The 72,089-nt window shown below is 27.4% G+C and overlaps 4 protein-coding genes across 6 annotated transcripts; 3 read left to right on the top strand and 1 right to left on the bottom strand.

The window, feature by feature from the left end:
* Positions 1-5,602: 5,602 nt before the first annotated feature.
* Positions 5,603-22,632, top strand: Bm6738 (the record flags this gene model as incomplete). 2 transcript variants are annotated; one of them, XM_043080009.1, is made up of 11 exons in its annotated part: positions 5,603-5,821; positions 6,993-7,102; positions 17,434-17,601; positions 19,915-20,108; positions 20,410-20,549; positions 20,802-20,895; positions 21,031-21,110; positions 21,355-21,544; positions 21,780-21,931; positions 22,285-22,395; positions 22,543-22,632. In XM_043080009.1, the coding sequence occupies 11 exons, from the start codon at positions 5,603-5,605 to the stop codon at positions 22,630-22,632; spliced, it is 1,548 nt and encodes a 515-aa protein (XP_042935943.1). The 2 variants fall into 2 exon arrangements, with proteins under 2 accessions (XP_042935943.1, XP_001896591.2); XM_001896556.2 differs by lacking the exons at positions 5,603-5,821; positions 6,993-7,102 and having other exon boundaries at positions 17,450-17,601.
* Positions 22,633-24,086: 1,454 nt separating this feature from the next.
* Positions 24,087-30,492, top strand: Bma-dao-5 (SRP40, C-terminal domain containing protein; the record flags this gene model as incomplete). 2 transcript variants are annotated; one of them, XM_001896555.2, is made up of 9 exons in its annotated part: positions 24,087-24,209; positions 24,380-24,565; positions 24,850-24,927; positions 25,431-29,149; positions 29,330-29,390; positions 29,530-29,624; positions 29,773-29,821; positions 29,937-30,014; positions 30,325-30,492. In XM_001896555.2, the coding sequence occupies 9 exons, from the start codon at positions 24,087-24,089 to the stop codon at positions 30,490-30,492; spliced, it is 4,557 nt and encodes a 1,518-aa protein (XP_001896590.2). The 2 variants fall into 2 exon arrangements, with proteins under 2 accessions (XP_001896590.2, XP_042935942.1); XM_043080008.1 differs by having other exon boundaries at positions 29,928-30,014.
* An 874-nt stretch (positions 30,493-31,366) lies between these two features.
* Bm14022 (Ribosomal protein L7Ae containing protein) lies at positions 31,367-32,936 on the top strand (the record flags this gene model as incomplete). The annotated part of the gene is made up of 5 exons (XM_001896554.2): positions 31,367-31,495; positions 31,807-31,902; positions 32,026-32,116; positions 32,411-32,518; positions 32,830-32,936. The coding sequence occupies 5 exons, from the start codon at positions 31,367-31,369 to the stop codon at positions 32,934-32,936; spliced, it is 531 nt and encodes a 176-aa protein (XP_001896589.1).
* Positions 32,937-34,982: 2,046 nt separating this feature from the next.
* On the bottom strand, positions 34,983-45,842 carry Bm9044 (Uncharacterized protein; the record flags this gene model as incomplete). Its single annotated transcript, XM_043080007.1, has 6 exons — positions 34,983-35,074; positions 35,868-36,017; positions 36,235-36,397; positions 36,565-44,597; positions 44,999-45,187; positions 45,803-45,842. The coding sequence occupies 6 exons, from the start codon at positions 45,840-45,842 to the stop codon at positions 34,983-34,985; spliced, it is 8,667 nt and encodes a 2,888-aa protein (XP_042935941.1).
* Positions 45,843-72,089: the final 26,247 nt, after the last annotated feature.

Raw genomic sequence — 72,089 nt, 5'->3', positions numbered from 1 at the left:
AGCAGTTCCATTTTATATTTTAGAAAAAAAATTATGCTTTTTTTAAACAATTCACAAAAAAATTTTTCCTCTCTAATCTTCTCGCATCATCTTTGCATGAATTTTTTCTTATGCATAATAATTATACCGAAATTTCAATGCTAAAAAAATTTTAGTTTGAAGAAATTTTTAAGAACTTAAAAATTCATTGGTTTTAAAAATTTCCAGCGAAGTATTTTTTTCTAATTTTTCATCAGTTTTTTTTTTTTTTTTTTTTTTTTCAAAACAAATTTGCCATATCAAGAAAAAAAAGTTAAAAATTAAACTTTGTAAAATATAACATTGCAAAATAAATAAAAATAATATGAATGTGTATGTATACCCTACATTTTATTATTTACAAAATATTTCCGAATTTCCGTATTTAAGTTGATAGGAAAAAAAAATAACAGGAATAAGTATAATTTTGTTGATGTGACAGAAAAGTATAATAGAAAATTTTTCAATGATAAAAATTTATATTTTGGATTTAAAGTATTAATCGTTATCGAATTTGTTACTTTGTTATTATTTAGCAATTAAAATGTTATTAATAATTCTATTTAAAAAAGTAATTATTAAAATGACTTATAACTAAATATGTTACAATACATCATAGTTTCTGGTAAAAAGAAATTTCATTGCGCAAATAAATAAGAATAATTTTACGTACGTCAACCAGAATTTAAAATAGAGTATTTCTAAAAATAAGGTTATGTGTTACTGTATTTTGTAAGTCACTAAAATTTTCTACAAAAAAAGTTATTAGTCTACATAAAAGTTATTAGTGTGTTTTAAATGAACTTAAAATTAATAACATATTTTGAAATTAAAAACGTATTTTAATTTATCATTGATAATTTCGTACATTTTTAAATATTTAAGGATGCTTTTTTGCTTGCTTAGTATGAAAAAGAAATGAGAAATTTTTCAAATATACAATATATTCAAATATGAATGCTTTTAAACATATCTTTTGCATATTTTAATTTTATATTTTCAAATTTTTTTTCAAATACAATTTTCAAATACATTTTTTTAAACATGCTACTTCTTTCAAATATGTTTCAAACATAAGCTGCATATGTAGAAATGTACGTAATTTAAAAAACAAAAGTAGAATAAAAATTGCGGAAAGAAGAAACAAATAAAAATAAATAAATAACTGAGAAAGAAAAACAAAATTAAAAAAGAAAAAAGCTATTATTAAAATAATATTTGAAGAGAGAATATTGATGTGAAAATTTATAAATGTTTTCTTCAAATAGAAGCTAGCTAAAACACAAAAGAGATTAGAATTAAATTGAAAAATATCCCGCAGGTTAATGCTTAATTTCATTTTTTGTTTTTCCTACCCAAAGGCTATTATTATTTTTGTTTTTATCGACTTTTTCTTATCATTTTTTCTCTTTTTCTTTTTTAGAAATATTTGATATATTGCATTTTTAAAGTGTAATTTTGTTATGAACTATTACTTATTTTGTATATATTAAAAGATTGTTTGTTTTTTATTTCTTTTTTTACCTAATGATTTTATTTTTAAACTGAGACTGGAAACTTATGATTGATTAAAATAGCTAGTGATAGTGATAAGCTTTTAGATTAATTCTTATCTTAATTGCAGTATGTTTTATTTCTTTTTCACTTTTTTCCTTTTATGAAAGAAACTTAAAAAGTCTATTATTTTTGCTATTACTTCTGATATAATATAAATGTGCCCATTCATCTTTAAGATGTTTAAAGCTTTTATCTATCAAAGTGTGACAGCAAAATGACAAAAGCTTCTCAAACACATTTCAATTTCTTCCATCCATACATTCATTTCATTTTTCATTCTATTCCATCTCATTTTACCTTCACATTCTTCATTTTTAATCTAATACTTGAAATTTGGCACCAATTATTAGCTTTTTCATAATTGTATGCTTCAAAAAAAGAGAGAAAAAAAAAGAATGGAAATTATCCAAGTTTTAAGTCCAATATTTATTTCATTGCTATACAAAATTTTTTCATAAATTTAATTGGAACTTTGAATTTCGTTTTTGAATAAAATTTTGGAACAAATAATCAAAAATAAATACATATATATTCAAAAATTTGAAAAAAAAAAAACATGCATATGAATCCAATTATTTATTATTCAAAAATTTTGGAATAAAATTTAATGTCAGCGATATTTTCGTCCTTTTTACGACTTATTTAAAATAAAAAATTAAACTTTTTTTTGTTTTTTTTTTAAATAATTAAACTTTATATCAGTAAAAGTATTAAAAAAGTGATAACAAATAAAAAATATAATGTTAACCACTTTTTAAAATTATATTTTTTTTTCCAAACATTTTTCCAAAAGTTTTTTAAGAGTTCAAATTGGTTTTATTTTGTTTTTTGTGCTAAGTATTACAAGAAAAATAAGCAAGCATCTTGAAAATGCTTAAAAGGGTATGGGATTATCAATGATAATTGAAATAATTTAAATGTTCGCAAAATTTTAGATTAGTAATTTGCAATGGTAAATCATTAGCGATATTTTTCCTTCGTAAATTTTACGCTTTAATCATCATTTACATTTTACAAATTATACTTCTAACCTGCTTTTCAACATTTTTTTTTCATTTAATTTTCCTTCAATTCACATTTCATTTCAAATTTCAATTAAGTATTAACCCAATATGATGTTTAAATGATTAGTTGAATGATATATAAATTTTTGAAATATTTGAATATGTTTTCTTGAAGTGTTATATGAATTAAGGAAATGTTATTGTGCATTAGCTAGTAAAATGTATCATTTCAAATTAAATGTAAATTTTGTTTGCTTATTTAATTGATTATAAGAATTGACTGAAAGAAAAAATTTCATATAAAATAATTCAAAGAGACATTTATGGTTCAGCAAAATTTGTAACATAAAATCATAATAATTTATCTGAAGTTTAATAATTTTTTTGTCATAATTCTTCTTATCATTGCTTATCTTAATCTTTTCCCCTTTTTATTTACCTGGCAATTCCTAATTGTTACTTGTTACAATAAAAATCTACTATTTTTTGTCATTTTTTCTTTTGGTGTTTAATTAGCTTAATTAATGGTGTGATATGATACTAACTAATTATATGTATTTTGTCTCTAATCACTATCACTAATATTAATTTTCGTAATTAATTATACTGCAAAATAGATATTCTTTCATTTTTTCAGTCATTTAACTCTTAATAAAATTTAAAAATTAATTAAAAATAAAACTTACGAGAAAATTTTTAAAGGAAAAAAGTGAAATTTATTATTAATGAAATGATACAAGAAAATGAAAGCATAAAAATTTTAATGAAAATTAATTTTTCTCACTTGTAATTCTATTTGTGTAATATAATTTACTGTTTAATAAATTCTTTTCATTTACATTCGTAAAATTTTATTTATGAAAATTTTAATTTTCATAAATGTCACTAAAGAATGCCATTTGAAACAGAATGTAAAAATGATGAATTTAAAGCATTTGATGAATGATTGAATTTTTTCAACTAAATAAAAAAAATTTGGCTTTTCCGTAATTTTCATAATTTCTTCCGACAATCTTCTCATAATCGAATCATAAATTTTCTTCCCACATTTTAAGGAATTTACCTTCCTTAAAGTTTCTTTTTTTTGGCTACACTTGGAAAACTTTAATTATTTAAAATTTTGAAAATCATATTTAATGAACATATTTCATAGACGATTGCAAAATAAAAAAAAGGTCAGTTAATTTTATTTACTTATTCATTTATTTAATTAATATATCTTTTTTAATTCCTTTTTATTAACTTATTAAATTTGAAAAATGGTCCCAAACTTTTTTACTACTAAATATGGAAAAGAATAAATAAATATTTTTGTCTATGGAAAATATGGAAAAGAAAATAAATATATTGTTCGAAATAATAGTTATTGTGAAAACAATTGAACTAATAATAGATTTGCCATTGGATAAATAGAAAAAGAAAAGAAATTAGTCAGAGAAGTTTCAGCGTCAAATAATTTTTCAGTTTAATATCATTAAGTGAAATAAATCTTAGGCGCTTTTGATTTATTCTTTTTTTATGCTAAAATTTTTGTGTTTGTTGGATGAGAAATAAATTGTTTCAATTAAAATGATTTTAAAAAAAAAAAATTAAATTTTAAGACACTCATCAAAAAATACAGCAATTGTTGTTATTATTGCAGCTATCATTCAAGTTTACATTTCATTTTCTCAATTTTTCTTAGCCTACCGGAATTGTTCGTTTATCCGTTTTGAATTGCAATTTTATTTTTTCAAAATTTCAACAGTTATTTTCTGCGGTATTAGCATTGCGATGGATAATGCTTTGGAAAAAAAATCTATCTTGTTATGTTGTTATATTCTATTTAGACGTACATAAAAATTTTTTTAATCAAAAATTTTTTTCCTTTTTAATTTTATAATTTTTAAGTTATTATTATTACTGCCATTCCTCTGTCGCATTTATAAAACATTTTTTCAAGCATAAATTAAAGATTTTCTTAAATATATATAAAACTATAATTTTTGATCGTTTAAAAAAATCCAAAATAATTGCAATTTGAGCTAATGTTTGTAGGAAAAAACAGCAGAAGTATCATCTATCAAGGTTACAATTTTCAATTACAAATACGATTTCGAATATTTTTAGTAACATATTTTGCTTATTTTATCAGTGGTTTCATATTTCATAAATGTCTGTGTGTGTATGTGTATGTGGAATGTTATAAGGAAATGAAACTTTATATCATTAAAATTAAAATATTCTAAAGTACTATTAAAGTAAACAAATGTATCTTATTTACGTTCAGAGAATTTATTTTCTCAAATTTAAGTATTTTAATATATTAGTAAATAGCAGAGATATGCATGCTTCATTTAATTTTCAAAAGTTTTTTTTTTTTTTTATCATTAACATATCAGTAGTACAACAAAATATATCTTATTTATATCCAGTACATTTATTTTTTCAATACTTTAAAAAAAAAGAAAAGAAAAAGATTATTGTAATAAAATTTAGCACAATTTTTGATTTAGTTATTCATTGGTGTAAATACCTTTCCCACAAAATCCTAATTTTTAAAGTATTTTTTTTACATATCTTTAATATAAAATTTTTACTTGAAACTTTGATGAGACAAATGAAAATTTCCTTTACATAAAATACTTTCTTAATTTAAGAGTGATATTTTGAAAAAGCTAAAAAAGCTAAAAATTTTAATTCAATGTTTACATATCACATTTTATTTATAAAAATTTTTAAAAACAATACTTAATTACTAATTTTTTTATGAATGATTTTTACAATTAATCAATAATTTTTTACAATCTTTTAGAAATTGATGCTTAGTTTATTCATTTTTCAATTTATTAATTTTTCTCTTCCATATTTCTTTTTCTAAATTAATAAATTTTTTGTAAAAATTATTCAAATTAACTTGTATAAAATTTCAAATAAATATTATTTAATAATGAGTTGTGTAGTATATATGTATACAGTTATATCGCTGATGATAATATTAATTAGTAATTACAATGAATTAATTAATAAAAATTGTTTAGGTAATGAAAAAATCGAATCAGTTTCAATCGTATGAACATACTTATGGAAAACCAGTTATGCATACCGGACGTCGTTTACCTCCTACACCAATTTCATCTAATCACATATTATCCTTATCACAAACTGCTCCAGCAACAGCAAATTCATCACCAAAAATAATACTGACGAATAATAATTCGGTAAATTCCGGATGTCTATTCGCTTTTCAAAATATTGAATTGGTAATGTTTTTTAAAATATGTCAACGACTTGTCACATTTATTTTACAATTTAAAATTTTATGTGTTGCATTCCATTGTTATTATTAGTGTTACATTCTTTTTCTTTAAACAAATAATAAATGAATTTGTTGGAAGTCGGAAATTCTTGAATTTTACTAATTACACAATTAATTATAATACATTCGTTAAGTTTCGCATTAAAAATTCAAATTTTTATCCAATCTAATGGGAAAAAAAAGTAAAATAAATGTTTCGGAGTTTATAAATCTTATCATTTTAATAGGAATTTTATGTAATTTATGCTTGAATAGTTTCCATTGCATAAAATTTTTTTACAAAAAAAAAGAAAAATCAATGAACCCTATTTCATGTCATTTTTTCTTCTTTTTTCTTTTTTTTTTTTTTAAAAAAAAGAATTGTTAAGCAAATGAACTTTCATTGTGACAAACGGAAAAGTCGTTTTGAGAACTTTTCAAAAGTTCCTCATTTCCTTTAGAAATATTAAAATTCAACTTACATTTAGAATGATTGATATGCTTCCTTCAAAATGCGCATTCAGTTAAAAATAATAGCAAAAAAAAAAGAAAAAACGAAAAGAAGAGAGAACAAAAAAACATAAAATATAATTCAAAATATGTAAATTATTTGAATGATTGATTATGAAGTTGAATGAGACGAAAAAAAGACTTTAAAATTGTTAGTAGCTGAAAAATTTTTGTGTTTTTCTTTTTTTTTTTCATGAAATACATAATAAACATTGATAAGTAAATAAAAAAACTTATCACAGCAAAAAAAAAAATATCATTACATTTTTTAATTGATAAAGTACTTACCCAAAAAAATTAATTATTTGAAAAAAATGAAAGAAAAAAATTACATTTCTATTTTTTTTAATCACTTGAACTTTTTCGTCTTTTTTTTTTTTTATAATTAGCATATAGTTTTTAATTTATATAAAAATTTTTTATTTTATGTAAAAATCATTTGAACTTTTTCGTTTTTTTTTTTTTTTTTTTTTTTTTTTTTTATAATTGGCATATAGTCTTTGATTTATATAAAAATTTTTTAAGCCTAATTTTTTAGTCATTAAATTCAAAGACTAAAAATTAAAGACTAATTTTTATTTTAAAAATTAAAATTAATGAAGGGATCAATTTTTGAAATAATTTAGAATCGAGGAACGCAATCATACGATGACAATTTGCCAATGATACATTCAAGCAATCGTAAATTACCGTTGAATCAAGGACGAAGCCACAACTCTACGCCACATATTGCTATGTAAGTATTTTTTTAATCATTGAATACTAAAGACTAGTAATTTGCTAAGTTATATTAAAAATTGTATTAATTAAAGACTATATGCTAATTAAAGACCAAAAAAAAAAAAATTGGATTAACTTTTTGTCGCAGTTACTTTTTAAAATTACTTACTGCAAAATAGATAAATGATAATAAAATAATGTTAGCATAAGAATCTTTTTTATAAATATTTTTTTAGTTCAATTCTTGCATATTAGAAAATTTTTTCCAATTAGCACCAAAAATTATAAAATTTGTCACAAAACAGCTAATCAAATTCAGAAAACTTCAAAAAACTATTTAGGAAATGAACTGAAAAAATTGTTCAAAGTTTATCGTTTTTTTTCATTTTTTTTTTTTTTTTTTTGAATAATTAAAATAATTTATTTTCTTTGAAGATTGGTCTCCTTCAAAAACCAGTTAAATTAGTTAACAAAATTTTTAACCTTTAACCGTATAATTGAGCTTAAAATAGTTTTAGATATTTAACAAGTTTTAAAGATTTTTTGATAAAAGATTAGTCAATTAAACAACCGTCCAAAGCTGATTTTCTTCTCTTTCGTTTTTCTTTAAACAAAATTGTCAAATTTTTAGTAGTAAAAATATAAAAATTACTGATTTTTTGCTGTTCTTTCAGAAATTTTGATACCATTCATGAAAATTTCCATTTTTTTTTTTTTTTTTTTTGCTTTTTAATGCAAAATCCAAACAAATATGTGTACATTTATGCTTTTCTTTTCAGCATATTTTATTCTTTTATTTTAGCTTATCACTGATTATTTTATCTTATCAAATTTATGCACCATTTTTCTCAAATTAAAATCCAAAAAGAAAAAGAAACAATCGCTAAAAATCAAAAAATTTTCTTTTTTTGATATCATTGGCTTTTGTAGGGGAAAAAATTTCATCCATTTCTTAACTTATTTTTTTAATTCAAATTGTATCAATTTTGTTTATAGAATATCATATAATGCCACATCACACCATATCATATCACATCACATCGCATCATATCATATCATATATTGTCATAACATGTCACATCATATCATATCATATTAATTATATCATATCATATCATAACATACCAAGTATTTTTTTATTCCCATTTAAGCCATTTGTTTCTGTCATTTCTAGTATTTTATAAATTATTTTTCAAAATCTTTGCGAATTTTTCTTTTTTTTTTAAAAAAAAAAAGAATAGAAAAAAATAAATGAAAATGAAAAGTTAAATAATAAAAGAAAAGTGTTTAATGACTTGATAAGATATCTAGAATTTAAAAAAATTAGAGAGTGAATGTAAGAGAAATATGACGCAATTAGATCTATCGATTTGTCTCTTCTTCCTCTTTTTTCTTTTATTTTTGTCTCATCAAGAAATTTTCACTTAATTTATTTATTGCTCATTTTGAAATTATGACTTACACTAAGATTTCGAAGTCCTAAAATTATTTACAATAATGAAAAAAAATAACAAAATTTTAAGACTGTTTACACTCAAAATTTCGAAATTATAAAAATGTTTATTTTTTGTGTTTATTTTAATTTTAAAAATGTTTATTTTAATGAAACGAACTTTGAATTTTAAATCACAATATGTAAGCACTTATGTGATTGTATTAAGTTAATCATAATTTCTAATTGTTATAGTGATAATAAATCGATACCCAGAACAGACACACACACACAAAGTACAGACATATGCATACATACATCTTTACACCTAGGATAAATTAATAGTAAGTTCTATTCTCATTGAAGATACCTTTGTTTCTAAATAATTGAGTTGGAATAATCAGAATATATAGAAGAAAGAAATTTATTATATTACAAACATGAAATAATTTAATTACTGTTGTGAAAAGCTTTATTCTAGCATTGAAATTATTGGCAAATAAAGTGACAAGTTGACAACTTGGATGACATTTGTTAATTGAAAATGCAAAACTATTATTGTTGATTGAATAGCTTAATCAATTGAATACTTAGCACTTATCAATTTTATTTATTTTTTTTTTATTTTTTAATAGAATTAGCTAGTATTTAAAGATTGAATCATCGATGAATAATAATTGTTTACATTTGGTGAAATGTTGTCATTTCATTTAAAGTTGAAAAAATTTTCACTTCATTTGGTTTCTTATTTCATCCAATTTCGAAATTTCAGACAATTCAAGCATTACTAATTGTTCCCCAATTTAATTAATGCGCTAATTAGAATATTTCTTAATTTGTTAATCAGAATTGAAGTTTGATATTTCAATCGAATTTTTCTTTCTTTTAAAACAATTTACAAGAACATTATTCGATAACATTTATTAAATATTTGCTATTTACTAAATATTTACATTTATTAAATAATAAATTTTATTAAACAATTGAAATGAATTTAATTGCATTCTTTGCAGTTGATTTTGAAAGAATAGAAGTTTTTACTTAATATATTATAATTGAGAAATTAAATTTACGCTTATAATAAATATTTTTCTTTTTTACATCATATAGTATTATCAAAGTTAGCTATTATTTACATCTGTTAATGTATATCTATAAATTTTCAATCATTTCTACACATTTCTTTAACAATAAAAGAGAAGAAAAAGAATGCCACTAAATTTAATTGATGAATTCTAATTTAATTCACTCCTTTCAATTTCATTCATTCACAAATAAATGAGAGTAATTTAATCGCTCATTCAAACATATTATCAACCATTTTTTATTCCTTAATTATTATTTCAATTCTCTTCAAGTATTTACGAATAAAATCCTTCAAATAAATATTGAAATCTATACCACAGCAACTAATTTGTTTTAAATTGTTATTTTTGTTATATATATATATATGTGTGTGTGTATGTGTGTGTGTGTGTGTGTATGTGTGTACATCTGTGTGTGTGTCAGTCTGTTCAATATGTAATTTAAATTACATATTGAGAGGAATCACATATTCATGATTAACTTTATGAAAAAATAATAAAAAGATGAAAAATCAAAATAAAAAGAATTTTATTGAAGTAAAATACATAAAATATTCATTCAATCTTTTCATTATTTCCTATAAAAAGTAAGCAGAAAAGAGTTAGCAAAGAAGAGAAAGAGACCGCGGGTTAGGGAGAGAGAGGAGAGAGAGGAAGAGGAGAGGGAGGAAGAGGAGAGAGAGGAAGAGGAGAGAGAGGGGAGTTGAAAAGAATGGAAGAAGAGCAAACGGGGCAAGTAAATTAAGCGGAAAAGCAATAAGGAAGAAGAAAATGAATAAATGAGTGTCGGAAGTTTTTTCTTTATTTTTTTCTCGAGAAAGCCATTTCTCGAAGCTAATTGCTTTCAATGATCTGATCGATATGCTACCATTAAAACAAATAAAAGAACTAATTATTGTTAAATGAATGAATTGTTTTATTTGCTCTCTTCTTATTCATTCTTTTAAAAAAAAAAAATGTATTATTGTAATTTTAAATCAAAAGTTAAATAATACTATTACAAATTATATCATTTATCAATTATTTATTTATTATATACCACATATCACAAATATTAGTACTGACTGATTATATATTATCATTTAATAATAAATTTATTCCGTTAATTCTCATACTGATATGATAATTATACATGCTTAAGTACTGAAATTTAATTCTAAAAAGTATTGAAATTTTGGTAATAAATAAATATTGAAATTTAATGCATTTTTAGATCAAAAATTAATGATGTATTTGTGATTTCTTTTAATTTTCTTAATTTTCTTTCTTTTAATTTTTTTTTCACTTTCTTAATCTGTTTGATTCAGTTTCCTATTTAAGCTAATTTACTTTCATTTAATTCATTTTGTTACTTAATAGGTTTTTAAGTTTTCTGTCTTCATTTTTTTTAAATCTTTATTTTTTATGTTTGCTTTTCTGAAAGAAGAAAAACATGAAAGTAAATTTTTTATTAAATTATTAATCGAATTTATTAATAATTTATTAATCAAATTCAGACTGATTTAAGCTAATTTTGCTTTTTATGCAAAATTTTTGACATTTATAAAACACTATTTGTATCAAGATTTATGTTGAGCTAATAAATTATAACTACATTTCAATTCATGAAAAGTTAATTTTTATAATGTTCTCCTAAAATTTCAGGATATATTTTAGATAATCTTCTATTTGTTTTGTTCTTTTCAATCCTTTTCGAAGTAATTTTAAATTTTAAAAAATTTAAAATTTAATAATTTAAAATATTTTTTGCCACATCAAATTGAATATTTTGGATCAATTAATCACAATTATGATTAACGCAGAAAATTTATGCTGTAGACATTTTATTATGATAGTATTTTTAAGTGTTTATATATTTTATATCAAACAACCAAGTTTTGTTTACTGTTAGGAAAAATTATCATTTATCATAAGGAAGTCATAAAGCTGTAACACTTCTACCATTTCTAATTTATAGTTTTGCATTTTATACTGCATAAAATTTGATTTTTAATTGTAAAGATCCAATAATCTTACATTTTCATCAATACACCAAGTATGAAATTAGTGATTTAACGTGATTTCTTCCAATCATTAATTTATTTTTATTTTTGGTTGAATTTATCTCATTTAATTGTTATCTATTGTATAGTTTATATCATTATTTTTCTCTTCGCTTTTAATTGGTACGGTTAAATTTTTCAAATTGCTAAATACTTTTGCTAGAATTTCCAAATTTCTATCTCTAATAAACAATAAAAAGATACGGAATTTTTTGAAATTTGATGGTTTAAATTAAGTATTATTAATAAGTAATTAATCATATTTCTTCTACTCATCACTAATTAATAATATTTAATTTGAAAATTTTGACAAATTATTTAGCAGTTTCTAAAAACTTTTCCAGTGATATTAATTGCTAGTATATTAGTAAATACTCACATATTAATTGAGAGTGTTGACGTAAATTCTAAAGAATTAATGCTTGTATTTACTTCATTAATTACAATGACGCAAATTCTTTTGTATTTTCTTCATTAATTCGTATTTCTGCTTTTGACTCTCTTTTTTACTAATTTACTTTCATTCATAATATGATAGAAACAATAAAACCTTTTCAGGAATGAAAATTAAATTAAAAAGAAAATCAATTAAATTATAAAACAATCTATTATGTTTCAAGCAATTGCATTTATTTTCTTTACCAAACTATTGAGCAACATTAGTAATAAATTTATTAATTTATGTGTTTTTGAAAATTTCAATATTTTAATAGCCATTTTAATTTTAAAAAATATTTCAGTTCAAAAAAAATTTCAATATTTTAATTTGTTGTATTAAATAATCAAAAAAAAAAAAATAATAATCAATAAATAAAAAATAATATGCAAAAGAAAATGAAGGAAAAAAAGAAAATGGAAAAAGATTATATTAGTTGAAGAAAAAAAGGAACGAAATGGAAACTTACATTTCTTTTTTTTTTTTTTTTTTGAAGAATATATTATTTTATACAACAAATTGTTTGTTTAACTGAGATGGAACACAACAAAAAATAAATAAATAAATAATAAAATTGCAACTCAATAATTTCGTTATTTTAAAAATGAATTTTAAGAATTTTTTTTTTTCATTGATAAAATTCATATATTCATAATCGATACATTTGTTCTATTTAAAATATAAAGTTCTGCTGTTAACTGTAATGTCAAAAATTGTGTTAGCTTTGAGCTTTTTTTCTTTAGTTTAAACTTTCATTTTTTCCTATAGCAAATTTAAATCATTTTTATTACAGTGAAAAAAAGTAAATAAATAAAAAAAAAAAATCTTTTTCCTATCAAAAATTCTTAGTTCCATTTAGTTGTTATGCTTTTATCTATTTCCATTGTTAATTTAAAGTTATAGGAATTTGAAAAATGCTGTAAGTAGTATGACAAAATAATTGAAACATATGATTGATGATGAATAATAGCCAGAAAAATTGCTATTTTTTTTAAATTTAAATTAAGTGAGTCATTAAGTAAACATAGATTTTGATTGATTAATTCTCATATCAGATGATCAGTCATTAGTTGTTATATAATAGCAAGAGACATTGAATGCAAAATTAATTAATTGATGTGTTAATTTATTCACTTAACCTATTCTTTCTTTTTTTTTGTTTTATTGATTATGTGATATTTAATGCAATATTTGATAAATTTTTAACTATTCCAGCTTATATTTCTTTATATATTTATTTAAATTTTTATATATCTTTCTATCATTAACTTTTTTGCTCTTCTTTTTCTCATTTTTTGATTTTTTTTTTCTCTTTTAGAGTTCAAAATTATAAAAATGAAGGGATATTTTTGATTCTATTTTTATGATAAATATAATAAATCTAAAATAAAATTTAAAATAATTGCGTTTTTATTTCTTTTTTTTAAACGGTATTTTGAATAATTAAACGTTTATGAAATATGTTCAAAAGAAAAGGAAATTATCAACAATTATTTGACTTAATTTATGCTTTTTTAATTTAGTTTTTGGATTAATTTTTTTTCATTCTTAACATTTATATTTACTCTTTTTTACTTATTGTATTACTTTGATGTAAATTGAATGATTTTATTAGGAAAATTTCTAATTTTCGATTTCTTTTTTATCAACCACTGAAAATACAAATGAAAGCATAGAACTTAATTGAGCATGTAATCACTTCAAATAGAAAACAATCATGTTGTGATTTAAAATAATTTGTGAAACTTAAATAATCATATACTTATTTTAAATAATTTGCTAAGCTCTTGATTGTAAATTTAAATTAAGTTCAAATATTTGTAAATTAAGTTCAAATAATTCGTGTATTTTATAGGATCATATATTACTTTAAATCTGTGAAATTTTAATGGTTATATGCTTATTTAGAATGATTTATAATCATGTATTTACTTCATTTATACACTGCGATTCCCCTGTTGACTGTTTCTCGGATTAGTAAATTTTCTTTCTATTATATTATGAATACAAAGTCCATTCAACAAAAGCTTTAAATTCTGTTGCAAATTAGGCCCATTCATTTTAAGGCTTAACAAAACGTATGCAAATAAACAAGCCTTTTCCTCTATCAGCTTCTTCATCCATTGATCACATTAAATCGTTGTATATTATCATTCGTTTAACAATATTCATTCATTTCTTTTCTTCTTTTTAACCTTTCAAAAATTACACATACATTTTAGTCACAAAGTTTTGTTAAAATATTAAATTTATTTCTATGCTAAAGCAAAAATCTTTTTCAAAAAAAAAGCGGAAAAAAAGAAAAAAAAAAACAAGAAAAGAAAATTGTTTAAATTGGTTTATAAATATTATCAAATTATTAGTGGTAGCAAAAAGAAATTTATTATTTACAAAATACATTATTTTTAAAATTTTTAGCTAAGAACTTATATGTTTATGCACTATGTATGTAAAAAAAGAAGAAAAAAATTTGATGTATTGTTAAACTTATTTTAAAAATTATTAAAAAAAATTTGTTTTTGCTAATTACGATTAATTTTTTTTTTAATTTTTAAAAATTCATTTGTCATAAATTATTGTAAAGGTTATAATTATTATTTTAAATCTATTTCTGTGTTGAAAATAAATGACAATAAATATGAGTGAGATGAATCTGTTTACAAATGAACAGGTGACTATTGATATCCCTTCAATATGATCGATAGATTTTACGGAAAACATCAGCTAATGATATATATCTAAGTATAGCATGCTTACGTCATTCAGCGCCTGCTGTCCATTTGTTCAATTCCCTCGACAAGATCGCATTATCATCACCTTATCTCCTTCACCACTAAGCGGTAATGTCACTTTGGCTACTGATATTGTTCCATTTTAGTCCATTTATTTTTAGTAGTAGTTTTTGTTGTTCCTACTATTGTTATTGTTGCTGCTGTTGTCAGCAATTGCTACTGTTGTTATTATTGTAGATGTTGTTGTTGTTGTTTGTTGTTGTTGTCTGTTGTTTGTTATTGTTGTTGTTGTTTGTTATTGTTATTGTTGTTTGTTGTTTGTTGTTGTTATTGTTGTCTTTTGTTTGTTATTGTTTGTTGTTGTTGTCTGTTGTTTCTTGTTTGTTGTTGTTGTCTGTTGCTTGTTATTGTTGTTGTTATTTGTTATTGTTGTTGTTTGTTGTTGTTGTTGTTGTCTGTTGTTTGTTATTGTTGTTGTTGTTTGTTATTGTTGTTTATTATTGTTGTTGTTTGTTGTTGTTGTTGTTTGAAATTATTTCAGATTTCATATTAATCTAATGTATTATCATCTATTACCAGCCATATATTTGTCATCAATAATATTCAAATATTTATGGCTTATTTTTTCATTTTTTTTATTATTTTAATCAAGTCTTTGGATAATTTTTCCTCTGACTAAGTAATCATTTGTAATTACCACTTATTATTTCTTTGACTTCCATTTCATTCTTTGCAAAAGCTAGGAACATGATATGAATTATTCAATATTAGTTAAAACAATTTAATCATTATTGAAATATATTTTAAAATTTAATTGGCTATTTGTTTTGTTCATTTCTCCAACGTGTTTGCCTTTTTGAACATTTACTTTTGAAATGACAATTTTTACTTTTTTTTTTCTACTTTTCAAAATAAACATTTTTTGACACCTAAAATGATAAATTAAAGTTCTTGAATAAAAACTGATATAACAATTAAAATATTTGAACGTAAATGGATATCAGCAGTTGGTTATCAAAAAGTGATTTTCAAATGTATTATTTCAAAATTAATCAATAGAATATATCTAATACTGATAGGAGGTGGAAAATTATTCATGAAGAAATTTTTTTTCAGTTATACGTTCGGAACTATAGAAATTTATGAATTTTTCTTTATTGATGTTAACAGCTGTAAATAATTTAAATTCTTAAAATTAATCACTTTGTTTCCGTTTTTTTTTTTTTTTTTTGATTCCTAAAATTAAATCTTTGGATTCAAAGAAAAAACTGTCACATGTTGACTAAATGAATTAGAGAATTTGGAGCATACGTTCAAATTTTTCTTAAAAAAAAGCATTTAATAAATTACATTTCTCAAAAGTAAGGGAAAAAAAATATATTTTGAAATTGCTAAAACATGTTGAAATCATAATTTTCGATTTTTTTCTTTTTTTTTTTTTCTTTGGCTAAGTATTAAACATAATTCTTGCTAGACATTTTAGCAACAAATTACAGATGGGACGAGAAATTTCAATTTCAGCAATTTCTCAGACAATAAAAAAAATGCTTCACTGAATTACTTTTGACCTCTGATCTATTTAAATGTGTCAAATTTTTTCGTATACTAAGCACAACTTTTTTCCTTCTCAAATAAAGCAAAGAAAAAAGAAAAAAGAGAAAAGAAAGAGAGAGAAAAAATGAAGTTAGCCGAAATTTTTTGAAATATTTATTTATATAGCATACATCGAATTATTTGCAAATTTGATATAAAGGAATTCCATTGAATTTGCAATTTATTTTGAATTGAAAAAGTAGCATGGAACATCTCCCAGACATATATTTAGAAATAATGAAAGCGAGAAGAAGAAAAAAGGAAGGCAATGGCAGGTTATTTGCCAAAAAAAGGCGATGTTTATTGCTTTTTAAATTTAATTCCCTCTAGTAAAACGACTAGATGCCACTTACTTTTTCACATTTTCCAGAAATATCCCAAAGCAAAGTATTGAGCTAAAAGAAAAAGAAAAAATTTTGAGCAATTTATTGATTCATCAATTCTTGAGAAGTTTACTTTAGACACTTTATTTCCATGACATTAATAGTAAATGAAATCTAAATTTACTTTTATTGATAAATTTATGAATTTATTTTGTACAATAATTTTGTTGTATAGTTTTACTTCTAAATTTAATTATGTTATGACATTTTTTATTTAATTGTTAAAAACATATCTTAATCCATTCAAATTTATAAATTTGTATCCTATGAAAATTTCTGTTACAATTCAAGCTTCGAATTTTTTAAAAAATCGAGAACCATATGAACAATAAAATTTTTTAGTCTAATATAAATCATGACTTTTAAATCGACTTGGCGTTAATTAGTAATAAATTGTTGCTTTACATATTAATGAATGTGTTACTAAATGATGAATGATAGTAGATCAGAATTTATCAATATTTTTCCTTTTCATACCATTCAAAAATTTGGTTCTCAAATATAATGACAACACAATATCTTATTTTACTGGATGAAGTTTAAATTTTAATGGAAATAATAAAACGTTATATTTCACGTAACGAAATGAGGAAAAAACGATTCATACTTCAGACTTATTTTTGATATATATACGTATATTTCAGTAAACCGACTGTAAGCATGAATCAACCGTTACGTTCGCAATCATTCAGACATCGCCCTCGAACATCAGTTCACGTGAAACGTCATCCATTCGATGATTCAGCGCAACAAGTTCGAGAACGTAGGCGCTCAACGCCTAATATTTTCCGATATTCCACTCTTCATTCGAGGTTCAGCAATTCCATTCTTATTGATTTACATTAGATATTCATATAAGAAAGAAAAATATTGCGGATTGAAATTTATGACGCAAGTTAAAATATGATATTATACGTGTACGTAAAATTAGTCAAAAATTTACATATGGGCATTTATTTGTTCAGTAATATTTTGCTATTAAACTCTTTTAACTTGTTGACTTCTTAATCTACTAGCAATATTTAGATTAAAATTAATTTTAATGACTGTGAAATTTATGTAAAAGAATTTTATTAGTTGCGTTTAATTAATATCACAAGGCGAGTTTGAAATTATACGTTAAAACTAGAATTACAATTGTTATATGTGAACCTGAAATGTTATCTCTTAAAACCTTACTTTACTTTGCTGATCCTGAAACTACTCCTTTACTTGTAAAAGCTAACTCGATTTTATCCTAAAAGTAAATAAAATGAATAAATCTATCAAAATTAGCGATAACTAATTAAGCACTTCTTTTGCTTGTTTTTTATTTTCGTTTTCTTTCTCAGTTTTAAATTTTCTTTTAATCTTTAAATCCATTAACAATATTTAGATTAAAATTAATTTTGATAATTATGGAAGTTATGCAAAAGAGTTTTAAATTCTAAAGAATTAATTGCAGGAATAGAATTTTTAGGAATTAATTAATGGAATAAGATTATTGAAAATCAAAGGATAGATGTAAATTTTGCTATGTAATAATTTATAATACTCCTATTGATCTAGCCGCCTCATTTCACTGTGTATTAATCAATAATGTTATCATTGAACTAGCCGATCTTTCGCCATCTTTTGAACTACACTCTTTCACTTTTATCACTCCCAAATTTTAAAGCACTTCACTATTATCTGTTAATCAAATATTCAAATGATAGGATAAGATTGAATATTATTTTATGGCTTCTGCATATAACGGAAATTAAAATAGGGATTGTGCACTTTTATTAATGCAATTTTACCTTCTCACATATTTATTATTAATATTTTATTCCTTCTTCCTTTGCAAAAAGTTTCATTTAATTTCATTTAGATTATTCAAGAAAATTTTAGAACTGAAGAGGAAATGAAAATTTTTCATTGTTAATTACTGGTAGATAACAGCTTATTAATTTATCAAACATTACGATTTCTATAATAGTTTTTCCTTTTTACATTTGATCATTAACGCTTTATCATTCTATTTTTTAAAGTAATTTAAATTAATTCAAGTCACTGAATAAAATTTGAGGAAGGATGGAAATTTTTTTCTGTGCTAATTATCTTAAAATCAACATTTTATCAGTTTTCCAGATGTTCAAAAGCTCCAAAATTCCCTGCAAGTTCTGCTCATTTTTTCTTTTTTTTTTTCAAAAAGAAAAAAAAAAAAGCAAAACAAAAAAAAGAAATTAATCTTCCATTACACAATATGATTGATAGGATGTTGTTTGCAGTTGAAATGTTCGTCTGGTAAAGTGAAAAATAAGTTTGAATAGATTTAATTTGTTAAAAATTTATAAAATCATCATCATTTCATTTTGAAAAATGTCATAGTTTAAAATTTAAAAAAGCATGAAAGGAAAGAAAAAAAAGCAAATTTAACTGCAGCAACTTTGAAACAGCTAAAACTATCATTTTTTAATTTTTGATTTTAAAAGTGATATTTTATTAGTCAGGATTTTTTTTTGTAAAGAAATTTGTCAAATTTTTTAAAGTATTTAAAGCAAACTATTCCTTTCGACATTTCATTGTGAGGAATTTTAAAAATAAATGTTTAATTAATATTAAAGAAAATATCACGCCATACAGTGGGAAAGCCAACGATGTTCATATTTCGACAGTATTTATAAAAAAAAATTCTAAAACGAAAAAAATTTTTTAAAATTATAGAAAGAATTCAAGATTTTTAAAATTTGACTATCATTTTCTTAATTATTGCAACCAGTACAGTAAATTATATTTACTGTTTATGCAAATTATTCCTAATAATTTTTTTATAATTGAAATTAATTTTTACAGATAGATTTAATTTTTTTTTTTTTTTCAAAATTTTCCTTATTTAACTAATATTTTGATCAATTAATTTCCATTTCTTCAAGTATTTGTCATAATTTTAAAAGAACAATGACCACAGAATGCATTCTTTTCTATCCCTATTTTTCTCTATCCGGATTTATCCAGCACATTATTTTATCAATCAGATTTCCGGAATCGAACAAATGTTAAACGAAGATTGAATATTTCATCTACATGAATTGTTTTTCCTAGTATACTATATTGTTTTTCTTAATTTTATTTTTACCTTTTGTCTGTTGTTGTTTTTTTAGGCATCGACCATCGGACATAACACGAACGGATGTTTGGCCGAAACCAAGAGAACGAGTGGCCGAAGATCGTTTTCTTAATTTGATAGATTCCGATGATTACACCCGAGTGCGCGAATTTAACATAGATGAAAAGGGTACTGTTGTTAGTCGAGGCGATTCGTTTCGTCTCAAAAGTCCTTCCTGTCATAAACGAGGTAAAATTGAACTTTATAATCATGAAATAAATATTTTAATATTAGTCTACAGGAAAAAAAGTAAATATATTTAGACTTTTAAAACTTAAAAATACAATTAGCTAAACGAATAAGATAATTTAATTAATTAAAATATTTTTTTTTTCAAATTGTGATTTTTTTCTCCTTAAAATTTAACAAACAAATTTCATGCCGAACTTTTTTTTGGAGGGAAAAAAAGGTACTACTATTCGTGAGCTTAATTCAAAAAATTTGTTACATTTCATGAACTTTTTATATCTTAACTGGAAAGATTTTCTAGAATTACGAAAGGTAGATCGATCCGGTTTGTCAAATGAATCAAACAGCTCACATTCAATATCTGATGAGAGTATTATGCCTGCTAATAATAATGAAAAAGATGAAAATAATCAGCCATCGACAAGTACTGCTTTTTATGAGGTATGTCACAGCACTCAGATATTAATCTGATGCTAATATTTCTTTCATTTAAGTTTTTAATTTACTGATTTCATTGAAATATGTTTATTTTTGTTTTTTTTCCATCACATTTGATAATTTGTTCAATTAAGAATTGACTGTCATTAAAACTTTTTTTTTGTTCATAATATAATTTACATATCAATGATATTAAATTGGTAAATCCATAAGTTTTTAATAGAAACCTTAAGTTTTGATAACTGTAAATTTTAGATATATGTACTTGGCTCAACAGGTGTGGGTAAAACTGCTCTTATTGGACAATTTATGACTTCGGATCATCGAAATACCTATGCTACTGATATAGGTGTGATTTTATTTTTAAAAATTGAGATATTAATTTAATGAAATTACAACATACTATATTTTATCATTATTGACTTCATTTATCTTAAATTTCATGTTCAAATATTTTTTTATTAAAAAGAAAAGCATTTTATAGAGCAAGTTGACAACACAGTATCAATTATAATTGGTGATAAAGAAAGCGAATTAACATTTCTTGAAATTGATCCACATAATGTAAGTAATTTAATATATGGCTAATATTTTTATTTGGCAAACTCAGAGAATTATGTTTATTTCTAAGTTAAATCAGTAGTAGTTTAAATTGAAGAAACAGATTAAGGTTACATACAAAATCAATTTTATGCAATTAACATCCACTGTTATAATTTAGATTAGTAAAATAATTGAAAGTAGAAATATAATCAATTATTGTATTTGTTTACTGATGTTATCAGTTAATTTATTTATTATTATTTAGGATTGTTCTTGGTTAGATGGTAAAGCAGATATTTACTTACTCGTATACAGTATCGATTCAAAAAGTTCCTTCAAAGAAGTTATGAATGTTGTTGACTGTTTACGTGAATCAGAATCTGCACGACATACACCTATTGTCATGGCTGCTAATAAAGTTGATTTAGAACGAAAACGTGCTGTAAGTAAAACAGGTAAATAATTGAATAACAATATTTTAATTAAAAATTTTATCAATATTAATTTTGCTGTATTTTGTCGTTGTACATTTATGCTTCAATAGAAAAAATGAAAGATTAATATTTGCTTGTTTGTTCGTTTTTTTTTTTTTTCTTTTTTTTTTTGCTTCTTCTCTCTTTTTTATTTCTTAATTTTATAAAAATATTTTCAAAAAATGGGGCAATTTTCAAATTGAAAATTTAATTTTAGATGCAAAAAACGCTGCAATGACTTATAGCTTTGCGCATTATGAAGTATCAGTGGCGTTAAATTTAGACATTGATGATCTTTTGGTTGGACTTATTGCCGAAATTAAGCATTCATTAAAATCAGACTTGCTCGATTTTTGTGATGACATCAAAGTTTGTTTAAAACTTTCTATCTTGAAAATTTTTGTCGAGAAAGTATGTCATTTAAAATTTGAAAATTTTTTTTCATTTTTAAACCAAAAAAAAAAAGAGAAAATAAAAATAAAAACGAAAGAAATCGCATACTGCATGAAATTAAATTGATGTCAGTTTGAAAAATTTTTTGAAAATCTTTTTTTTTTTTTGTAGAAAAGTGTAATCCATTAAATATTCGCTAGTGCTTTTTAAATGAATATTTTTTCGAATTTAAAAAAATGAAACTTTAATTTTAATGTTAGAAAAAAAATGTGAAAAATTTTTTAAAATCTTGTTTAATATTTCCATCATTTTACTGAAAATCATTTTAGCCTTCTAAAGAAAACAATGATACGGAAGTGATGGAAGAACCAAATGATTTCAAAGCTGCTATTCGAAGATATTCAAGGAGAAGACGACAGCAGATGGGTGACATCAATGAGGTAAACTTATTATATTATTTGTATATAAAACTAAATATATGTATGTTTTTCTGTCAAATCAGACGTTTTTAATTATTATCAATAATCATACAAGATAAGTGATATGAGCACAAGATTTAATGATTTATCACTGCATTCTTTTTGCAGAAACAAGCGAATAAATGTACGCATTTCAAAAGTAATCTTGTGGAACGTTTTCGAAATTGGAGACGATTATTGCCAAATTTAAATTATTAATTAGTATTTTCAAACCGGAAATTCTTCCTACCATTGCTCTTTCAATCTTAATTTAATTTTTGTTAGCAATTTTGTTTTTGAATTTATTGCACATTTGATTAAACCAATTATGAATAATGGTTTCTTTTTAAATGAATAAAATTCTGCAGAAAACAAAAAGTTTTATTGCAACAATTTAAAGCAAATTCAATACACCAATTACACATTAATTACACGCAAATCAAAGATTGATATCATAAGAATTATTAAAAATTGTAATTGTAATAAGATATGTCACATTATATTGAATGTTTAGTAAGGAATATCATAAATATTGGGTATGTCACATCATTAAATCATTATAGTTGTTATGAAAAAAAGAAAGGAAGAAGTAAATTTGACAAAAAAGGTATATGTTTAAGATGAAAGAAATTTTGCTCATAAATAAAAGCTTAATTATTCCGAAAAATACTTGTTTTGAAAGATAAGAATAGCTTTTTAATGCTCGTTTTAGCGTATTTAAATACTACATACAAAAATTTAATCCAAGCAAATTTTTGTATCGTAGTAATATTTTTCTTTTAGGTAGAATATTAAAAAAAGAAAGAAGCAAAATTATCTTTGTAAATAGAAAATTATTAAAAGAATTCAGCAAAAATGTATGACAAAAATGAAAACACCCGTGGGATGAGTTAGTTGCATAGTGATGTCACTATGATTCAGGACTAATGTTGAAATTGCATAACGGTTTAGTGCTATGCTAAGAATTTTTTAGGAAACAATTGGATGGTGAGTTTTGGTTAGGGTTATCTGTTCATTTCTCTGTGCATTGCTATATTTCATTACTTTCATAATTGATAAATTTGTTAGAATCCATTGCGTATTGATAATATTAAGTTAATTAATTTCTTACTTTTAATCATTTTCTCATTCCTTGTACTCAAGGAAAGGACGGAAATTTGTATAGTTGTTAGCTGAATGGAACAATTCTGACTTCGTATAGTAAGTATATTGTACGATATAATTTAATTATCATTTGGATAAGATTATTTGTAATTCGATTCCTTTCTTTATTGTAAAGTGAATAAGATTTAGTTGTTTAAGTTATGATCTATCCAACGCAAATAACTTCCTTTGCAATGATCTATTAGGAATGCAGTAGTGCACTCCCTTCTGCTTCATTGTTGTCAATTCTCATGGGGTTGTCTCCCTCCATTCATCGGTAATAAGTCATTATTAGCTTTTAATCAGTTATAATACTGAAGCGAAGATAGGTGACCTGATGGTCATTTCTTTTTTATCCTTTCATTAGATTAGTACATTTTGTCTTGTTTTGTTTTTTGTTAATTTTCATTTTTAGATATTTCAAGTTTTTAATAACTTGCTAATTTTAACACGTAAAAGGAATAAACGTTTAAAAAAATTCGTTGCTTTTATTTTTTGGTGTTTAAATGATTTTCCAGAAGTCATATAAAATGACAGAATCACCTGCAATTGACTTTGACGTGTTATTTTACGATCATTTAATCAAAGAAGAACCAAAATTGGTAAATAAAGTGTTCAGTGCGCAACGACGAGATGAATTAGAAAAGAGACGAGTAAGTCTTTATGGTTCTAAATTTTTCCCCTTTAATTTTTCATTCTATTTCTTTTTGAATTGTTTAGCTAGTACAAACACTTCACAGTATCTTATCATGTACTGAGAGATTCACAGACTGTTGTTGCAAACTCTTTGATTAAAAGCTGCTGATATGTCTTTATTTTCCAGCGGTCATCTGGTAATTTTAAGCCGCTTAAAGAGGTTGTAAAGGAGTATAATAAAATTGTATGTCGAAAACGTAGCGCGAATGGTATTATCAGTAATTCACCAATTGTTAAGAAAGCTCTAAGACAAAATGAAATAGATGATTCAAGCGGTAGCTCAGATAGCGAGGATCCAATCAAGCAGGCTGCGGTATTTTTTTTTTCCATAAACTTTTTGTTTTAAATAATTGAGCATTTTCTAAGTGATTGCTTGAGTTACTCTGCCAGAAAGCTGTAGCGCTTAACACGCCTATAGCTCAGTGGATTTAGTTAGTAAGTAGAAGTCTAGCTGTTGTCGGAGATTGTTGGGACTGCTATCACTGTTACTCGGTAGGTTTGCCAGAACTTTCAGAAGTTCAGAAATTTTAATTGCATTGCTTATAATTTTTTAATGTTTATTGTTTTATTAACTGGAGCATATATAGCTAATTTCAGACGAATATAATCAAGAGTGGAGGAACAAAACGGCCTCCTGTTCCATCATCATCTTCAAGTTCTGATTCTGATATTCCTGTTAGTTTTGCTGCTTTTTCTTCGTAAAGGATGAGAAAAATAATTTAATGATATAGGTGAATAAATTCTTTGATTCTCTAACCATGAATTAGTGGAAATCACTTAGGCGCATCAGAACTAAACGGTTTTGGATCGTTATAGTTTAAGCGGTGCCTTAAATCATATTGTCATTTCAGTAGCCGCAATTAATCTTCCATGATTGCGTAAAGTTTCTGTTTAACGAACATAATTAGTTCAAAGTTTCCTATATATTATAAGGCCAGCCGTAAACCAGTCGAATGGTAGAACTTCGTCACCATCAGATTTAAATTCTGATAGCGATGACAGCGGTAAGATGTCGGTGGTTTGGAATCGTTTTTTTTAAGTCTAAACTTTTATCCTATCTTAAATTTTATGGTCGAAAAAATTGAGTGGGCGTTTTAGGAGTACCATGATTAACATGGATCTCTGTTGGACACTTATCAATAAAGATTTTTTTTTCATGATTTACAAGTTATTTTCAGGGACAAATGATTTCGAAAACAGTTAAATTACCACAAACAAAATTGTCCGGATTCAGTAATTTATTAATCACAACAAAGAAGGACGCGAAAATTGCCAAACTCTCTCCATCGCTTAATCTCTTGACAGCAAAGAAGCAAATTAAAAAGGATAGTTCTAGTTCATCAAGCGGTTCAGATGAGGTTACGAAGGAAGAAATTAAAATCTCATCAACTGCAAAACAAGTTGTATCGAAGAAGGATTCGTCGACAAGTTCTAGCAGTGACGATAGTAATAGTGCTACAAAAAGGAAATTACTACAAAGTAGGCCCGGAAAGCCAGTCAGTGTTTTGTTTAACTCTAATTTGAAGAATAGTGTGGTTCCAGGAAGCTCATCTGACACTAGTACTGATGATAATGATGGTATGGGTTCGAATGTAAAAGGAAAAATTACTGGAGGAGCAGTTTCAGTTGCACCATCTGCTAGTTTAGGAAATGCGGTTGTTGCAAAAAGATTGCCTAAAAGTTCATCTGAGAGCACTTCAAGTGATGATGATGCAGATAAGAGTTCCAGACCATTAGTGCAAGGAAATGTTTTCGAGAAAGCTGTTTCAACTGCGCGAAGCGCTAATGTAAGAAGTGCAGCTGTTGCGAAAAAATCTGAAAGTTCTTCTGATAGCACTTCTAGCAATGATGATGATGCGGACAAAAGCCTAGGACTGAGAAATGGCATTAGGAAAGCAATGCCAGCTACGCTAGGTGCTAATGCGAAAAATATAGTCCCTGCAAAAAAATTGGCTGAAAGTTCATCTGACAGCACTTCAAGTGACGAGGATGATAATACTGATGAGAATGCGAAGCCACTAATGCAGGGAAAAGCTCTGGAGAAAGCAGTTCCAGCAACATTAAGCGGTAATTTAAAGAACACGGCTGTTACGAAGAAACCATCTGAAAGTTCTTCTGACAGCACTTGTAGCAGTGATGATGATGCTGACAAAAGGTTGAGGCCAGGAAATATTCCCAAGAAAGCATTGCCAGCCACGCTAAGTGCTAATGCGAAAAATATAGTTCCTGCAAAAAAAATGGCTGAAAGTTCATCTGACAGCACTTCAAGTGACGAGGATGATAATACAAATAAAAGCGTGAAGCCACCAATGCAGGGGAAAGCAATTCCAGCAACATTAAGCAGTAATTTGAGGAAAGCAGCTATTACGAAAAAATCATCTGAAGCTTCCTCTGACAGCACTTCTAGCAGTGATGATGATGCGGACAAAAGGTTGAGGCCAGGAAATATTCCCAAGAAAGCATTGCCAGCCACGCTAAGTGCTAATGCGAAAAATATAGTTCCTGCAAAAAAATTGGCTGAAAGTTCATCTGACAGCACTTCAAGTGACGATGATGATACAAATGAGAATGCGAAGCCACAAATACAGGGAAAAGCTCTGAGGAAAGAAGTTCCAGCAACATTAAGCAGTAATTTGAGGAAAGCAGCTATTACGAAAAAATCATCTGAAGCTTCCTCTGACAGTACTTCTAGCAGTGATGATGATGCGGACAAAAGGTTGAGGCCAGGAAATGTTCCCAGGAAAGCAGCTCCAGCTACTGTAAGTGCTAATGCGAAAAAAACAATTCCTGCAAAAAAATTGGCTGAAAGTTCATCTGACAGCACTTCAAGTGACGATGATGATGATACAAATGAGAACGCGAAGCCACCAATGCAGGGGAAAGCAGTTCCAGCAACATTAAGCAGTAATTTGAGGAAAGCAGCTATTACGAAAAAATCATCTGAAGCTTCCTCTGACAGTACTTCTAGCAGTGATGATGATGCGGACAAAAGGTTGAGGCCAGGAAATGTTCCCAGGAAAGCAGCTCCAGCTACTGTAAGTGCTAATGCGAAAAAAACAATTCCTGCAAAAAAATTGGCTGAAAGTTCATCTGACAGCACTTCAAGTGACGATGATGATGATACAAATGAGAACGCGAAGCCACCAATGCAGGGGAAAGCAGTTCCAGCAACATTAAGCAGTAATTTGAGGAAAGCAGCTATTACGAAAAAATCATCTGAAGCTTCCTCTGACAGCACTTCTAGCAGTGATGATGATGCGGACAAAAGGTTGAGGCCAGGAAATGTTCCCAAGAAAGCAATACCAGCCACGCTAAGTGCTAATGCGAAAAATATAGTTCCTGCAAAAAAATTGGCTGAAAGTTCATCTGACAGCACTTCAAGTGACGATGATGATGCAAATGAGAATGCGAAGCCACAAATGCAGGGAAAAGCTCTGAGGAAAGAAGTTCTAGCAACATTAAGCAGTAATTTGAGGAAAGCAGCTATTACGAAAAAATCATCTGAAGCTTCCTCTGACAGTACTTCAAGTGACCATGACGGTGTAAATAGAAGTGTGAAGCAATTTGTGCAGGGAAAAGTTCTTGGGAAAAGAGTTGCGGGCACGTTAACTGGTAATTTGGGAAACGCGGCTGTTACGAAGAAGTCATCTGAATTTTCATCTAATAGTAGCGATGATAGTGCAGAAAAGAATCAGAAACAAGACATAAATAAGTCTCTTACAGTCCCGGAAAATGAGAAACTTAATGATTGTGGGAAAATTTTGGATAAGAGGACTTCCAAGATTCTAGCACAAACACCCGCGAAAGCTATGTCTTGCACTGAGAAATTTCGAGTTAAAGAACATTTAGATGATGGCAGTTCGGATTCCGAAAGCGATATTGATAAAACACCGGCTAAAAAAACAAAGTTGCAGGTTCAACACAAAGCAGCAGTGGCAATTCGAAAGAAAGCGGCAGATATGAGCTCATCAGATTCTAGTGACAGTGATAGCAATAATGTAAGGAAGCTAGCGAAAAATACGCAAAAAAAGTCTACCACCGTCTCGAGTAGTGCCATGAAGAGTAACTCGAGTTTTCCGGATTCTGATGAGTTAGACCTTGAGATAACAGGAAAAACTAAGGCAGCAATAGCAGTTAGAGATAAAACCTTTTCAAATGAGAACACATCATCTTCTGATTCCAGCAGTAATAGCCAAGTAAGGAAAGCACAAATTGCAGCCGTTGCACATCTCAAACAGCCAAAAAAATCGTTGCAGCAAGTGGCCGTTCAGTCGGAAGTCAAGTCGAGTTCTGATTCATCTTCAGATTCCGAAACAGTTATTCCTGAAAAAATAGCACGGAAGCAACAACCAGTTAGGCTACAGCATCAGCAGGAAGTGACAAGAAAGCAAAAATTAATGGATGATAGTTCATCTGATGGTAGTTCTTCCGATGATACTGTAGTTAAGACAGCTGAAATGATTAACAAAGCGGGTAGGAGAAAGATTGAAAATTCGTCAGAATTAAGTCTGAGTATAAATAAAATCGCCACCACATCACTTGAACATTTACATCAAAAATCAGCATTAAAACTGTCAAGTAATTCCAAAGTTTCTGTAGAAAGCAATTCCGAAACTTCGTCAGGTTCAGATTCTGATGAAGCTACTTTGAGACCGTCGCAGTTGCAAACTGTAGCAGAGGTGCAGATAAATGGCAAACCTAATGTTACAAAAGATTCTGCTACCTCATCAGATTCAAGCTCAGAGAGCGATATGACTTCAAAGGAAAGAAACGTTGCAGTTATTTGTAAGCAGGCTAATAAAGGAACGTCAAAAGATGTTATCGGATCCACAAAGAAAGCAGCAGCGAAACAGTTTGATCATTCTTTAAGTGGAACTGATGAAGGCAATGGTAAAAGGTCAGCTTCTAAGAGTACCTTCAGACTTTTTTTTTTCTTTTATTAGACTGTAAATTTGTTAGAATTTAAACCAGTATATTTTACTTTGCTATTTCCAGTTTTTCTTCCCAGACATTCGATGTGCTTTTGTTTCAATTTTTTCTCCCTGTAATTTTTTTTTTTCTTTTTTGTGTTTTTTAGGAAAGGTAGTAATACTTTGGGGAAAGCTATCGACACTCTGAAAGCAGATTCGTACGAGGAGGTAATTTCTAAATCTCAAGATGTTTGGTGGATTGTAATTGGTGAAATTAGATTAATAGATTAATTTGAAAATTACTTAATCCTGTTTAAAATCTTGTTTTGTAGTCTTTTATTCTTATTCACATTATAAATTTCTTCAGGACAAAAATAAAAAGAGTCGGAGTCAAAAAAACGCAGATTTAAAGAAGGAAGACAATAACACGGACTTGAAGGATGAAAATGATGATCCGGAGAAGTTTGTATCTGTTCTTTAAATTGTTATAGCAGTGTAACCTAGTAGCAACCACAATCCTATTTAGTAGCATCTTATGGAAAAGTGTAAGAATATTTTTGTTTATGGAAAGGAATTTTGTACAAATTTTTGTCTATGATTGTATTTGCAGAATGGGCAACAATCAGAAAAGTATGGGCAAAAACAATAAAAAACAAAAGGTTTGTTGTAGTTGTAATTTTTATCCTTTAGGTTGAAGTAGCCTAACGAATTTACTGTATTTCTTTCCATTTCGAAGTTGTTTATAAGATCCGAAAAATATTGTAGGTATTGCAGAATGAACCGTTTCGTCGAGTGAAGACTTCGAAGGATGAATTGCATGACAAATTTCGCGATAATTCTTATCGAACAAAAGTAAAATTTTACATTTTTTTTTTCAAGCGAATTTTATAGTTTTCGTATCATTTCACTTCCAACTTTTTCCAGTAAAGGACTGCGGTGATTCACTTATCCATGAAGCATTTGCTTTTTACCTTTACCTCTTTGATTTTCGCATCAAATTAAGGAAATAAAAATTTTTACCTTTTTGGTTGCTTTTATAGCACATATTTGTGGAGTTGGCAGCGAAATATTCGCTATTCTTTAAAGCGATAATTGGTTTATTTGAAGTTTGTTTGATTTTTATATATTCGTTTTTCTTGCTTATAATATTCTGTCCATTTAGACATACGACCAGTGGGGTAGAAAAGCGTATGAAGATATGAAAAATGTACAGGGCAAAGGATTTCGGCATGAAAAAACGAAGAAGAAACGTGGGTGCTACAGTGGTGGTAGTGGTGCAAAGATTGATACCAGCTCTCACTCGATTAAATTTAGTAGTGATACTGATTGAAGAAATATTTCGCGTTGTTGTGATTTTTTGTCAGTCTTATTAGTTAATTTGATATTTTGCACAAAGTTAGCTCTTTTCTATTTCATGTATTTTGTTGAGCAGTTGCTCATTTGTCTATCACTTTTGAAGTTTTTTCTATTTTCCTTACTCTTGTCACTGTTTCTTCTAGCGTTTTTGCTAATGTTGATTAGTTTTGCGATGGGAATGTTAGAGTTGTTGAAAATTGCGGATTTTCTCGCACTGTTATTTTATTGATAAATATATTTTTTTAATTGTAGAACTTTATTGTTTTCCTTCACTTGAAGTTTCGGGTAGACTTCATTCTATCTTCTGTCCTCTCTGGAAGGAAAATTTTTTCGTATTAATATAAAACGTTTAGAAATATAACAAAGGTGTTACTATATGGACATTGTTTTCATTATTAGTTAATGTGCAGTGCAGTTCATAGTCTACACTGTTACGGGTTTGTGCATTTGACGGGGATTTGGAATTGAAATTCGCGGTGTTCAAAGTTATTTTGGTGCTATTATTATATTCAAGGTGGAGAAAGGGTTAGTCTATATTGTAATTGTGACAGGTGCATCGATGTCAAATACGTAAGGGTGGCTTAAATTGATTTCATGATTTGGCTCAAAATTAGCAATGATTTTGCTGGCAAATCACCTGATTTGTTCGGTCTACCAAACGGTTCTAGCTTTTTTTGATATTTAGGTAGTGAAAAATGTAAAGAGAGGATGTGTCGAGGGAGATTACAGTAAAGGTCAGAAATTTTGGCTGTGTAAAACTTCTGTTTTATCTGTGCACTTTTGTACTGAATATTCCTTGGAACAAGAGGTGACGATAAGTTGCAGGGTTCGTAGATCATTGAAGTAAAATGGGAAAATCGAAAGCGCATCCAAACACTGACGTGAAAATAGAAGTTGATGAAGATGTAAAGCCATTGGTAAATGATTTAGCTGATACTAGTGTACTGGGAACGCCGATGTCAGCTAAGGTTGGACAGGTATAACATTTAGCGCATGTTGTTTTGTGGTGAGACAATAGATGAAGAAATCTATTGTAATCATAACTTAAATAATAGTCAGCTGATATGTACAGGAATTACAATATTTTGTGTTTTCATAATATTAATCAGTTGTGGTAAAAATTGCATGCAAGAAAAAGTAAGATTTGATCTATGATGTTTTGGCTGACCATTAGTTTCCATTGCTTGTGGCATTTTGAGTTTGAGTTAGTATCCAATGTTTCAAATTTATAATTTCATATGCGGAACTAGTTTTCTGCGTTACAAATTAGCTCCGATTTGAATTTCAGGATGAGTATGAAGAACTTTGTACTATGGTTAATGCTATTGCCCAACCACTTGCTCCAAGAAAAGTGGCAAAGAAAATTTACAAACTGATAAAGAAGGTACCAATTTTACTTTTTTTTTTTGATTTTTGTTTTTGTTTTTTGTTTTTTTTTTATCTTTTTTAACTTGTCCTACATAATTCATGCTGAAAAATATTTATGATTTCAAAAATCTTTTTTTAGGCTTCTAAAGATAAGCAATATTTGAGGCAAGGGATGTGCGACGTACAAAAAGCTTTGAGAAGGAATGAAACTGGTATCGTTGTGCTTGCAGGTAGGATCTTTCAGCCTGAGCATTTCATTCCGTTGTTTAAATCGTATGACATGCACCATGGCCACATATTATGATTGACATTGATCTCCGAAATAAGATTATTCGTCTTCTGATATTAATTTTACATTAGGAAAAAAAAAAGATATAAGCAAAAAACATTTTCAACGTCTCTGAATTCCGAAAACTTTGAACAAACAGTTGTTTACTCAAACTTTTTCTGGACTCGGATGCGTCAAAAATATTCTCGAAAACGAGTTCAAATCCTCACTTTGAAAAGATAAAATCTGTTTATAGGTAATGTATCACCAATAGATGTTTATTCACATATCCCATGCATATGTGAGGAAAAAGATATTCCATATATATTTACACCATCGCGCGAGCATCTCGGATTGGCTACTGGTAGGATTTTGGTATTCGACCATTAATTTGAATTTAACTTTAAGTTCTACTTCATCAGCAAAAATTATCAAGCTATTTTGCGGTAACAATTTCAATTTACCATGGAAATTATTTTACATATCTTCCAGTGCTAAGTGTCTGGTCAGTTTTCATTCGTCGCTAAACTGTGAGGTAGTTTAACTTCGTGGTTTGTTTAAATAAACTTATGGCTTGTTCTATTTCGTAGACAACATACCATTCTTAGACGAACTTATTTCTTGGTAGGATCGTTTGGGTTTGCTTTCCTGCTACCACCTGATGTAGTGTTTCAGGTCACAAAAGGGCTGCTATACTACTTCTCATAAAAGAACATGAAGATTACGCAGATTTGTTCCATGAAGTATCTGAATTAATTAAGAGGATCGCACCTGATATTTAACGCAGAAATTATAATTACTTTTGCTGGAAATTGTTGCGCCTTGTTATTGTGGTATGTTGTATAAAGATCTCTACGTTTTTTCGTGCATTATTTACCTGCTTCAGTGAAACTGATAATAATTATGGCGAAGATAGTTTTTGCGTAACTTCATCTAGTTGTCTGGAGTTTAAATCAATAACAGCAGTTATCGAGCACTGGAACTGTTCGGTTGGAAAAAAATGATGACCTCTTGTTTCAATATATTGGTGTTCCAAAGGCGGACTTAAGAATGAACAAGGAAGTGACGCTTTATCATGCCACGTATTCTAAATAAAGTTGAATAAGGAAGTTTCCTATTGACATATCCATCACTAAGTGAAGGGGTTAAGTCACACACGTTTGACTTATGTGTCTTAGCGCTTTTCTATCACTTTTTTAATAATCTGAATGAGTGAACAACGATTTCAATTATTCCTTCTGCTTTGGGATTCCGTCTTCTTTTGTAACTAGGATTGTGGTTAGGGTAGAATCGAAGCAATAACATGTAAGTTAATCACGTGTGGGAGTATTAACATTAGGTTTCTACACTTTATGTAGGCAGGAATAATAAGACTGGCTGAATGAATAAATTTGTGAAAATGAGCAAAAATGAACAATTGAAAATAATTTGAGAAAAATATCTGCATGCAAGTAAATGATAGGGTGGGATTATATTTCACATGTAGTAACTAATAATAATGAGGAAAAGGTCATAGTTATTTATTACTGGCAATTAATACAAAGAAGAAAGACACGTAACACGTACCGGAATTCCTCTTATTTAATTATATAAGTTAAAAAAGAAAAAAAAGGAAATGCAGGGAATGGAAATTTCATGTAATTTTTTCAATGATTATATTTTGGGGATTATATAGTTTGATTCTTAATTAAATAGATGAAATCAACCAAAAAAGAATATTCATCTACTGAAGAAATATGTTTTTCACAGTGTTTTTCCTTTTTTTCCATTCCGTATAACACCATCATCACTGATAAATCTTTCAAAAAGAAAAAATTCACTACTTTTATAAGGTTCTGATGGTGTTTGTTGAATATTACATTCAAAATAGCAGCAGACCTGTAAAAGTTCATTTTACCATCACAAATAGTTAACAGAAAAAAAATAGAAAACTGAGAATCGAAGAAAAAGAAATTGGCGAGATTACTTGTATTGTAAGCGATTGGTTACAATTTATTTCGTCTTTTCTTCATCGCATTTTTTTTTTTTAATTTTATTTTTGATAAAATCACTGTTAAGCAACTGCATTAATATTAAACAACTCTTATTAAATTGTATACACAAAAGCAATGCAACAACAACAAAAAAAAAAAAAAAACAACTTATTATATATTCAAATTATAACAGCAATTATCGTATAATCACAATTCGTTCTTTAATAATAGTAATGCGCAACGGCTAAAAAAGTTACAGCGTCCAGCGAAAAGTTAATTTTCTCGAAAAAATTTTTTCCACCAATCATCCAGTTTTTTGATGCTTTCGAAATGTCTTCCTTAGTAGTTTTATCCGACAGAATTGAGCCATATAATTTCCTGGTAGCTCTTAAGCTACTTTCGAATTAATATGCGTTTTTTAATTATCAACTAAATTTTTTGAAGCAGTTAAATTTTTTGGAAGAATCCCTAAAAATTCCGATTGTTCTAAAACTCTAAAAAAGTTTATTAGAATGCCAGCTGAAATATATATATATATATATATATATATATATATATATATATATATATATATAAGATAATGTTTCCAAAGCATTTCGAAAACACCTGAAAAACTGAACTTTTTAGATAGCACAAAAAACTTTCTGCGGACGCTTAAACCCGCCTGTTACAGCAATTATTTCTGAAATGCGTAGAAAACGCCACTCTCAATTTCACAGCAACATTCGATATCGTACGTCAAAGTGCTTTTATATAAAAAGTGGTTCGAATAATTTGAGAGTAGATCCATGATATTCTTGTTGGTTAAGTTTAATTTTCTGTTTCCGGAATGCCATAATACAGCAGATGCCATATTTATAACATCGTACATAGATTACGAATACGTTGTCTTGCACGACGCAACGGCGCTGAACGGCTTGGACGGGAATGCTCACCAGGTGGTAAATCTGCAACTGATAATTTATCCTTGTTGATCAGTAAATGAAGAAGCATAAATTTAAATTATGCTAACGCATACAATTACATAACATAATTAAATTCATTAATTAAACAATCAGAAAACATGATAATAACCTTATCATGCGACGAAATCAAGTTAAAAATTTAATACACATCACTAATTTTATCATATATCATTTAATGTGCTATTTTTCCTTCGTTTTTTTTTTTTTTTTTTTTTTTTTTTTTTTATCAAATGCTGATACACGAATGCTTAAATAATACGTGCCCATATGAAAAAAACACTTGAAATTCCGAAAAATATTTGAACAAATGAATACTTGTACTAATACACTATGAAATGATTTTTTTTGAAAAAACCTTACTGATACAAAAAATATTTTACTTATTATATAGAAAAAAATAATAAGTCCAAATAAAAAAATAAATTGTAATATTAAAAAACTATCTTGATTTTAGTTGGATATGGAATAATCCTAGAAATTCCGAAGAAAGTGAAAAAAATTGAAATTAATTAGATAAACTAGTGCTTAATAAGTTGTGCATATAAATTATTTTGAACTTTTTGAAAAAAAATCCACTCGAAATTCGAAAAAAAAATTGTAATACTAGTATTACAGTTGACGCAATACATTCATAACAATCGTATCCCTTTCATAGATATAAATTATTTTGAAATTCAAGATATTTGGTATAATTGATTGTGATCTTTTCTCAGATACCATATATCGCATTTATGGTAAGAGATCAGGAAAAAAGAGTGGAAAAAATTGATGTTACCTTGTGTTTCTATCTTTGGCGCTGGCAATATCGATGCGCACGAACATTCATCAGCTCCATCTTCTATCATTGGTAAATCGTTTATCAGTGAAATAATAGGTATTTCTTCAAGGTTAGATTTCTGATAGTGCAAAGCTTCTTGTTTGGTACCTAAAAATGAACAAACATCTCAAAATTATGGATTCTGAAATAGAAAATTCGTTATAGGTTTTGAAATTAACTATGAAAATATATCAAACAGTCATATTATTAAAAATAAGATAAATGATGAATTATGCTAGCATTAGTGTTTAAAAAAAAATTTGGCGATGAAAAAATGATTCCAATTTTTATTTAAACTAACAAAATTCATTGAATTAAACCTTACGTCTCACGTATTGGTCATTGTATGGTGAATAAGCATTTTGATCTGTAACTGAAAATTTTGGCGAACCTTCTACGGTCCACTTATTACGCTCTCCTGTCCAATACTCATAACGTGGTGGAGTTGAGGGACGTGGCAAATCATAGCGAACAGGATTACGTCGTATCTGTTGAGCAATAAAAGTAGTCAAAAGTGAATTATTAATTTGTTGAACAATAACAGCAACATTTTCTATCAATTTGAATTTAAGAAATATTCGTGCATTTCAATTTTTCTTTTTTAGAGCAAAGTGTAAAAAAACAAAATTATGTCAAACTGATTTCAAAAACTAACTTTTGTTTCAGTGCTGGTATAATATGTAGAGGGTAAAGATGAGGTTTCATATCGAGCACGCTGCATACGTAAATCACCTCCTACTGCAACGCCGGCATATGTTCGAGGCAATGTACTGCTCTCAAAAATAGCTTTGTCCTGATGGGCATAAGCCGAAACTTCGGGAGGTGGTGGTGGTGGTCGGTACTGACGTCGATATGTTGCAAGATGAGAAGACGAAGTTGGATGTGGTCGGCGACGTTCAATAGAGATGCGTTTTTTATAAGAGATAGATGTTGTCTCACTGACCGTTGTCCAGTGTAGGTTAGCTGTTGGAGAGACCTTGCGTGTTCTTATTTTAGTGGGACATACTGAGAAATCTCGGGTGCTTTGTCGAATGTCAACTGGTTCCAGCGGTTGGATCTCGAACATATTACGCTCCTCCCAACTAGCGTCCGATGCTAAGTCGATGCCGATATCGGCACTAAGATCACGGCATGGCTTTGATTGACGTTCAGAACGTCGTCCGATCCAGTAGTCTACTTCACGAGTTTTGCGATGATAATTTAAATCATGTGGTATTGACGCCATTTCGGCGCGTCTGATGTCTGAAATTTCATCATAGCGCCTGCTTTTGGACAATTCCGGAACCTTCGGGACAGGATGTGCAATACCTACTGGTAATGGCCGTCCACTTGCACTTCTGCTACTGATGGATACATCAAAATTAGACAATTTCTGTTCCGACTTTAAAAGCGTGGTGGGTGGTTCCAACGGATGACATACTAAGCGTTCACTACCAGTATGAGTAGATACAGAAGGAGAAACCAAAGGCTTCACATTATCAGAGTGAAGCACGCTTTCATGAAAATAACTATCCTTGAACGACGGATAACGTAGAGACTCAAACTTAGCATCGGATAGTTCATCCCGCCGACCAAAAAAGTGGAGAGGTGATTCGCCGAGCGTAATATCTGATCGACCAGAATGATAAACATTCACAAACTGTTGCAAAGGAAGACACTCAACATCACGCGACAAAGGCAGATGAGATAAAGGACCGACGCACGTTTCCAAAACAGGGTAATCAGAAAGGATTACCTTCCTTCCTGAAAAAGCTGATATCGCATCAGCAGGAACAAAATCATCCTTTTCAACATTTTCAACAGTTGCAAACATATCCGAACGACCGCTGTGATAGACAGTAACCAAATGTTCGATTGGTTCGCTTTCCACATCGGGTATCCGATAAGTTGAATCAATTGGACCTTCATAGGCTTCCATAACAGGGTAGTCCAGGTATGTGTCGCCCTTTTTGAAGAGTCCGGTAATTATCTTGGCAGTAACAATCGGTTTTTCTTCCATTGGCATTTCTTCAACCGGTATTTCAGTAGGTATTTCAACAATTTTTGTTACTGGTTCATCGGATCGCCCACTGTGATACACGCTAACATACTGTTGCAGTGGTTCGCCTTCTACATCTGATGCAAGGCTTGTTGAAGCCAATGGTCCATCATATGGGCCAGATGTTGGATAATCCAGATGAGCAGGACCTCTTTTGAAAAGACCGGTAATTTTTGCACCAAGTGCTTGAGCAGCATCTGTGAAAACTTCACCCACATCCACGGTAGGTTTCTTTTCTTCACTCGGTACAAATTCATCTGAACGACCGCTGTGATAGACAGTAACCAAATGTTCGATTGGTTCGCTTTCCACATCGGGTATCCGATAAGTTGAATCAATTGGACCTTCATAGGCTTCCATAACAGGGTAGTCCAGGTATGTGTCGCCCTTTTTGAAGAGTCCGGTAATTATTTTGGCAGCAACAATTGGTTTCTCTTCTACAGGTACCTCTGTAATTTGTGTTGGCGTTAACAGTTCATCGGATCGCCCACTGTGATACACGCTAACATACTGTTGCAGTGGTTCGCCTTCTACATCTGATGCAAGGCTTGTTGAAGCCAATGGTCCATCATATGGGCCAGATGTTGGATAATCCAGATGAGCAGGACCTCTTTTGAAAAGACCGGTAATTTTTGCACCAAGTGCTTGAGCAGCATCTGTGAAAACTTCACCCACATCCACGGTAGGTTTCTTTTCTTCACTCGGTACAAATTCATCTGAACGACCGCTGTGATAGACAGTAACCAAATGTTCGATTGGTTCGCTTTCCACATCGGGTATCCGATAAGTTGAATCAATTGGACCTTCATAGGCTTCCATAACAGGGTAGTCCAGGTATGTGTCGCCCTTTTTGAAGAGTCCGGTAATTATTTTGGCAGCAACAATTGGTTTCTCTTCTACAGGTACCTCTGTAATTTGTGTTGGCGTTAACAGTTCATCGGATCGCCCACTGTGATACACGCTAACATACTGTTGCAGTGGTTCGCCTTCTACATCTGATGCAAGGCTTGTTGAAGCCAATGGTCCATCATATGGGCCAGATGTTGGATAATCCAGATGAGCAGGACCTCTTTTGAAAAGACCGGTAATTTTTGCACCAAGTGCTTGAGCAGCATCTGTGAAAACTTCACCCACATCCACGGTAGGTTTCTTTTCTTCACTCGGTACAAATTCATCTGAACGACCGCTGTGATAGACAGTAACCAAATGTTCGATTGGTTCGCTTTCCACATCGGGTATCCGATAAGTTGAATCAATTGGACCTTCATAGGCTTCCATAACAGGGTAGTCCAGGTATGTGTCGCCCTTTTTGAAGAGTCCGGTAATTATCTTGGCAGTAACAATCGGTTTTTCTTCCATTGGCATTTCTTCAACCGGTATTTCAGTAGGTATTTCAACAATTTTTGTTACTGGTTCATCGGATCGCCCACTGTGATACACGCTAACATACTGTTGCAGTGGTTCGCCTTCTACATCTGATGCAAGGCTTGTTGAAGCCAATGGTCCATCATATGGGCCAGATGTTGGATAATCCAGATGAGCAGGACCTCTTTTGAAAAGACCGGTAATTTTTGCACCAAGTGCTTGAGCAGCATCTGTGAAAACTTCACCCACATCCACGGTAGGTTTCTTTTCTTCACTCGGTACAAATTCATCTGAACGACCGCTGTGATAGACAGTAACCAAATGTTCGATTGGTTCGCTTTCCACATCGGGTATCCGATAAGTTGAATCAATTGGACCTTCATAGGCTTCCATAACAGGGTAGTCCAGGTATGTGTCGCCCTTTTTGAAGAGTCCGGTAATTATCTTGGCAGCAACAATTGGTTTCTCTTCTACAGGTACCTCTGTAATTTGTGTTGGCGTTAACAGTTCATCGGATCGCCCACTGTGATACACGCTAACATACTGTTGCAGTGGTTCGCCTTCTACATCTGATGCAAGGCTTGTTGAAGCCAATGGTCCATCATATGGGCCAGATGTTGGATAATCCAGATGAGCAGGACCTCTTTTGAAAAGACCGGTAATTTTTGCACCAAGTGCTTGAGCAGCATCTGTGAAAACTTCACCCACATCCACGGTAGGTTTCTTTTCTTCACTCGGTACAAATTCATCTGAACGACCGCTGTGATAGACAGTAACCAAATGTTCGATTGGTTCGCTTTCCACATCGGGTATCCGATAAGTTGAATCAATTGGACCTTCATAGGCTTCCATAACAGGGTAGTCCAGGTATGTGTCGCCCTTTTTGAAGAGTCCGGTAATTATCTTGGCAGTAACAATCGGTTTTTCTTCCATTGGCATTTCTTCAACCGGTATTTCAGTAGGTATTTCAACAATTTTTGTTACTGGTTCATCGGATCGCCCACTGTGATACACGCTAACATACTGTTGCAGTGGTTCGCCTTCTACATCTGATGCAAGGCTTGTTGAAGCCAATGGTCCATCATATGGGCCAGATGTTGGATAATCCAGATGAGCAGGACCTCTTTTGAAAAGACCGGTAATTTTTGCACCAAGTGCTTGAGCAGCATCTGTGAAAACTTCACCCACATCCACGGTAGGTTTCTTTTCTTCACTCGGTACAAATTCATCTGAACGACCGCTGTGATAGACAGTAACCAAATGTTCGATTGGTTCGCTTTCCACATCGGGTATCCGATAAGTTGAATCAATTGGACCTTCATAGGCTTCCATAACAGGGTAGTCCAGGTATGTGTCGCCCTTTTTGAAGAGTCCGGTAATTATTTTGGCAGCAACAATCGGTTTTTCTTCCATTGGCATTTCTTCAACCGGTATTTCAGTAGGTATTTCAACAATTTTTGTTACTGGTTCATCGGATCGCCCACTGTGATACACGCTAACATACTGTTGCAGTGGTTCGCCTTCTACATCTGATGCAAGGCTTGTTGAAGCCAATGGTCCATCATATGGGCCAGATGTTGGATAATCCAGATGAGCAGGACCTCTTTTGAAAAGACCGGTAATTTTTGCACCAAGTGCTTGAGCAGCATCTGTGAAAACTTCACCCACATCCACGGTAGGTTTCTTTTCTTCACTCGGTACAAATTCATCTGAACGACCGCTGTGATAGACAGTAACCAAATGTTCGATTGGTTCGCTTTCCACATCGGGTATCCGATAAGTTGAATCAATTGGACCTTCATAGGCTTCCATAACAGGGTAGTCCAGGTATGTGTCGCCCTTTTTGAAGAGTCCGGTAATTATCTTGGCAGTAACAATCGGTTTTTCTTCCATTGGCATTTCTTCAACCGGTATTTCAGTAGGTATTTCAACAATTTTTGTTACTGGTTCATCGGATCGCCCACTGTGATACACGCTAACATACTGTTGCAGTGGTTCGCCTTCTACATCTGATGCAAGGCTTGTTGAAGCCAATGGTCCATCATATGGGCCAGATGTTGGATAATCCAGATGAGCAGGACCTCTTTTGAAAAGACCGGTAATTTTTGCACCAAGTGCTTGAGCAGCATCTGTGAAAACTTCACCCACATCCACGGTAGGTTTCTTTTCTTCACTCGGTACAAATTCATCTGAACGACCGCTGTGATAGACAGTAACCAAATGTTCGATTGGTTCGCTTTCCACATCGGGTATCCGATAAGTTGAATCAATTGGACCTTCATAGGCTTCCATAACAGGGTAGTCCAGGTATGTGTCGCCCTTTTTGAAGAGTCCGGTAATTATCTTGGCAGTAACAATCGGTTTTTCTTCCATTGGCATTTCTTCAACCGGTATTTCAGTAGGTATTTCAACAATTTTTGTTACTGGTTCATCGGATCGCCCACTGTGATACACGCTAACATACTGTTGCAGTGGTTCGCCTTCTACATCTGATGCAAGGCTTGTTGAAGCCAATGGTCCATCATATGGGCCAGATGTTGGATAATCCAGATGAGCAGGACCTCTTTTGAAAAGACCGGTAATTTTTGCACCAAGTGCTTGAGCAGCATCTGTGAAAACTTCACCCACATCCACGGTAGGTTTCTTTTCTTCACTCGGTACAAATTCATCTGAACGACCGCTGTGATAGACAGTAACCAAATGTTCGATTGGTTCGCTTTCCACATCGGGTATCCGATAAGTTGAATCAATTGGACCTTCATAGGCTTCCATAACAGGGTAGTCCAGGTATGTGTCGCCCTTTTTGAAGAGTCCGGTAATTATTTTGGCAGCAACAATTGGTTTCTCTTCTACAGGTACCTCTGTAATTTGTGTTGGCGTTAACAGTTCATCGGATCGCCCACTGTGATACACGCTAACATACTGTTGCAGTGGTTCGCCTTCTACATCTGATGCAAGGCTTGTTGAAGCCAATGGTCCATCATATGGGCCAGATGTTGGATAATCCAGATGAGCAGGACCTCTTTTGAAAAGACCGGTAATTTTTGCACCAAGTGCTTGAGCAGCATCTGTGAAAACTTCACCCACATCCACGGTAGGTTTCTTTTCTTCACTCGGTACAAATTCATCTGAACGACCGCTGTGATAGACAGTAACCAAATGTTCGATTGGTTCGCTTTCCACATCGGGTATCCGATAAGTTGAATCAATTGGACCTTCATAGGCTTCCATAACAGGGTAGTCCAGGTATGTGTCGCCCTTTTTGAAGAGTCCGGTAATTATCTTGGCAGTAACAATCGGTTTTTCTTCCATTGGCATTTCTTCAACCGGTATTTCAGTAGGTATTTCAACAATTTTTGTTACTGGTTCATCGGATCGCCCACTGTGATACACGCTAACATACTGTTGCAGTGGTTCGCCTTCTACATCTGATGCAAGGCTTGTTGAAGCCAATGGTCCATCATATGGGCCAGATGTTGGATAATCCAGATGAGCAGGACCTCTTTTGAAAAGACCGGTAATTTTTGCACCAAGTGCTTGAGCAGCATCTGTGAAAACTTCACCCACATCCACGGTAGGTTTCTTTTCTTCACTCGGTACAAATTCATCTGAACGACCGCTGTGATAGACAGTAACCAAATGTTCGATTGGTTCGCTTTCCACATCGGGTATCCGATAAGTTGAATCAATTGGACCTTCATAGGCTTCCATAACAGGGTAGTCCAGGTATGTGTCGCCCTTTTTGAAGAGTCCGGTAATTATCTTGGCAGTAACAATCGGTTTTTCTTCCATTGGCATTTCTTCAACCGGTATTTCAGTAGGTATTTCAACAATTTTTGTTACTGGTTCATCGGATCGCCCACTGTGATACACGCTAACATACTGTTGCAGTGGTTCGCCTTCTACATCTGATGCAAGGCTTGTTGAAGCCAATGGTCCATCATATGGGCCAGATGTTGGATAATCCAGATGAGCAGGACCTCTTTTGAAAAGACCGGTAATTTTTGCACCAAGTGCTTGAGCAGCATCTGTGAAAACTTCACCCACATCCACGGTAGGTTTCTTTTCTTCACTCGGTACAAATTCATCTGAACGACCGCTGTGATAGACAGTAACCAAATGTTCGATTGGTTCGCTTTCCACATCGGGTATCCGATAAGTTGAATCAATTGGACCTTCATAGGCTTCCATAACAGGGTAGTCCAGGTATGTGTCGCCCTTTTTGAAGAGTCCAGTGATTACCTTGGCAGTAATAACCGATTTTTTTTGTCTTTTGTCTTCAGTTGTTTTCATATCTTTTCTCTCTGCCTTGGTTTGTTCCAGCTCTTCTTCCACTTTGCACTCATTAAACTGTTGCCTTTGTTTTTTTGCTTTCTGTAATGTTTCTGATTGGCTTTCCTGACGGTTCCATGAATAATCATCTGCTTCTATTCGAAATGGTTCGGAGAAGCGAACTGTATAAGTCGATTTCAATCTTCTTGGAGACTCTATCTGCCAGGGTGCGCTTTGTGTTTCTTGCTGAACATGCCCTGTTTTTGCGTCGGTATATACTGTGTGCTCCCCATCAATAGATGCTGTTTTATATGCTCCAGAGAGTTTAGCAACTACAGTTGAAATTTCCCTACTTATTCTTTCCTCCTCAGGAACCGGATTTCCTGGTGATACTCCATTGTGATATAAAGCCACGTGCCGGTGGATTGGTTCTTGATTTATTTCAGTACTCCGACTAGTAGATGCAATAGTTCCTTCAAAAGCGTCATGGTCGTCATACCTATCACTGTATCCTTCTTTATTTAGTGCATCAATTTCTGCATTCGATATTTTTTCTATGCTTGGCGAATGTTTTTGACTGGATGGTAGGTCAATATCGATCATCTTAACTACGTAATCTGCTGTATCAGCTGTTCGTGTGGGTGAATCCTTCTTACCTACCACTACGTAGAGGTGCTCTTTCTCCTTCGTAGATGATTCTGCAACCAAATCTTCGAAATCGACAACTTCATAGTCTAACGGAAAATCCAACGTTATTTGTGTATTTCCTGATACCGTTTTCTCTTCCGTTTCAACTTTTAATTCTTCCTCAGTGTCGTCGATTTCGATAACGCTATATGTTGTTGTCGTTGTCGTTGTCATCATCGTCCTTACTTCTTTCGTTTCCGTCGTTTTCGGCACAATATATAAACCCGTATAAAGTGGGGTTCCATTAGCGTCTATACCGCTAATAATTGGTATGCTGTGAGATTCGCTTGTTATTGTTGTTGTTGCAAAATACCTTTCACTTCGACCTACAAACCGTATCAGTAATATTTGGTTAAATTATTATGAAACATTTTCGAAAATGGATTTCTATCATAAACGAATTTTTTTTTTCTTATAGTCAGCTAATAATTGATGCGCTTCTAAATATTCCAGAATTTCTTTAATTATTATTTTAAAATGTATTCCATTTCAAAAATTTTAATTTGTTTATTTTTTTTTGTTTATTATATATATTTTATAATTTGTTTAAAGATATATCTCATACTAAAAAAACTGTATCTTTTCTACATACCTACTGCAAAATTTGCATTCTACATCATTTATTTACATCAACAAAGAAAAGAAAACAATAATCCTACCCCTCTTTATAATTTATTTTAATAGACAGGAACTGATATGCTAGCGTGTATAAGTTTGCAATGTTAACCTATTGGCGTTAAGACGTCCACAGGTGTTTCAAAACTGAGTGGTAGTGGGATCATTTGTACACGTTCCGTAGTAGTTACTGTCCGTGAACTAAATGACTGCGTTGATCCGGTTTCATCGTCTCGCCGCGGTGAAAGCTCGGTACGCTGTCGACGGGTTACGGACCATATTGGGCTATGTACATTTTCACCTCAAGTTTGGTAGTCATAGAAAATTGAAGGGAATGGTAAAAGTTTACTAACAAAGCAAAGATAATTTACCTGTTATCAATATCAAATATAGAATTATAGTTCACTCCTTTCACTCCTTTTCTTTAATTTTCTTTAATGTAGTTCACTTCTTTTCTTTAATTAAATTTTAGTTCTAAATTTCTTGCACGCAACGGCAAAGTTACACTAAAAAAAGATAAAATAAAATAGAATTCTAGCATAAGCTGAAATCATTCGTCAGTAAAATATAAGTTAATCTATAAATATCAGTAAACTGGTAGTGAAATGACATATGGCAATGTAAATAGATGAAAAGTTTTAAATAAACATTGAAATTAATTGTGCATCATAAAATCTTCCATTTAAAACCAAAGTAAATTCATGCAAAACCATATCAAATAATATGTAGACGGATGAATGTGTCAGTTGAAAGCAGTAAAGAATTATCACTGATTAAGATTTGTAATCTCATTTCTTTAAGAAATTCGTTCTCAAAAATTGTTGCAATTAAAAGATCAACATAAAATATATGACTAATAAATTTACCTAATTCTACAAAAAAGCTACGAAAAAAAAAGAGCAAAAAGAAGTAATACCTGAGCTCTGTGGAGTCTTCGACTTCTTGTCTTTAGGCATGAATCCTCTGCAAAATATTATGGTGTAATCAATTAAATTACTCACTTTAGCAACAAACGAAAAAAGCAGTTTTAAATTAGGAACGCTTACTTTTTAAATTATTCAAAATTTTAGTCAAAAAAATATAGAACATATGATCGAAACAATTCGTATACAGTTTAAAATTTGGTTTAGATTCCAGTGAATTTTATTTGACTTAGATTTCTATTGGAACTCGACGGATACTAATTAATACTAACATGCGAATAAGATATAATAATTTTGCTGATATTATGATAAAATTCGATGGTGATATAAGTTGACAAATATTAATGATAATTTTCGGAGATGATGATTTTAAAGTGACAAAGTACTCATAAATTATAAATGCAATTAATCTGTTTATATTTGCGCTTTGTTTTCCTAACAGTACTTTAATTGAACTATAAATAAATAGAACTATAAGATGAAACTTTATTGAAACTGTTTTATTCCGGAAGCAAGCTAATCATTTGATGTTTGTTCTTTGTAATTTTTTAAGGAAAACAGAGGAGAAAGAAACAAAGTGATTTAGCTGGAACTATTATTTGCATCACCAATATTAAAATACTGAATTTTAATTTGCATCTTTTATTTTTATTATTTCCATCACCGATATTAAATATACTGAATTTTTTCAAGGAAGTATATATATTTAATATCTGTGCGCATTCATAAATTAAGGTAAACTTATTTTTCCAAATAATCCAAAACATTTCATTCGTTTATAATTGCATAAAATTTTTATACACAAAATTAAATAGGGGAGATGAGATTAATTAATATTACTTACTGCTATTGCATGTCAGTAGTGGAACAGTGAGATGAAATTATAAAATGCTTCACTGATGATCATTTCATTATCAGTAATTTTTAAGGAACATTAATCATTGCAAAAGAGGGAAGCGCATAATATACAAAAATATCATTAACATTATTTAGTTAAACATTGATATAATTCACCATTATTTAGTTAAACATTGATATCATTCACCACTAATTAAGCAACAGTCAAAATCATTAACAGTTTTTAATCAGAAATATTACAAAAAAAATGAAAAGCGAATAAAAAACAGGAATACTACGAAGCTAACAAATTTAATTGAAGCTAGTTAAAAATCATTAATCATCCAAAAAAGGAAAAATGAAAATTATCGACAATTTGAAAAACTGATTAATATTAAATATTTGAACTATTTTCAAGGATGTGTGATATATGCAGTGGATTACCTCACCACTAAATGACAAAAGTACATGGGATGTATGATTATTAAATCGTTTACAATCTAATTGTTTACAGTTATAATGATGTTTGGTTGAAATAGATCAAATGATAAATTCGTAAAATCATAAGTTTTTTGCTTTGTTATTATGCCAATCTTTCATAATATATTATGTCAAGCTTCTGTTTATTCTGCTTACAACTTTTTAGTCATATATTTACGTAACTTTAAAATGTACCACAAATTTATGGTTCTTCATTCCACGAAAAGAAACAATCTACGAAGTTCACTGAAGATACTGGAAAATTTTTCACATTCATCAAAAAATGTTACTTATTTTCACTGTATGGAATAAAACAAATGTCATGAGAGTCATAAAATTGTTGTAGATTCTGAAGATTTCTTCAACTTCATCAAAAATCATTAACATACAGTTAAGAAATAAGAAAAGACATCGTCGCTGTTTTTCTTCTAAATAGTAAATTTATTAGTGGATATCACTGAAATAACGTGATAAATTTTTTAAAAAAAGTACTAAAGTTTTATAAAATTACCAGAAATTAATTAATTCAAAGAACAATTGCAACTAAAAATCACTGAAGTAAAAATTAAGAAAAGACATCTCAAGCTGATTTTCTTCGTGCTAAATCAACTTATGTTTAATTATGCATGCGATAAATTAATGATAATATTAATAATAAACAGTCATTGAAGACTACGGATCGAATTAAGTAGTTAGGAAAAGAAACTGGAACAAAGGGAAATCAATCAATCATCAAAAGATTTCTCTCTCTTGTCCTCACTCTGTCCTCTTGTGTACAAAGATATGGAGGAAGTTTATGCTTTATACATGTTCAAAGAAGTATTATGCAATAATTTAGGAATTAAACACCTTCTCGTTAATGATAAATATTTGATAGAAACCGCAAGCTAAGATTAAGAAAATTTCAAATGATTTCAATGTTACTTGTAATTTACCAATTATACCTGTCATTAAAATGATGGAATAGAATCAATGTGACAGATAACTACGCCAACATAAAAGTAATAAATAAAAATCAAATCTGTTTAACACGAATGAACAAGAGAGGGAAAGAAAGACTACCTGAGCAGTTACTAAATACATGAAAAGTAGTGAGATAGTAAGCAGAAGAAATAATGAATGAAGTAAGTTTAAAATGACCTATTTGTTTTTGATTTGATTGCTTCTTGATAATTAATCACGTTAATCGCATAAAAGAACAGATTTTGTTGAAAAAACTTCTTTCAGATTTCCATTATTCGTATATTAATTATTAATGATTAATGATTAATTATTGTCATTGTTTATTTATTATTACTATCATCATTATTATTGTTGTTATTATTATTTGCTATTAACTTATTATTATTATATGAATTATTATTTACTACTATTATTATCATTGTTATTATTGTTATTATTACTATTATTACCACTATTATTATTTGTCATTATTACTATTATTATCACTATCATTATTTATTATTATTACTAAGAAAATATTACTGTAATTATATGATGCATGCATGTTGTTTTTGAAATATGATATAAACAAAGAGAAAAAAGTGAAATTAAAAAAAATGATATTGACTGCTACTAAAGCAGCAATAAGAATATGATGCCCTTTTTCCTCTTTTTTCTTCCCATGATTACATTTCTTAAGTGCAGACTAAAATTCTTTTTTTAAAAAAAATTTGTAGCATGGCAAAAATTCGTGATTTACGTAATGGAAGTAAAGCCATCTAGCAGAGAAAGTTAATAACTTATTAGATTAGAAATTATTAAGGAATTTGACGACACATTAAAAATTAATTGTGATAGAAACAGTGACCTTCATTTTAACCCTCGCTATATGGTTTAATGAATTTAACAAATATTATAATATAAAAATACAAAAAAATTATAATGTATATTGAATGTCTTGCATGTGCTTAATAAGATTAGTTGAATAGGAAATTTAACAGTAAACAATAACTGACTGATGCATTCACTACATTAACAAAGCATGATTAAAATTATGAGAAATTACTCGGATGATAGAAATAATTTAAGTAATTCCATATCAAAATAATAAAAGCGAGTAGATAAAGGAAGGAAACATTGATTCATCAATTTCGTTTAAAATGTCGTTTAAAATAGTTAAAAGTTTTTAAATCATACACTTTTGAAGTGAAGCTGAGGAAAAACAATGAAGAATTTCCTTTGTGATTGACAACTAAAAAACATCGAAAGTATAAAATCTTACTATGACGTTATTTTTTATGTATCAATCTTATTTGCTTAACTTTTTCAATTCCCTTTCCCTCTTCTCAGCATTATAGAACATATATGGCACATTTAAATTCAATTTAAAATCAAAATTGATATTATTTCCCATTAAAAATGAAATTAAATTGTAAAAAATGAGAAAAGAAAAGCATTTTTTTTTTTTTTTTTTTTTTTTTTTTGTTCCAGTTATGTAAGTGGGAATAAAAAAGAATGAAATTAATATGAAATTAATTCAGAGGAGAAAAAATGAAATGCTAAGTTCAAATTGGTGTTGGAATTAACTAAATAAATTAGGCTTTGTCAGTCTTTTTTCCTTCTTTTTTCATTCGGTAAAATAAATTATGCTTAAAGTACCAAAGTGTTCTTGGGAAATAAAAATGAACATTTCAAACAGAATTAAAGTAAAAAATCTAGGAAAAGACGAAAATTCCAGTGGAAAGAAGGGAAAGAAATGATGATGTGGTAGGATGAATATTAAATGACGTGAACAAAAAAAAAATTGAAAAATAAATATATATAATCAAAATGAAAAAAAAATTCCGGAAAAAACTAATTGTGAATTCAAAATTAGTGAGAAAATTAAGACAAAACTTCATCCTACTCCTTCTTCCTATTGGCATTCTCTTTCTCTAAATTTTTTTACTTGCATTCTTGCTTAAATTTTACTTTTATTTCTTAATTTTAGCAAAAAGAAAAAAGTTTAGTTAATTTCAACATGAGGAAGAGAAAGAGAGAGAAGAAAGAGAAAGAAGCATATTATTAATAATGTCTGATTATAAATAATAGTACCTTTATTTTTTTATATATATGTTGAAAGTCAATAATTTCAAAAAATATTTCTTTTATTCTTTTCTAATCACTAATTCATCAAACAATTATTTGTTGTTATTGTTGCTATTAAAGTTTTCTATTGTTTTATTTATAGAAAAAAGTTTCTTTTTTTTAAAAAAAAGGTAATCGATGAATAATGTATTAGCAATAGTAGTAGTAGTAGTCGTAGTAATAATCTGAGACAGATAAGAAAGAACAAAGAAAAAAATAATAAATGAAGAAAATTTTGTTCATTTTGGAAATCTTAGATAACTGTTAGATGTAAAAAGGAAAAGAAGGCATAAATGTAGAGATAATAACGAGAAGAGATAAGATGGCACCTCGTTTCACTTCACTTCCTAGCATAACACCACTACTTTACAAGCACTCAATCAAACTGTGCTTAAGTTTTAATCGTTATTTTCCGCTATCGCCCAACATTCACCTTCGACATAAACCATTCTCATTTTAATTTATCAATTGTTCAGTGCAATAACAACAATCTTTTCAGTACATAGTGTATATGTAATAACAATTCTTTCTACTAGGAAACTAAAAAAAAATCAATGTGATTGTATTGATTTTTCAGCAATAAGAAATACATTTTCTTCTTTCCTTTTTTTCCGGAATTTTTTTTTCTCGTGTTTTAGTCTTCATTATGCTAGATTCTGATATTCCAGTTCTATCTTTCCACTTTTTTTCTGTGTGTGCAAAACCTTCTGTCACACTGAGGAGAATTCCTTTAAAACAATGAAAGCGAGACCAGAGAGATTAATCAAAGATTTGTTTTTCAATTTCTCTTTTTTATGATAACACGAAAGAAGATAATTTCATGCACAGAATTGTTTTAAATTTTAATGACATTTTCCAAAAAAAAAATATATATATATATATGTACATGAGGTGAAAGAAAAATTCAAATATCAGGAAAAACGAATGAAGAAAAACCTTCAAAAATTTTTCTCTCTTTTAATTACCGAAAAACACGAATCTCTTGATTGTAAATTTTAATTTCATTCAAACTTTAAAATGTTAATTTCAGAAATCTGCTATCTAACCCTACACTTTTAAAGAAAACATTAAATTTGTTAATTTTCAAACAAAAAAATTTAGGTTTTTTGCTTAACACATACATGCGGAAAGCTTTAAATTCATTAATCATCAGGCTTGTTCGTTCATTAAAAGCATCGACTAATGATGGCCTAATGAAGTGACCCATATAACTTCTAAAAGGAGCTCATTTATATCAGACTTATTATATCAGACATGAAATTATCTTGGTTAATTCATCTTGTAGCTGAAGCATGAGAGTAATTAAAACGATCCTTTTTTCTTTTTTGATATTAATTTGTAATCTGAAGGAAGTATATATATATATATATATATCAAGATATCAAAATTTCAAAAAAAAAAGAATAGCCAAAACGGCATTTAGGGCCCAAATTAGACTCAATTTTCATCCTTGTTAAGATCAAAACGTTTCCGTGGTTGTAATGAATACAACGTAGAAAAAAAATGCAAATATTCATTGCAAATAAATAGGTTTTAATATTTTAAATTTTGAATTTGCAAAATTAAAGTCACGCATTGCTTGACTTGAAAAGCATATCGTGTTGTTGGAATGTCTAAAATATCAGCATATTTAAAATTTGTTCGCATTTAAAATTTGAGAAATAAAAATTCAAAAAGAATTGAGTAAATATGTATTTAAAGCATAAAATTATTTTCAAAGGAAATAGGTATAGAGTTAGACAATAATCAGACTACATTTTATATGCTATGTTTTTAAAAAAATATGCAAGAATTTTTCTGTTTTTCTTGAAATAAAAGATCTATTTTTTTTGTTTTTGAAAATGATGTTAGTGAGAATTGGAGACCAATGTATAAGAAATAAAGCAATTTTCAAAGAAAACTCACTAATGTTTTTATTGAATTTTTAATTTCGTGTTGCAGTGATTACTTTTGCTTCAATCTTTTTATTATCTAAATCTAAAAATACATGAGATGATGATATGTGCAAATTACGAGGCAAAATAAAATATCCTAAGAATGACACTAAAGTTGAATGAAGAAATGAAGAATTGATATGCACTGATATGATGTCAATTTAATATCAACATAATAATAATAAGACCTTAATCTAAAAAATACGATTGTTTATATAACCATAAAGAACAAAAAAGTTGATGTTTTTTTTTTTTTTTTCTTATCTCTTTATCGCAGTGAAACTTTCTAAGTAATCTGAAAATAAAACTAATCGTTGAAGTAATGATATATAATGAAAAAGAAAAAAAAGGAGAAGATTACCGAATCATATCAGAACTACTAAATAAGTAAATAATTTAGTATTTTAAGAGATTAATGAATTAAAACAAAATCAATGATGAAGGAAACTGCAAACTCGTGCAACAATCTGAAGAATAAATTGCTGAACTTGATTCTAAGCTTTCAAATTTTAAAGACAATTATTTACTTATTAGCAGTTCTGATATGACATTAAACATTAAAAATTGATATTAAATCTGATATTAAACATTAAAAATTCAAAAGGCCAAAATGTTCTGTTGGAATTTTAAACAATTTAGACCGAAATAATTAATCAGTTTGAGTTATACAAATCCACTAAATTAGAGATCAGAATCAGAAATGTTGTCTTGGAATCTCAATATTTTGAATCCATGTTGGAAACAGCTTTCTGATGCATTGCGGTGGCTAACAAAAATCGTTACCTTATTCAATGACTTTATTATCAATTTTTAGTATATGAGAAAAAAGAAAAAATTTGTAATTTAATTAAATTTAATGTTTTAAATTTTACAACTAAAAATATTAAAAGTTTGGTAATATTTGAAATATATGAAAGATAAAACTCAAACATCTTGAAAGTATCAAGTGAAGCAGATAATTAATCATGATAAATTATTAAATAACTTAATAAGTTAAATAATGTGAAGTTCAAATGATTCGTAATATTATGCATTAATTATTTTATCTGTCATATCATCAGACTTAGATTTATTAAAATTATTTCTTACTTCCAATAAAAACTTATCTCATTATAAGTTAGCAACTTTAAAGCAATATGGTTATGGGAAATGACGAAAGAATTGAACTTTCAAGTGCTGCAAAGAATTTCATCCAATAATAAAATTAAATTCTCATTTCAAATATTGGTACTTCCGCAAAATTAATTCCATTATTATAAAATTGATCAAATAAAGTGTGTTGATGGACAGAACTCGGTTAAACGGTTCATTGAGTAGACGAAGTGATAAATAATTTGAACAAATCGATATAAATAGTACAGCTATGTATGATTTATTTAATATCAACATCATCGTGTATCAATGAATCAATATTTTGAAACAATTTTCGTTAATTTTATTAAACTTCGAAATCACAGAAAAAAATTTCAAATTAATAAAAAAACCAAGAAAAAATTGTTACAACTTATGAATATATATATGTTAAAATAATAAAAGTAATTACATATGTGTTATAGTAAAAATAGTAATAATAATAATAATAAATAATGAATAGTTTCATTATAAGATATGAAATGAATAATAACAAAACATTTAAATCAAAAAAAAAGGGAAAAAGTGTTATGCTAAAAATGAAACGAGAGAAAAAAGTACATAAAAGTCATCAAATTTTTGAAGTCAGAAAAGTTAGAAAACAGATATTACTTATATAAATAAAATAAATATAAATTTAAGTCTAAATTTAGATGGTTGAATTGCGGCTCTGTTGTTTATGCGATCGATTTGGTAATAAGGTGAGCGCGGGGGACGGTAGTGGGGCGGTGGTGGGGCGGTAGTGGAGGAGGGTTGAATGGATGCTGCGCGGTGAAAAGAGAAGATGAAATGAACGCTGCAAGCGATCGAAAGTGCAGCAACGCTGCGGCCATTTTGTGTATATGTATGTGTGTATATATTTATGTACTTCTCGTGTACATTGGTCATTAATTAATTAATTACTAATATAAGTGAGTGTATGTATTGGGATCGTTTAATATATTGTAGGGAAAGAGCTATTTATATAATATATGCATTTATATGCATAAAGACATTCTGCATTATTGATTTTGTATCATTGTTTACATGTATTCACGAGAAGAGGTAAGTTTTTTTTTTTCTTTTTTTTTATAAAATCTCTTTCCCTTCACTTATCAAAAAGTTTCTTTTTCAAAAAAAAAAAAGAAAAAACAATTTTGTTACAAGCGGTGATATAGGTAAATGGAAGGGAAAAAAGATAAAAATTAATTTTCATTCTTTTTCTTTTATTCAACTAAATACCATTTTGAATTTAATCTTAATTTTAAGGCTTAAATGCCAGGTTGAATACTTCAATAAATATTTATATGCTTAGATATTTTTAATAAATCTTATTGTATGAACAAAAGGAATTACTAAAGAAGAAATAATTATTTCATTTCGTTTATTTCTTGTCTTTCAATATTCGTCTTTTTTTTTTTTTTTGGAACTTAAATATCGAGCGAAATATTACAGTGATTAGCAATTATATTATTATAGCAAAAGTAGAGTAGTATGAAAGGAGAAAAAAAGGATTTTTAATTTCCAGTATTTAATTCCGATACTAACAATTTTTTCTTGTTTTCCCTTAACACCAAGATGAAATAAAATGAAATGGAGAACAGAAATAAAATGAATAAAATAAGCGAATCAAATAGTGTAATGGAAAAAAAGGAAAGGAATTGCAAATGGATATGCATATCTGATATAAAGCAAAGAAAAGAAAGCAGTGCGAAAGAAGAGGGAGGGAGGGAAAGGAACGAGGAAAGGGGAGGAGAGAGAGAGAGAAAGGGAAAGGGAGGGAGAGGAAGATATTCCTGATTAAATCGGTCGTTTGATAAATGGTGAAATGAGGAAGGGAAAGATAGGAACTGATTCATTCATTGTCAATTCGATCTTTTTTTTTTTTTCTTTCTTTTAAATTTTGTTAATCGTTAATTGTAACAAGAAATTGTGTCTAACAACATTTAATGAAATGTGCCATTTCCTTTTAACATTACATAGCATAGCCTAAATTATGAATGCTAATAAATTGTCTCAAATAATTCAAAATATTTCATCTTTTAAGTGTGATCAACCGTTTTCATTTACTCTTTTTATGGCAATTTATATATTATTATGGTAATTTTAAATTAAAATACATTAATTTCATATGAACTGAAAAAGCCTTTGTTCAAGAAGAAAAAGAAAAAGAAAAATTGAATCAATAGATTGTATCATTTGTGTATCATTTTTGATTTCATTTATCAAGCGAAAATTTTCCATAATCCCAAAAGTTTGTATAGAAAAGATGAATAAAAAAGCAAATGGGTGAATTTTTTTTCTACTTTTTTTTTCGATTTCTAATTTCTTGAAAATTTTCCTATTATAAAAAAATATTTCCATCTATTCTAAACATGGATTTATCGGATTTTTTTCTTTTATTTTTAAAGTAATGAAATTTTCCGTTGCTAGAAAATATGTATTTAAATCTTGCCTTTTCATTTCTTCCTGTTCTGTATTTGACAAATTTAATTAAATTTTCTGTCATATAATATAATAAATAGTCATATCTAATAATATATGATCAAATAAATTGAGTGAGAACACTCACTTTTTTTCTTATATCTTTGAAAAGAATTCCAACATAAAACATTCATGAAGTAGTGCTATGTTAAAATTTATTTTATAATTTCATATTTTCATATATCTAAAATATCTTCTAAATATCACCATATTTTACGATATTTTTTATCGATGAAATTCACCTAAAAATACCGAAAAAAAAAACGAAAGAGAAAATAATAATTTATTTGGATATGGAATAGAAATGCTCTTAGAAATGTATTTAAAAAAAAAAAAATAATAAAAATAAGAATTAACAAAAGGTAAACAAAACTTAAATTATATAATTTGTGGTCACATTTGTATAATGGAAGAGAAAGTACGAATTGCTGTATTTCTAGATTTTTTTCAATTATTTCTATAAACAAAATGTTTTTTTTTTTTTTGTTTTAATTTTTGCTAAATAAAAATTCAATCACTTTCCTGGTTTTTTCTTTTCAAAAATATTACCAACTGGTAAGATAATTAACAAAGACAAAATTATAACTGGACTAAATTCAATCATTTCAAATTGTGGCTTGAATTTATAATCGTTCAATGTACTATAATGACGTAAAAAATACAATTCCAACGTACGTTTGATAAAGATATTTTAAGCTTTTTTTTTTTTGATATATCATATATTTTTAATACATGTGATAAAGTTGAAATTCTTCTTTGTATTCTCTCTTATATTCTTTTTCTTCCTCACAAAACTAATTAAAACACTAACACAATTTTTGTTTATATTTTAAAAAAATTCTCCCACCAGTCTGATTATTTTTGTATTGTTTCATTATTATGATTAAGTATTTTGATGATGCAAACATTACAAAAAATAAATAAATAATAAAAACAAAAACGAAACAAATACAATATCGAATGAAAAATGTAATATATTTGCGCAAAAATAATTTAATTAGTAAATAGTATTTTTCTCAAATTAAACATATTTTTTTAAAATTTTTAAATAAAAATTTACTCTTTACACAGGGTGACAAAAAAGGAAATCTAATAAATGATGTAAAACAGATAAAATGAATGCAATAATTGTCACGGTAATATGTCATTGACCTTCGATTAATTTTGTTACCATGCAAATTTTTCAAATAACGTAAATTTTTTATTCTTTGTAGATTTTTCAAAATGAGGACGGACGGAAGAAATCTTCTTTTTATTCTTTATTAGAAATAATTGAAATATTGTAATAGGTTTTTTTTTTTTATCTTTTATCACTTTTTTATTATATTGTTACATTGCTGCTTATTGTAAAATTCTGATTAATTCTTTTTTCTAACAAGCATTTTTAGAATTAATTAAAGATAAAAAATTATTTTACATTTTAAAATTTGCAACTTGTTTTTCTGAAATATTTTGGAAATATTTAAAAATTTTCATTCATTTTTTTTTTTGATTTTTTTATAATATTAAATACAAGCAAGAATGTTAATGGAATATTTAAAATGTTTTTAGAACTTTCATTTAAGAAAATTTTCATAAGTTTTCCACTATGATAATTTCAGTTTTTTTTTTGCCTTTCATAATGTTATTGGATATGTTGAAGATTTATTTATCGATAAATTTTTAACTATTTCTAAAACTAATTAAAAAATTTAAAATTATTAATGTGCTTTAAATGTTTACTTATGCACGCCTAAACATTGTATATTTTATATTTCTTATGCAATCAAATTGCATCTATGTAAACCATTTAGGTCTTTTATCTGATTTCAGAACACCAAATAAAACTGGAAATGAAAATGAAAAAAAAAAAAGAAAAAAAAAACTGCCCAACTTAACAAAACAGTTGGAAAAATAGAAAATGAATTTAGAAATGATAATATCACAAATGAATTTGAGAAATTTCATTTTTTTTTTTTTTTTTTTTGTAATAAATATTTCTAAAATTAATTAAAATTAGAGTTATTTTACTTTTTAAAATTCGCAATCCATCTTCCATTTTCATTTAAGGTTTTTTCTCTTATTTATCATCATTACGATAGCAAAAAAAAAAGCAAAAAGAATTCGTTATCTGATATTTTTATACATTTTATAGCACCTATTTCCACCATTTCAGTTGATATAACAGTGTAATAATATTTATTTTATTTAAAAAAAAAAAAAAAAATGAAACGATTAGATAAAAAAAATATTGGAAATGAAACTTAATAATTTCACTTATTTGAAATATTATTTAATCACAAAAGAAAAAAAATTTTTGAATCATTCACTAGTGTAAACAAAAGAGCTGCTATAAGTAATAAAATACCATATTATTCAATAAAAAAAATGAAAAAAAAAAGGAAGAGAGGAACTGATAATAGTATAGATTTCAAGTAGAAATTGGAGCTTTTTTTTTTTCTTGAAATATATCAAAATTTGGATAACAGTTTACAAATTAGATTATAAAGGACAGAATAAATAAATTAAATAAAAAGATGAAATGATGATATATGTGAATCGTTTAGTGGAAAAAAACTGAAAGGAAAACACGTTTCGACCTTTGATCAATTTAAAAGTCTGGAAGGAGAATTAAAAAAATTGAGTGGAATTCTAAAATGAGTAAATAAATGAGGCAATTTAGGAGGAGAAGTATATTGTAGAATTTGTGACTCCTGGAGGAATTTGAAGGACCATTTGCTGAAAAAAAGAAAAAAAAAATTGGTTTTTTATCTCATTCTCTCTTCTTGCTACCAATGTAAATTTCTAATTTAACAAGATTGCTATCTTTTTTTTCGCTTCTCTCTCTTGGTTAACTATTCGAATTATTTCATTTTCTATTAAGATTAATACGTTATCAATTGTTAATCAGAAAGAATATTACAAAATAAATCAATCAATAAGATTTAAATCCTTGATATTATTACAGTTTTATGAAAATACCTTGATAATAACGATTGATATATCTTATACTTAAATAGTAAGAAAGCTATTAATGCCAAATTTTCGCTATCTTATTAACTTATTGTCACTAGCTGATCTTATTATCTTGTAGAAAAATATAACAAATATTTAACTAATTAAAATTAGGAGTTAAATATTTCCAGCTTTAGAGTGTGTTAAATATTAAGAAAAATGTTAAATTTTGAATGGTAATTTATAATTAGCAACAAAAAAGAATTCTTGAATATAATTTTAATTGCTATTGGGTATAAAATATGCCAAGAAAAAAAACTGCAAATAGATTAGCTAATAGGTACAAGGGAAACCAAAAGAAAAAAGGGAAGCAAATTAATACAGCCGGAAAGTATTCCGGAACTTTTTTCTAACTAATCAATGATGAACAGAATGAGTAATCATTAATTGCTGATGTTGCTATTCATTGCTGCAATATGTTGTATGGGGTGGCCATGTGAATCGATCGAAAACCGGTTTTCTGATTCTGGTTATGTCAGCGGAACTGTTAATTAACCGTCCATCTTTTTGTTGATCACAATTTCAAAACATTTCGGATGATTTCTAAGGAAGAGAAAAGAAAAAAGACCAATTAATAAATGAATATTCTCATCCAACCTATACAAGTGATTCAAAAAAAAGATAACAAATTATAAATAAATAAAAAAAAAAGACTAAGGAATCATAAATAAAGTAAAAGTAATGTTTAATAGTAATAAATTAAAAGTTAAATAACAATCAAAGTAATGTATGCCATCTTCGTTTGAATCATCAGAGTCAAAATTCAAATATTTCTATAAATATTTAAATTGTACTTTTAACAACAAGCTATTAAATGAAACTAAAAATCAAAACTAAAGATGAAATTATTGAGATTTTTTAAAGCATCACAATTTATATTAAATATAATAGTTTAAATTAATATAAAGAATGCATGAAAATTAAATTTTAATGTGTAAAAAATAAAAACATGCAAAAATTTCAAGTTTTGTCAATCTATGCTGGAGTGCTTTTTTTTGGAGCAATAATTTAATCAGTGATTGAAATAGAATGTTTATGCATTTGGAAAAGTTGCAATGTTGCAATAATTTAATGAGACTGGAAGTGCAAAGAAATGAAAAACAAATTTTTAGAATCAAATTTCTAAGAAAAATAGAATTTAGCCATTTAAAGAGAAGAAAAAAATGTGAAAAAAAAAAGGATGAAAAAGTGAATGAAAAGGAAAATAAATAGAAATTTGAAAGTTTAAATGAGAGATAAGATGAAGAAATGATAATAATGGAAGGATGACATATTAAGTTTTGCAAAATTAATTTGCTTTTTAATTCGAATGGATGTAAAGGAAAAGAAAGAGACAAAAAGAAGCCAACAAGAACAGATTGAATTGATAATTGGAAAAGTTTAAAAAGTTAATGTAAAATGTTGAAAATAGATATAAATGCAACTTCAAGTTTCTCTAGTCTAAGATTATTTAATTACAGTTTCGTTTTTTTTTTTTTTTAGAGAAAAAAATGAATGTTTCAAATTTTTGATATTTTGTTATCAAAAAAAAAAAAAAAAAATTTGAAAAGTTGTAAAAATAAAATAAAAGAAAATAGAAATGGAGGAAAAAAGAAACGGAGAGGAAAAAAAATGTTAAAAATGTTTTGTTTATTTATGAATTAATTCTTTAAACAATTTCGGTGATTCATATACATATCGTTAAGCATAAAATGAATTTCCCACTTTTTTTTCTTTAATTTCGGACATCACTTTTTTTTTGCTCTTTTTTAACAAAGAAAAAATCCTGATTTTTCGCTGATGGAATTAGAATCTGAATTTTCCTCTCAAAAGTAATTTTAACATTAATTGGAATTCTAGGGAATTCTCAACAGTAGCATTAGTAGTGCAAAAATGAAATTGAAAGATAAAAAAGCAATGGCAATGGTTAAAATTTTATTTAATTGAACTATAAGATTTTATTTATAAAATTTATCACTCAATGCATTTATTATAAAATAGCAAAAATAGCAAAAAAGCCATTATCGTGTTTCATTTTTATAATATAACATTATCATCTGCTATCTTTATTTGTTTTCTATACTGTTATCATGAAGTGATAAAGATAATCATTCATAAATTTTGGATTAAAATTCACTACAAATATTTTATTGTCATTTCAGATGTTTTATCTTAATTGCACATTAAAAAGAATGATAAAATTGATGTTTTTGCATGAAATTAACTTTATTACAACAACAATAAATTAGATTTTCGGCTAAATTTTTCTTTATCTTTTTTTCCGAATAATGTATGAAATTTCTTAAGTTTGTTCATAAATAATTTATTAACAAAATGTATTCACTGTACACTATAGAATGTCTTTAAATGATAAAAAAGTGAGAGAAAAGTAAAATAATAAGAAATAAATAATACAAAAATACAAATAATATAAAGGTAGCAACGAATTAATTTAGTTAACTAAAATAATTTGAAAAAAAAAAAAAAAAAAAAAGTTTGCTAAACACTTTTTTTAATTAGAAAAAGGAGAAATTTTATGCAAAATAATGGGATGAAAATAATGCAATCAATAAATGACAGTTGACATTCTTTAAGTAAGGCAGCGCACATTTTTCTATTAGACAAAGTTTTCTCTTTTTTTATATAAAACGTTAAATCATTCATTCTTCTGTCTTACACTCTTTCAATTTTTAGTTTGTCAACTAATAGGGAAAAATAAATTTATCACTGTAGAGTTTAGTGATGCTTAATAGTGTGAGGATGAAGAAAAATCCGACGCAAAAGAAAAAAAAAGTTCCTGTGCTTTTATTGATGACATAATGATATTTGAGTCAGCAATTAATTGTTAATTTGAAATTTGACAAAAATTTCATAACAAATTATGAATCAGCAAATTCTTTTTTTCTTTGGAGAATATATTTGTTTATTTCAAAATACTTCGAAATAGTTCATTTTATTCATTTTGTCATTCCTGCAAATAATGGTATTCAAGACAATGATAAAATTAGATATAATGATAGCTATAATAATGAAATTAAATATAATGATATCATAATAGTAATACAAATAAGTACGGTGATATGATAATGATAAAATTTGATATAATGATAAGTGTAATGATAAAGCTTAATATAATGATACTGATAAAATATATACGATTATTATGAATAATGCTACTGGAAATTTCACATAAATTCAATAATTTCTCTAATATTAAATAATTAGCAAAATATTTTTTCTTTTTTGCATAATTTATTTCTTAAATTATTTGTACTAAATGAAATATAATGAAAGTAATGAATCAATATAATGAAAATAATTGATATTAAAAAAAGAAAGGAAAAAAAATCGATTTCTAATGGTCTTGTACAAAAAAGATAAAACAGACGAATGTTACCATAGTATTACACTTAGATTTTAACAATGACCTGCAAATTTTTTTATAGCAAACAGAAATTTTGAACAACAAAACTAAATTGTCGATAACATCCGGAAAATAATTGACATTAATGATGATGATATATAATAAAATAGTATGTTTTTTGATTTATTATTTCCCTGAATTTATTTTCTTATCTATTGTCGGGATATACGGTAAAATTTTTGCTCAATATCATTCTTTAAAGCATTTACTTGATGCTATTATTGCTAGGATAATTGTATGAGCTGATGGAGAAATTTGAAACATTGAAATCGATAGTAAAATAATTTCTCGTAGCAATCAGCTTTTGACGATTAGCTAAAATTAGATAAAACAATGAAGTAAAAGAAAAGATCTTTTCTTTCAGACATTTTCTTTTTTTTGCATATTATAAGTGAAAGTAATAGACAAATACCAGAAAGTATGAAAATGTGCGGTATGTTCCGATTCAATAAAAATTTTTCATATTCCTTAACAATATTTGCTTATTTGCTTGTCGCTTTCTCGAAAATTATTATTTATGACTTTTTTATTATTATTACCATCACTATCATCATTTATTATTATTATTATCATTATTATTATCATGATTATTATTATTAATATCATTATTATTATTATTATCATTATTATTACTATTATTATTATCATTATTATTATTATTATTATTATTATTATTATTATTGTCATTATTATTATCATTATTATTATTATTATTATTGTTATTATTATTATTATTACTATTATTATTATTATCATCATTATTACCATTATTCCTATTTTTATTATTATTACTTTTATTATTATTATTATTAATTATTGTCGCCACAATTATCATTCCACTCCTATCATTAACAAACATTCATATGATGACACTGATGGTAACAGCAACAGTAACAGTAATAATTTACAACTGAAAGTACTTTTAAAAAATGTTAAATGACTTGTTACAACATAATAATTTTTAAAAATTTTTTTGCCTTCAGTATTTGAAAAAAAAATTTTTTTCTTTTTTGAAAAAAAGAAAAAAAAAAGGAGAATTTCTTTTAAAAAAAAAAGAAGCAATAATACTCTGAAACATTTCTTCTGTTTCTTTATTTTCAGCCTTCAAAAAAAAGACAAAAAAATTGGAGGGAAAAAAACAGAAATCAAATTGCCAAAATTTTTCGCAACTTCTGGAAAAATGCAGAAAATAATTTGAAATATGTGAAAATTATAAATAAAAAAATTTCAGCAGATGAAATATTTTATTGAATTTTGATTAGATTTATTACTTTTTTGATTTGTTGTTTTTTTCTCAAAAAATATTTTGAATCGCTGGAATAAAATTGAATTATTAATTGTAACTGTGCTTAGTTATGCATAGACACATAATGAAAGAAAAGGAAAAAACTTTAATGATAAACTGATAAATATATGTATACACAGACACACACACACACACACATACATACACAGACAGACACATGCAGGTACAAGAGAAAAGATAAAGCCGTGGAAATGGTAATTTTATAACAAAAAGAATTTTCATTCTTTTCTTTCCATTCCTTTGTCTTTTTTTTCTTTGTATATTAGAAAACAATGTCCCTTGAGGAATTTTTTTAATAAAAGAAGTAAAAAGGAATAGTAGATGAGAAATGATATCAGTTTGAGTTGACCCATTAAAATGCTAAGGGTCATTTGATGAAATGTGAACCTCTCTTCTCTTTCTTGTTTTTACAATATTTTCAAAGCAAATATTTCGCTCAAAATTGCACCAATGTCCAATATGAAAGAGAGAGGATTTGAATTGATTTTAGTTCAACAAAACAGAAATAATGGAAGGAATTATCGAAGAGAAAGGAAGTGAAAATGGAAAGAGAAAAAAAAAGAAAAAGGAAGGATCTATTGAGATGATGAAGGAAAGAAAAACAAAAAGAAAAAGAAAAAGGAAAAAGGAAAGGGAAGAAGGAAATTAGTGTTGCATCCATTTATTTTTGAGTATTTTGATAAGATAAAAAAGAAAAAAGAAAAGAAAGAAATGAATACAAAAGGAAGAAAAAGAGAAGTGAATAAACGGAAAGGTAAAGAATATAAGAATGAATTTTACGTGTCATACACGTGACGTTAAAATTAAATGATAAGTCGCTTTGCAATGGTTATTATGACTGATTTAGAATTAGTTATTTCACGTGTCATGTATATTTTTCACGTCAAGTAAATGCGTTATTCGTTTTCCTTAAGTATTACATAGTACTGTGTTTTCAGTAAAATATTGTAGAAATATAAATTATGTAAGAATTATAAAATTTTTCAATGTATTCAAATACGAAATATATTTTTATTCTGACCATTTGACAAGTGTGATAAGGACAATATTATTACCATGAAAGACTGGTAGTAGTGATTGTATCATTTTAATAATAAATGACATTATCAGAACAAAAATGTTATTTGTCTAATTCGTAATAACTAACATTTAAGCCAAGTTTAAACCAAATTTAAGATAATTGAATACAATATGAAATGCAAAAATTAATTTCTGTTAGGCAAAAAAAAAAAAACAGCAAAAAAAACTTAGATGAGTTAAATATTTTATACTGTAAGATATATTTCCAATTTAAGTGATTTCCATATTTCAATGCTTGATTTATTTAAAATGGTTATGTTTAACTGAAATATTTATTTCGTTTCGTTTTTTTTTTCTTCTCTTTCTTTTAATTTTCAAAGTTAATTTAAATTTTGAATTTATAATTTAATGAAGAGAGAAAAAACTTTTGCAAAATTTTCCAACTAAAAATCATTGGAATATAACAAATTACAATATTTTATAATAACTGACATGAAGTAATAAATCAAACATTTCCCTTATTTTTTAAAAATAAGTATAAATTGTAGGATTTGATTGGACAAAATATTTGAGATTTTTGTAAGTACGACTTATTATTATGTTTAAAAGTGTTTTAGATAAATTATTTTTTTGATTTCTGAAAACAAAATAATACTTGATAATCGTTCATTTAATTTTCTTGTTAATTACTTTAGAGATTTCAGGAAAAGATGGACAGAAAGAAGACATAAGAATAATGAGACTTTGCATATCTCCAGGAAATTTCGGAAATTTCAGCTTCGAAAGATTACATTTTGTATAATTTAAATCAATATATAGACTTTTATTTTTGATAAATAATTGTAATAATTTATTATTTGTTTAAAAATTGCTGACAATCTATCATACATTTTGCGTGCATTGAGAACCGTAAACTAACCGTATAACGAAGGAATGACCGGATTTGGAATGTTCGTCACCCACAAAATGGTAACTTCTCTCCATGCCAAAATACTGCTCAGATGTTAGGCCCAATGTAAATTCAGACTTTCTCTCTAAAATTAATCAGATTTAAATTTAAATTTCGAATTACCATTAATAAGACGTATTTATTTGCCAAATTTTGCGTTCAAATAGAATACAAGATTTTTATAAATAAGATTTTATAAAATTTCTTGCAATAACTTCAAATTCTTTCAACAATTTTGATCATACAGTTGAAGAAGCCGACCAGTAATTATGCAAATAAATTTGATTAAAGCAAATTAAAAACTGCATTTATATTAGTACAAAATAGGTAAGCAAAAATTAAAGAAATAACTGCATTAATATTAATAAAAAAAAAAATTAATTTTAATGTATAACTAAATAATTTGGGTAAACAAATATGAGATGAAAAATATTGAAAAATTATCGAATTTTCAGCAACTAATTAAACTTTGAAGTTATAATTAAATTACATTCCTTTTAAAGTTTCCGCACTGAGTATATGAATATTAATAACCTTAATTACAAAAGGCTTTACATTTCATTTATGATTAAAATGAAAGAGGAATTAAACTGATATTTTGATGAAAAAGAAAGAAACAAAATTAGTTACTTAAGGAGATATTTAATAACTTGTCAGAAATAAACATAAAAAGTAAGAAAAAAAAGGAAAATTCAAACAATTATTATTATTTGTCCATCTTTTTCTATAGGTCATGTCTGATGGTAATGATAATAATTGTGAAAACTTTAAAAGTAATGCAATTTAATTACAGCTTCAAACTTTAAAAATTTTGTTAAAAATTTGAACAATTTTTCAATAATTCTTTAAAGTAAAAGAAGAAAGAGGGTGACAAAAGGAGAAAGGGATGACTGAGAAGAAAAACGACAAAGAAAAAATGATGAATTGATATGCATATTTTGTTAGCCATATATTTCAGATATATGTAATTGGAAATTTCACAAAAAATTTAATAATTTTCCTGGTTTTAAATAATTAACAAAATAGTTTCTGTTTCTTTTTTTTTCCATAATTTATTTTTTAAATTATTTGTACTAAATAAGTTGTGATATAATAAAAATACTCAATGTTTTAAAAGTAAGAAAAATGCGGAAGGAAAAATGATGGTGAATTGTGATACAAGAGAAATAAATGGTATATTTGTTCGATCAGTTTTAAAAAAAGAGCATCTTTTTTTTTTGAAATTTTTTGGAATTACAATTGAGTCCTGAAATATGATACTGATGTCAGATAAAATTCTCTTCCTCTTTTCTCTTCTCTGCAGTACAAAGCTAACAACAAATAAATTCATCTTTTTGGTGCACAAAAAACAAATAAGTTTAAAAAATCAATAATGATATTTTAGATAAAAATACTAGTGTTGTTTTTTTATAAATTTCAGTACTTAGTAAACAAAAAAAAGACACTAATAACTGTGCAGTGTGTTTATTAACAAATTTGAAATATGAAATATACTGTAATTGTCTAAATTACACAATTACAAGCTAACAAAAACACTGTAATTTTTTTTTTTTTTTTAGAGGTGTTAATAAATAAAAGGAATAAATATATTTAAAACATCAGCGAAATAAAGTTTTAAATTTAAGTATCTATTCATTTAAAATCAGAAACTTTCAACACATGCTAAAATGACAATGAATAATTTAAAATATCCATGAATAACATTATTTCTATAAAATTAAATTATCAGAACGTATTGTAATGGTTAAGTTGCACAATTACAGAAAACATAAGCAAACGTTTATTTTAAAACGAAAAAAAAAAAAAACGATGATAAATGATATTAATGAAATTAACGCTATCATCGGTTTCCCATAGTTTCCTTTTAAAGATAGAATTTCATTTATTAGTAGTTAAACTTGTAAATCAATAATATTAAGACATAATATTTGAATGTTTTATTTGTCAGTTTTAGTTTACAAATTGTAAATTAATGAAAGGAACAGTAAAACCGATAAATAAAAAAATCAAATATTATATTTGGTATTATTAATTAGTGTTGAGTAACTCCACCAATTACATTAGTCTTTTAACTCAATAATTTGTTACATTATTTAATCGAATAAAAAATTAATTTTATGAGTGACATAATATTTGAATGATTTGTAATAATATCAAAAAAAAAAACAATTTTTTTTTGATATAGCACAAAAAAATTGTTCAAAAATTTCCATATTCAATTCCATTATATTAATCAAATATTTATTGAGGAAAACTGAATAATTTTGGATAAAAATGAAAATACTTCAGCAATATTTGTAAATTTATTTTTAAACTTTTTCATTTGTCTTTTAATCGTCGTTTTTTTTTCTCTTATTTAATCAATATGTAAAATTCTGCAAACCAAATAAAAAAAAATGAAAAATGAGCAATCTGATAATAATAAAATAAGAAAAGTAAAAAAATTGAAAATCAAAGCTTATTGCCTATTCTAAATACTAATTGTACCTTAATAGCAAATATCTTAGATTGCATTATTATCAACTAAAGTATTTCCGGAAAAAAAAAACATCACTTTTGAAAAATCGATTTGGCAATTATTTTTTTTTATGATATGAAAGCAATTACTATCATTTGTCTTGAAATGAAATACTTTATTTTAATTTTTAGATAAGAAAATTTTTTTGTATGTTGGAAATTGTGTTATATTTAAACAAAAAATTTAAGTGATCAATTAATCTTGTATTAATGATTTACTTAAGTAATATGATAAATATGCCATGGAATGTTTGTTAATTTTTGTCCTTTTCAGTAAGCCATTATAAACAGTAATAATGTATAAACTTTCAAATGCAAAAAAATGGACGATTTAAAAAATTTTAAAACTAAAAAAAACTTTTCATTTAAGAAATTATAGATCGGTTTTTTCTTTTCTTTCTGGATTTGTCTTCTTCCGAATAATCAAAATATTCTTTTGTTTCCGTTTTCGTTCATAATTTATATTTTGTTGTCCTAAAGTAACAATTTAAATTATTTAACAGTATTTACTGTCGTTAGAAAATTATTTATATCAGAGCCATTCTTCAATGTAATAGCATTTCGTCGTTTTCGAAATATGCAAATTTTCTTTTTTCCCAAAGCATCAAAATTTTGGAATGATGAAATTTACATCTCTCATAAATTTATTCTCGGACTGTTATTTTGTTCATAGCATTAAAAAAATACATTTCAGATCCAATAAGGATTGAAAAAAAATTTTTGCTGATAAATTAACAGTATCAAATTTGCTGATACATTAGCAATATCAAGGGTTTGAAAAATGTTAATGTTACACTAAAAATAACGGAAATATTTAGCATAAATTTTAAAAAAAAACAATAAATTAAAATTAAAAGCAATATCACCAAAAAAGAAATTTATTTTAGTAAAAATTTATCTCTCCTAATTTTGATGAATACATGAAGTTTAAATTTCGTTTTGTGTGATTTGGATTTTTTGGTCGAATTAATTTTGAAAAGCTAATATAAATTGAAAGTAAGTATTTAAGAAAAGTATTTGGTAAAACAATTAATTAAAAATTAAAGAAAATCTTCTGAATGATATAGGAAGAAAATGAAGATAAGGATAATAAGAATTACTTTTTTATTTCCGTTTTAATTTCTAATCTTTAAAAATCAAAAATGCAATATTTCAGCATGGATATTTATGTGTATATACTATTATTTTTTTTCTTTATTTCTTGAAAAAGAAATTCAAATCAATGAGGCGCTATTGAACAAATGTAAATAAAGCACAGCTTTTTGAGATTGCAATAAAAAGCTGAATTTAACGATCTCTGCTGAAATCAACTTTTAAAATGATATGAGCATATAATAGCAGTTATGCTTTCATCTAATGGAATCGTAATTTTAATCCTTATTTTAATATAGCGCATACCATTTGCATTAATTTCAATTAACATTAACCATTTTAGGCGCTACTGTTAGAAGTGCAATTGCGCTTTGCATATGCTTTATTGCATAGAATGAAAAGTACGTTTTTGAAAACATTGCATTCACGAAGAATTTTAAAATCAAAAAATATTCCATAAAATGTAATCTCGAAAATTACTTTTAGAAAATCCATTCACTATTACAATTAATTATATTTGACTAGGTTATAAAATATTATGTATGTTAATAAATAATTTACTTGTCTAAATTAATATATTCAAGAATTGAATATGCAGTTATAAAAAAGAAACATTTTATATCCGTAAGAATTATGAAAAAAATAAAAGTAATGCATCAATTCATAATGAATTGTTTCTTTCAAAATGAATACTTAAACTTAATGAATGAAACAATCAAATGAACTAACCAATGAATGCATACATAAAAGTTGATAAAAAGGAAAAATAGAAAATTTTATCGAAATAATCAACAAAGTTTTAAGTTTATTTAAAAAGTGTAATCAATATTTATTGGTTTATTTGTAAATTTTTATCGTCACTCATTGTTATATTAATTATTGCTTAAATATTCTCGATAATTAAATCAATTTTATTAATTCACTAATTAAAACTAGTTAACTATATTTTAATAACTTGAAAAAGGGAAGAAAATTTTTAAAAACTAAAAGGAAAAAAGGGGAAGGAAAGAGGGAGAGAGAGAGTGAATATATATGTTTGCTTAGAAAATAATTTATATATTTCTAAAGTAGTGAAATAGAAAGTGAAAATAATTGAAATGTTATATAAATATGTGTGTATTATAAATACATATACTTATTGATTAGACCACAAAGATTATTCTAAAATATCCCAAAGGTATTTTTACATAAGTAATTCATAGCTGGTGAAGTAGAAAATAATTTATAAATATTTATTACATAGAAAGATAGAGAGAGAGAGAAGGAGAAGGGAGGAAGAGAAGATAAAAGTGTTTTAATTTAGTATACTAACAAAAATTTATTTTTTTTTTTTTTGTGGATAGCAAATATTAGAAAGAAAAAGCGAATTTTTATTGGGGAATGTTTTTTTTTCTGTTAACATTTAAAGGAAACATTAAAATATCTTATATATATGTTTCGGTTTTAATTCTTTTTTAGAAATTTTTAATCGAAATTTATAATTTAAATAAATTTGATTATATTTTGTTTATTGTGTGTTTACTGCAACTGAATACTAGAATGTTATTAAACTGACTAATATTTAACTTTTAAAGTATCTTTCAAGCTAGTTTACCGGTAAGCAAATACTTGTGCTTTGACTTTTTGTCAACTTTTTGGCAAATATTAAAAAAATAAGTAATTTAACCTAGCTTAAGGAATTATCCAAAGTAATATGCGCATTTTTAAGTTTTGTAAAATAGTAAATAAGACCAAAAATCGATAAACTTTCATTTAATAATTTCGTATCATCCTCGATTGGAAGAAATTTAAAGTGAACTTTTTAGAAATTTAGAATGAAGAAAAAAATTTTTAAATATGTTTTTCATTAGTTTCATCTACCTCTCTTTTATCACACATATTTTCAATCAGTCAGTCATTCATTCATATATTCATTTCTTTTGCAATCTACAAAAGTTTTAAATAGAAATTGAACTGAGCTGAGTTTCTTCACAGCTTAAAGCTTAAAGGAAGCAAACGAAGTTAATTGAAATCTTTCGCTCACTCTTCCTTCTAACAATCATTTTTTTATATATTTCCTACTTTTAGTTTATTTTTTCTTCTTTTATACTTCTACAATCTCTTTTATTTGTACACTAAATAGTGCTAAAGTTTTTTTTTTTTCTTTTTTCTCTCTTCCTTCATTTTTAATGGAAGTTTTTTTTTTTAAAAAAGAAAAAGGAAAGCATGTAAACAAAAATAGTTTTTTTTATTTTTTATTAATTTTGATAGTTGCAACAATATCATTCGACAAGCAAGACAGAGAGAGAGAGATAGAAACCTTTTTATTTTTTACTTTTTTTTTTCTTTAGAAATATTTATTCCGTCGACAAATCTCATTCACATTTTTTTTCTTTTTTTGATGAAAAAATTTCTTTAATTGAAAATTTAAATTGATAAATAAGATGAAGAAGGGTCTTTTTTTTTCTCTCTCTCTCTCTCTATCTTTTATATTAGAATACTTGAGTTAAAAATATGAGTGAAATTTACAGTTAAGTATACAGTGCTTATGACAATGCTCAACTTTTCAAATTTCATTTAATAATTACATCATCACTATAAGTGATTACATAATAATTATGTTAGTCAGTATTTGATCATTTTGCTAACATCTTTATTCTTTTTTTTTCTTATTCTATTGCAATAATTTATCATTTATGTGTTTTAAAACTTCCGAATATTTCATATTTTGAAATTGTTTGAAATCTAAATTTTAAAATTATTTCTCTTTCTTTTTGAATATTTTATCTTATTTCAAAAGTGTTTAAATTTGATTTTGTTTGAATGTCAAATCAAGATGTCACGCTAATTTCTTTCTTTTTAATAATTTTCACAACATTTTTCACTGAATATTTTGTTTAAAACTTATCATTTACTCCTAAAATTTCTTATATTTGATATATTTATTTATCTATTAAAAAAAAAACAATACCAATATTTTATTGATGATTCTATTCCAACATGCCAAAACGCATTACATATTGACTGTCTGTGTCTTCTCAACGTTAAAGTCTTTCCTTAAATTCTTTTTTTTTTTTTGTCTTTCTTTTTTTGGTCAAAACAAATT

Source organism: Brugia malayi (genome assembly GCF_000002995.4).
Source record: "Brugia malayi strain FR3 genome assembly, contig: Bm_v4_Chr3_scaffold_001, whole genome shotgun sequence".
In the NCBI taxonomy this organism is placed as follows: domain Eukaryota; kingdom Metazoa; phylum Nematoda; class Chromadorea; order Rhabditida; family Onchocercidae; genus Brugia; species Brugia malayi.
Note: the sequence above shows the minus strand (reverse complement) of the source record. Positions and strands in the feature narration are given on the sequence as shown.